Genomic DNA, 72,089 nt, shown 5'->3' with positions numbered 1-72,089 from the left:
CTGGCCATATGCTTGCAGCGCCGGTGCTCACGTGTCAGAAACGATGTGGCTCATTTTCCCCTGCCTTCCCCTCCATATGTGTGTGCCCCTAATCTGATGGGCAGATTGGCAGCTGGTGAGAGGATGTGCCCATGGCTGGCAGAGGGCTGTCTGGCAAATCCTGACATCCTGGGAGAGAGAAGGAGGCAACGGAGATTCCCTTCCTAAAAACACATCCCTTTGTTCTGGAGAAAGTCACGGGTTTGGGGTTTTATGAAAGTTGGGGCATTTGAATGCACCTCTACATCAAGTTGAGAATCTATTTGCCACAAAAGAATGTAGAGCAGGAGGAATGTGTCCTTGTGCTAGAGCCATGGTACCATGAGGTAAAGATCTCTGGTTCAAGTGACAGTCTATTACTCACCTCCTGTGTCACTGTGGACAGGTCACCGCACTGGCCTCCCTCCCTTGTCTTTGTCTGGCCTCTGTCCTTGAGTGCCAGTGTGATGGGCTGCGGCCATGGCACCTTAGTTCTTCCCTTTGGTAGGAGACTTGACTTCATCAATGCTGTACTCTTCAGATGCCTGAAGAGGCAGGCTTAGTGTACCCCTGAAGGCCAGCCCATTTTTTGAGCAGATTTTCCTGATCCATTTGTCAGGGAGATGGTAATGCTGGTCAGCTCAGCAATTCCAGAATCCATGGCCACCAGGCAGGAATGACCTCTCCTTGGACCTCCTGTGCCATCCCTAGATCAGGGGTCAGCACTCAAAGGCCAGTGGGCCAAATGTGACTGCCATGTGTTATTATAAATAAAACTGTATTGGCACACAGACATCTCATTTAGTTTACACACTGCCTATAGCTGCTTTCACACTAGGATGGCAGAGGTGAATAGTTGAAATAGACCACGGCTTACAAAGCCTAAAGTCTTTACTATCTGGTCCTTACAAAAAAGTTTACTGATCCTGCTCTTGGTTGATGGTTACCAAGTCTTGTGTGAGGCAAAGTGTCCACAGGACCATGGCAATGCAGGAAAAATAAGGTCCGAAAGATGAGCTTCAAAAAGCTAAATGTATTTAATATAGAGACTGCCTTTTTAACAACTTTATATTCTTCTTTTTTATTCTGTTAAATGTCTTGACTTTTATGAAATAATTGTGATGGTAGATTATACTTTTTTCCAAATATCTTTACTTGACCAGATTAAAAGTTGACCATATAGTGTGGGTTCAAAAACTTTTCTCCATCTGTGGAATCCTCAGATCAGGAACCACTAACTCTCTTACAATGGATGACCCTTTGGAAGCCCTCCACTTCTACCCATCTCTTTCCTTTTCACCACTCACAATCATATACACACATATTTTCGAGCAACATTTTCATTCATGCAACTGTTCATTCATTCATTCACTTACTTATTAAGACATGTTAAAGATTTTGGGTTAGATCAGAAGACCTCAAACATTCTGATTTTAGGACCCATTTCCATTCCTAAAAATTACTCAAGAGCTCAAAGAGCTTTTGTTTTTGTAAGTTGTATCTATTAATGTAAAAATTAATACTGAGAAGTGTTAATAATACTTATTTAATAATGAATTTAACAATATTAATAAAAAACTACTGCATGTAAGCATAAATATTTTTTATTAAAATAACTATTTTTCAAAACAGAAAAAATAGTCAGAACAATGACATTGACACATTTGCAAATCTTTTTGATATTGGCTTAAAGGGAGCCAGCTGGATCTTTATAGCTGCTCTGTATTCAGTCTGTTGCAAAATGTTGTTTTTATCAAAGTATGCAAAGAAAATCCAGCCAGATATATGGCTGGAAAAGAGGGCATTGTTTTCCCAGGTAATTGTGGATATGCTTTTTCTATACTACACCAAAACTCAACAAGAAGTAGTTTCTTAAAGTTTAGTTGTGATATGGAATCTGAAACCACATCAGCAAACTTTTGGTGCCCGGCTGCTTTAAAATCTATTTGTCTGTCTTTGGCTTTAAATGGGTAACATGCAGGTTTTTGGAGCATTAGTCATTGGGAAAATATTGGTGCACTGAGTCACACAAACCTTTTGAAATGTTGACCCAGTTAATTATACGACATCAAAAATCACATAATTTGTACCACTGCTACTCTCATCAGAAAGTTCCTTGATTATTGGGAACCCATGGTGGTGGAAGCCTTTTATCCAAAATCCTGAGTTTCTTTTGGAAGCTTAGATTTTAGTTTTGGTAACCATACTGTGAGTTGCTTCCCTTGAAGTAATAGGCTTGCTTTATTCATTTTCAAAAAATGTTGGCCAGATAGTTCCACCTGAATAGCCTTTGTTTGTGTGTCGGTTGTGTTTCTAAGTAAAATGATGTTCCACAGAAAAGGGTGGCTGGTGTAGCCTGACACTCAAACTGCCAGCTGCACCAGTGCTTCTCCTGGAGGCAGCGCTTGGACTTCAGAGCGCAGCACAAGCGCTTTTTAGATAGTCCCCATTCTGTCACATAAAATATCAGAAAGATGTGTGTTCAAGGAGTGAGCTTTAATTGAATTAGTAATTTGTACTGCTTCATCAATCACATTCTTAAGTACATTTTGTTATGATTGCATCAGAATAAAGTGACTACTAGTCCAGTTTGGTGGCACAGCCTTGATTTGTGGTAAGGCACAGCAGTTTTACTGACTGCTTCTTTTACTCCATCAGTGCAAATATCAACAACCATCACAGCAAGTGGCAAATCATGTCTGAATAACATTCGGAAAGAGTTCGGCTTTCTGAAGGTCCTGAAAGGGTCTCAGAGACTCCCAGTGGTCCACAAAGCACATTTCGAGAACCACCATATTAGATGCAGTGTATGAGTATGGCAGTGGGAGGTAGGGGTAGATAAATAAGATCCAATCTTTGACACCAAGTTACTCACCATCTGATGGTGGAGCTTGGCAACCTGGCAACTAAAATCCAAGTCAGAATGGGACAAATACTAAAAGATGTTAATTTGTTTTGATTATGGTAGACTATGCATAACATAAAACTTACAGTTTTAACCATTTTTTAGTGCACAGTTCAGCGGCCTGAGGTATATTCACATTGCTCTGTGGCCATCACCACGGTCCATCGCCAGAACTTTTTCATCATCCCAAACTGAAACTGTTCCCATTAAACTCTAACTCCCATTTCCCCTGCTCTAGCCCCTGGCGATCAACATTCTACTTTCTGTCTCTGAATTTGACTACTCTAGGTACCTCACATAAGTGGATTCATACAATATATGGCCTTCTGTGACTAAGTTATTTCACTTAGCATAGTGTCCATGGTTCACCCATATTATAGCATGTGTCAGAAAGGCCTTCCTTTTTAAGGCTGAATAATATTCCTTTGGATAGATATACCACATTTTTTTTTATTCATCAGTGGGTGCTGGGCTGCTTCCACCTCTTGGCTATTATGAATTTAGGTGTTAATTTTTCAAGCCTTCTGTAGTTTTCTAGTAAGTTCCTGATTATATTCCTGTCCTTGGTATTAAGGCACCAGGTGCCTCCAGGCAAGGACTTCTTGGACTATGGCCTAGCCCACTCTCAGCCCAGTGGCCCACATTGGTCAGGAACCCCAGCATTATCTCTCTAAAACACACCGTTCAGACCTGCCCCTTCCTCCACCCCTGCACTGTGTTGTTCTCCTTCAGTCTGCATGCTATGTACACCAGACTAGATGTTCAGTAAACAGCTGCTCTCCGTTCTTTTCATTTCAACAAGGCTTTATTGATCACACATTATTTGCTCATCAAACAGATCTGCCTTTTCAAACACTTACAGTCCTGGCTTTGGCTGTACGTTTGCCTGTTAAATCTGTATTTGCACACGTTGGAGTTGGCGGCTCAGCTCAATAAAGACAAAAAGGTCTGCATGTTGGCTGTAGGTGTCTGGGGGAGAGTTTCTGAAACATGAGGATTTTGTTAGACTAGCCATGCGCTGTCTTACCTAACAAAGCCTCCCTAAGCCATATTTATAAATCACTTAGATATTTTATTACTAGATTTACCATTTCACCCAGCGTTTTGGTTGTTGTGCTGCAGCATCCAATAAATTGAGCACTAAATGAGAAATGGGTAAATTGGGTCTTCAGTGAGGAGACATGTAAGTTACCGGAAACACAAAGGAAAGAAATTGCATTGCCTTGTGCCTTCCTTGTATTTCTCACCAAGACTCCAGTAAGGGAGCTTATAACTGGCACTCGCCTTTTGTTTTAACATGGCCTCTGACTCAATGTCACCTGTCACTTTCTCCTCTGTATCCTTTACATTCTGGTTGGAAAAGCCCCTCCTGAATTCACAATGGAGAACGAGCTCTTGAGACCCCCTGATAACGGTAGAAATTAAATACCTGCCTCATGTTTTACTGTTTATAAAACCCTTCCAAGTAGGTAGGATGTTTGAAGTTATCCTCACAACAGACCTGCTTGTTATGATGCACCATTTGCGAAGTGCTCAGTGCCTGACATGCAGGAGGAATTCTTTGGGTGGGTGGTTTTTAGGGAGGCGTTATCATTCTCATTTATGGAGGGGGGGCTCAGAGAGGTAAACCAATGACACATAACTTGTAAAGAGTTGCTTTCTGCAATGTGAATTCATCCCTTAGGACATGGGTCCAATGTTCTTTTTTCTATAAGCAATTGACACATGATCATACCTCCCCCCAGACTTGCCCAGATACCAAAATAATCTGATGTACTAACTGCTTTTTTAATTTTATTTTAAAAGAAACTTACTACCAGTAATTGTCAAGGGAGGAATAAGGAGATGGCAGAAAAGCAAAAATGAATCAAAAATTTTCTAGGTGTCAGGTGGTCTCATACAATATGTAATTTAATGCTGACAACTAAATATAGGTGAATATTATCTGTTTTATAAACAAAAAAAAGAAGGGTTAGAAAGGTTAGAAAGCTTGTTCAACATCAAAGAGCTGTTGAGAGAAGGAGCTGGGGTTCCAAGTCATTTGTGTTTAAAATTCATGTTCTGTCTGTTATAGCATGAAACTAAATTGTGGGCTTGGGTTACCATGAAGTAAGGTCAAGAAAGAGATGCCTCATTAAGAAGAATCTGCTCCAGTGGCCTTAACATGGTCTTCATGGATGAGGAAGTCTCCAAGAACCTTTATGTGTTTTACGAAATGATGTGTCTTTAGAGTGAGCATAAGGTCTTATTCTTGGAAGATGGGTTCAGATTAACAAAGAGAATCAGAAAGAAAGTTAAGACTCACTGATCTATTCCAGCACCAGTTTGTAGTGGGGAAAGAGACACAGAGGACAGGAAAATGTGTTTTGAAGCTTCCCTGTTGTGGTAGAGCTGGGACCCATCTCTAGTCTCTTGACTCCCAAGCCACATTGAATACTGCCGCCCTCCCCTTTAGCCTGAGCTGTTTGTTACTTGAGCATTGGCAAAGCATGGAGGTCAAAGGTCAGGATTTTAAGCATTACCTATTTGGAACTGGACCTATGCTTAAGTGGTCTTAGAAAGCACAGAGGTGAGCAAAACTTGCCTGAGAAGGGGAGAACAAAACATCAGTTTGCGTTTTATCAAAGCTCAAAGAGGTTTCAATTTGAAGTGTGAGAAAGGGTCGGAGCTGGGCTTTGTCTGAAAGGGCAGCTTCTGAGCCTTCATATCTCCGAGGTTTATAATTTCACCTTGTTTCGCCTCCCACCCCTGCCATGCTGGTCATTATAGCAGAAAGAGCACTTGATGGAAGAAAGACAGGTTTGTCTCTGCAAGAACAATTTCTCTGTTGTCTGTAGAATGCCACCCAATATGATAAGTGAAATGTCGATACTTCAGACAGACTCCACTGGTCTGGATATTTATTCACTTTCTTTGGTTATCATCAGGTTCACCCAGCTGGCCAAGAAGCAGCTTTTAACTTCTGTGACAAGTAAAGACCCACTGTGAGGTGGTAGCTGATCTTCCAACATCATCTTTGTGCAGTTCTTCAGATTTCTTCAAGCTTATTCCCGCTGGTGCTCAGATGTGGGCCTGGGCAGAAGGTGGCCCAAGGGAGAAAGCTTAGCAAGCTGGGACAAAGTGGAGGAAGGGTCAGGGCCAGATATATCCCAGATCCCCTGACTTCTGACTCAATGTCTCACTGAACCATGCGGACTCAACCATCCACTCTGTTCAGGGCCACTGGCTCTCGACCAGTAAACCAGTGTATGGCGGTGATTTTACCTGCTAGAGAAAATTTTACTGTGTTAGGAGACATTTGTCACAACTAGGGGGCTGCAATTGTTTAGTGGGCAGAGGCCAGGAATGCTGATAGATGTTCTACAGTACACAGCATAGCCCCTGCAGCTAAGAATTATCCCACCCAAAACATCAATAGTGTGAGTTTGGCAAGCCTGGTGGGGAGGCAGAGGCTGCATTAGAGCATCAAGACCACTCCCATTTGCTAGTTACCTGTCACACATACTACCAGTGAGATGCCACAGTGAAGAACTATCTGGTCCAAAGTGTCCACAGGGTTGAGATTGAAAAAACCTAATTTATGGTGTTTGACTTCTTCTAAGCAACAGAAACCAGCCCCAGCCAACTTAAGCATGAAAGGGAAGACATTGGAAGGCTACAGGTTAGTGGACAGAAGAGGGGAAGCACTGATGCCCTGAATCCTGTAAAGAGCAGGGGCGGGGCCACTTCAGCATGGAGCACACAGAGACCAAGGGCCAGTCTCCTCCAAGTGCCACCACAGGACCACCAGTTCCTGCCCTTTTGTCATCAGCAAGGGGACAGAGATCTGTGGAGAGGGCCTGATTGGCTGCCCAGAGGCTCGGCCCATGCTGACCAGACATCAGGTGCCTTCAGACCTGCATGTGAGGGCAGGAGTCTAGTCCCAGAGAGGAAAATCCAGGCTCTCTGAGCAGAACAGGGTTTTGTGCTGGGGGGAAGAGGGGTGGAACCAACAGATGTCCCTACATAGCCATCGCATGCTGTTAACAGCAGTGTAAGAAATGTTTTAGGCTGTCTCACAGGACTCCTACTCAGAAGAGCCAGGCACGACTGAGAGTGTCACAAATCACTTGGGGAATTGAAGCTGAGACATCTGAATCTGAGACAGCCAAAGCTTCAAATTCCCTGGTATTGAACTTGAAAAGGATATACAGGTAGGGTGGTCTTTAGTTTTCAATTTGTCAACAAACACTGTGTGTTTCATTTCATGTATTGGCTTGAAAACATTTGCTGGGTACTTATTACATCCAGGTGCTCTGCCAGGACACTGAGCATTCTCAGTCATGGGTTTTGTCTGTGAAGAGTTTATAGTCTAATGAAGGTGGTGGTGGGGGGACGTGTAGGGGCAGGACAAAGCAGGACAGAAGAGACACATGGAACAGATAATAGGTATCAACAGTGGTCGCACCAGCCAGAGGAAGTGGCATGAGGGAAAAAGGGGTCAGCTAATTATGGAATTTTGGAATGCCACCTGGGCCATTGTGGCTCTCTTGTGGACATGTTCCTTCACTGGCAGCAAAGGGGGAGAACAGGCTTTGAATGCCCAGGAAGAAAGTGGCCAAAGATGTTTTGGTGTCCCCAGAGCAGCATTCTGGGGCACGTGTTGTCTTGCTGACCCCACATGTATTTGTTAGGTGTGGGAATGATGCTTCCCCAGTGACCCCCTCAGGCCCCATGCGTTGTTAGAGAGGCCCTGCATCTGTTTCTTTTATTTGTTCTGTTAAAGAAAAAGGCCCATTGAGGCTACCCGGCGGGGTGAGGGGGGTAGTGATTCCAATCCACTGGTCACAGGGCAATTATTTATTATGAGTCTTGAATACTTTCCTGATTGTATAAGGTTTTATTGTGTTTTTACATGGAGGGCAGACTTGGGGAGTCAATTTGGCAGCTGAGACAGGGAGCTTTCAGAGATCATTCTGAGAGTTAAAAGTTCACCTTGAGAGGGAGGTTCAGAGACTAGTGTGATTCTAGAGACTCGCCAGAAGCCTCTTGCATCCCCATTAGCGTTTAACCCTCTGTGGGAAGTCATGAAGAAAGATATTTTCCCCTTTCTTGCAATAATAATGTGATTTCCCCTTTAAACAGTTCAATTGTTGCACTTTGGGAGACCTGAGAGGAAAGAGGAACCAGTTTCCAAAATGTCAATCTGTTCCTTTGGCCTTGAGGCTGCCCAAAGCCCCCATGGTGGCGTAGGCCCTTGCGGGGTGGGGGGCGGGCGCTGAAGGAAGAGGGTCGGGGTCTGGCTGGGGCAATCACACTGCTCTGAGCGAGTGCTCCACGGTCTCCCTCTGGGAAAGGCAGGGGTCTGATGAGCCCCGCTCCGAGGGCCTCTTCCGTCCTCCCGTATTAGACACACTGAGATTCCTTGGCCTTACGAACCCACTGTCATAACCTTCCCAGAAACATTGCTTTGTATGACAGAATTGTTCATTCTTGGCTTGTGTGTAGTGACATCAGGGACTCAATATGAGAAAAGCTTCTTGTTCCTGGTACACAAGCACGCACGGGAGTACACAAACTTGAATGTCATGCACACTTCAGGTCTGTCCTGTCTCATGAAACCTATAATCATTATCTCCAGCAGCCCCTCTTCCTCCTTCACACCATTATTTACTGAGTGCAAACTACGTAGCAGGCTATAAGCTAAGTACTTTAAGGACATTATCTCATTTAATTTCCACAAAAATCTTATTATCAACTTTATTTTATTAAGAAGAATTCTAGGGCTCAGAGAAGATTGGGAACTCTCCCAGGGTCACACCTGTACCAAGAAATAGGGGGAGGCCTCCAACCCAGGCAGGAGTGATGCAAAGGCCATCTCTTAACCTCCAGGCCACTCCCCAGTGATGTGCCTGGTGCGCCCACCCCATTCTATTGCTGACTCATCCTACACCGGTGCTGCTAGTGGCCACGCTATCTTCTGGGCAGGTTGCTTGGCCTGTGGAGAAAGCACATGCAATCCCAGGGTCTTTTTCTGGCTGTAGGGGTACTGTATGTGGCCTTGGGCAAAGTATGCTCTGCTTCAGTTTTTGGAATGGAGAACGGAAATACAAATACCTTGCAGAATTGCTGTGATACTCAATGACCTGTTACATTTGGGAGTTCTTGATAAATAAGAAATAAAATATGTATCATTATTTTTACTATGTTCTTTCTCCTACACCTCTAAATAGGGTTGCAAGCTCCTTGGGGCAGGCTCTGTGCATATCCCTCATTATTCCCATAGAGTCTCTAGCCAGTGCTGAGTAACTAAATGGCACTCAAGATGAAGTGGTTGACCTAATAAGAAAACCTTGTTTATGAATGTGCTTTCTCTATAATATTGCCAAATTGCCCTCCATAGACCTACATCATTCTGCACCCTGAGAACAGCCACACTGAGCATGACTCTCTCTGTACACTTTCACTAACACCGTGTGCTAGCCAGCATTCGGAGTATCGCCAATTAGATGGCTAAAAATCAGTATCGCAATGTAATATAAATTTGCATTTCTCTTATGAATTAGGTTCAGCACACACTCCTGTGATAAACAGCCATTTGTATATCTTACATGAATGGTTGTAAATGATATTGAACTGGTGGTCTTTTTTCCTCATTGATTTGTAGGTTCTATATTGGGGAGATTAAGGCAATGTAATTGGTAAATATTTTATTTTCCAGTATGTCATTTGTTTTTAACTTTGCTTATGGTGTAACTCATTTTAGAAATGAAAGCAAAGAGGAACCAGGTCACAAGGCCTGTAAAAATGTAGAAAAGTCCACATGAGCTGGAAATGGGCTTCCCTACTGTGGATCCCCAAGAACACGTTTGTGTGCCCAGAGAGACAGAGGGATGAGGGACCAATAAAGTGGGAACTTTAAAATACATACATTAAGTAACTTATACCATTACTTTATAGCAAAACAAACAAGGATGTGAAATGGTATAGAATTTAAACTTTGTATGGATTTTTAAAATAAAGCATCATCAAAATAAAATAAAGTATGTCAAAGAAATGCTACACTTGTATCTAGCTGCTTTGGGCCATGCCCCCAGATACCCCGTGAGGTTCCTCAGTGGGAAAGCTTGTAAAGCACAGCTCTCATAGGACCCAGTAAACCCAAATTCTTGTCTCAGTTTTGCTCTTGGTTAACTGGGGGACCTGGAAGCATCCTGGTGGCGTCATAAACTTTGGATCTATCAGAATATGAGCTCTGTGAGAGCAGGGGTACTGTTCGCTGATGAATCTTCAGCACCTGGGACAAATATCTGGTACACAACAGGGGTTCAATAAATGAACTTTGACTATAAATAGAGCAACATGCTCAAAATTCACTCAATCCATCAATCTCCCAAAAGACACAGTTTTCATTTTTGTTACAGCTGAGGACTGGCCTACTGTATGTGGGACTGTGGGGCTAGATGACTGAGGCAGGCCCCGGTCCTTCCTCCGGCCCAGCAGGACCAGAAACAAACACACTGGTGTGATGACGCTGTAAGATCATTTTGGCTGCATGCCCCTCCTCACACCGTTCTTGCCTGGGTATTGGAGACCACCAAGATCAAGAGTGAAAACTTTGTCATGGATCTCCAGAAGTCACCTTGTCCACTCCTCTGCCATCTCAAAACACCACCCCCATTCTTTAGGGGACCCTCAGGTGGTCCAGTCCCCATGAGGCTATTAGCAATGGTGGTCCCCCCACGTCATGGTGGTCCCAGGCCCCTCTCCCACACCCTGCTCTGAAGAAACATGATCTGGGCTGTTTATGGGGTGTGGGCCCTGGTACGTGGGTGGCAGGCTGCTGAGCCATCGGCAGGCAGTAAAGTCTTAAACATGGGCCTGTTTTCCAGCTACAGCTGCCACATCAAAAGAGCAAACTCCCTACAAACTTTGCCTTAATTAAAAAGTTACGGTAATCCTCAGGACGGAGGCAGGTCGGACACCCCTGGAGACAAAAGTTCTCTCTGTGGCCATAGACCAGGCCTTTCCTCCCACCCCAGGCGCTATTAAAAGGGCGCAGCTTTGTAGGCATCACAGGCCCTGGTGAAATAGGAACGGAAATGCACTCCCCCACCCCCATACTCATAATTTGTTTTGGAGGGATCTAGGGCCAAACATTTGAAAAGGAGCTCTGGTTTCTTGGACAGATTTCTCTTTTTTTACATGTTCCCATAGTCCCTGGGGTCTTTCCCAGCTGTGTTTTCAAATGCCTCTAGCCCATGGGGGCACGTGCTGGAGAACCATGGGTATGGAACAATCTAGCCCTATTCCCTATCTGTATGTAGACTGTGTGGCAGTTAGGACATTTGTTTTTCTGATAAGGAAGGGGGTGGCCAGCAGAACTTGGACTAGCACTGATATCGGAGAACAGCACCCTATCCAAGATCCCAACCAAATCAGCCCATAGCTATGAAAGCCACAGAGACAGTTATGTCCCCTGGACCATCCTTCTGCTCCCCTAAATTTCATGGACTCCTTGTAGGTGAGCAAGGTCATGTGACCAGCCAATGAAAGTCCACTGGGGTGAAATGTGTCCCTTCCTGGACACAGCAGGGAAAAGCTTTTCTAGAATTCTCCAGCCTCTCTTTCTCATAGCCATGATTCAGAACTGCAGACAACAGTAAAGCCTTCATGAGTCTGTGTTTTGCATAAGTGTCTCCCTCTCCCCACCATATACAACATAATGGACCTGCAGAATGGGAGAGAAACATATCTCTGCGGTGTTAAGTCACAAAGATTTTTTTCCTGTAGATTGGCCTAACATAATCTAATTAACTAGTACTATTAATTAGTCCAATGAGCCCATGATATTTACTGATTTGCTGGCTTTTTGGGGCCCTAACGACCACCATGGAGAAAAAGTACATGAAGGCAGATTTCAACTCAAACATAAAAGACAATATTTTTCCTCCCTCGCAGGGTCTCAATTCTGGCAATCGGAGGGCAAATCCATCTCCCTTGCCATGCCAAATGTAACTGGACTCTTCTCAGCACCAAATGGGACTGGACTCTTTTTTTTTAAAAAAAAAAGTGTGCGAATATTTAAAAAATTTTAAACATTTCATTATTTTAAATTGGAATAAATAGAAAATTCACCATCCTAGACATTTTTTCTTTTTAAAAAAATCCGCACTCAAAGACATGCTTATTGATTTTAGGGTGGGAGAAGGGAGGGAGAGAAAAAGGGAGAAAACCATCCATGCGAGGATCGGTTGCCTCTTGTTTGCTCCGGGACTGGAGACAACTGGGGATGGAACCAAAACCTAGGCATGTGCCCTAACTGGTAATCGAATCTGTTACTTTTTGGCTTACAAAACAATGCTCCAACCAACTGAGCAACACCACCCAGGGCCATCCTAACCATTTTTATGTGTACAGTTCAGTGGCGTTAAGTACATTCACATTGTTATGCATCTGTCAGCACCATCCATCTCCAGAACTCTTCTCATTTTGCAAAACTGATACTCTAAGAAAATATTTGAAGACATTTGAAGATGACCTGGGCTGCTTCAGGATATGGTGCAACCTCTGCTTTTCTTCTAATTTGTAGCTGAGGCTGGATGGTCTTCAGTAGGAGGTTGATATCTCCACTCTACCAACAGAGTGGAGTAAAGATTCATCTGCTTGTACTCAGAGACCAGCCCCCACCCCACCCCACCCCCACACCAACGCATGAGCACTGGATCTTTGTGTAAATTATAAAGAGATTCTTTCTGGGGGGATGAATTATCCCAAAGTTCTCTGAGTGGATACATTTTTTAAAAAAGAACCCTGTATGACTGCCCAGCAAGTTTAAAAACATGAAGCAGGATGGCTGGGAATCTTTGTTCAGGGCAGAAAGCAGGCACCTGTATGTAACAACCCTATGTGCTGGGCAGCACCTAAGACCTTAACACATGCCACCTCATTATTTTACTTTCTGCAATAATCCAGGGGGGTGGGTGTTATTATCCCTACTTAACAGAACGGGGAAACAAAGGCTCAGAAAAATTAAGTAAATTGACTAAAGTCACACAACCACTAAACAGCAGAGCTGTGGTTCAAATCCAGTCTGTTCACTTTTAAGTGCAGTGCTCTTTCTACTGCCCTCCAACTGTCCCAAGTCAACCTGGGAGTCTGTGCCCAAGGTCATAACACATGCAAACCAGGACCCAGGCTAAGGGTATTGGGCTAAGAGGTTGAGGCTCCCCGCTTTCATACTCTTAACAAGAAAAGGGAAATCTCCACAAATGTGGTAAACAGGAGCTATTTACAGTGCTCTGAGTCTTACCTTAATGGGAATATTTAAGGTAGTGTCAAAACAAAATATATTATTTTATCTACAGAAACATGCATAGGAGCTGACAGATGTGAAATATTTGCTTCTGTAACCAACCAACATTCAAATGTATTCCCCAACATCATCTGAGGATCTAGGCCTTGAATATCAAACACAGCATACTTAATTTTCTCAAACACCATGGGTTAGGGAAAAAGCAAAAGGGAAACAGAGTAATTTCCCTGCTTGTCTCCTATGCAGGTGATTGGATTGCAGACTGCATTGAGGGAGAAGTGATTTTGTTTCTTGGAAATTGGAATTAAGTGGGTGCCTCCCAATTTATTCCTAAAAATATGGAGAAGTGGCATTTATGTTTCTGAAACATGAAATCAGTAGAAACACAACTCGGTAAAGAAAGGGAAATTAGAAAGAAAATCACCAATCATTTGATTATAAGACAACTCATGAACATTCTCATATTTGATTGTCTTCTGGAAGTCTGTAGAAAGGATGTTTATTTTTTTTAAAAAAAGTGCTGGTTTCAGCATGTTGTTGTGGAATGGGCTGAGGCAGCTGAGAAGAAAAGTGTCCTGGAACAAAGGACAGACCTCACATTTGTGCCAGGGGGTCAGAGTTTACAGAGCACTTTCCTATGAGTTATCTTTATCTTCATGCCCTGGCTTGCAGGCTCTCCAGCTCCCTCTCGCTCCTTGCTTCTGTTCCAGGCTTCATGTACTTGGAACACCACACTGTGGCCAGCTCATCGCCCAGCTCTGCCATGAACACCTGCAGACAGAGGCCTACGCACCCATCTGCCCTGCTGTGTCTCAGCCCCGGTCTGGATTGCTTCCTATGGCTTCTCTTCCTCATCCCTGAAGACGTCTTTCAGTTCTGGGGCCACCACCTCCTGGAACCTTTGCTGACTACTCCCAGCCTTGGTTGGCTGCCCCCTTCCCTGTTCTCTTGTTCTCTGTTCCTCTCAGTCAATGTGATGATCATCTTCTTGCAGAAGCTCTGATTACAGACCTTGATTTTCTCTGGGCTGAGAGGTTTCTGGAGAGAAGGAACATGTCTTCTCCTGGCAAATATTGACCTAGCACAGAGCATGGCTCAGGGAGTCTGCACGTAAGAAATACTGAGTAAGCAAATCCCATTAGGATGGTGTCATTATCCCTATCATATAGATGCAGAAACAGAGGGCCATGGAGGCCAGGTGATGTGTCCCCAGTGAGTTAGAGGTGGTGTCTGGCCTAAAGCCCTAGTTGGGGAACTCCTGGCATTCCCGCTTGCTGTGGAGCCCACGGTCCTTTGTGCAACAGGAGGTCATGCCTCTTGGAGCTTGGGCTTCCTCTCTTAGAAGTGGAGTGTCTTAGGGTTAAGTTGCCTTGCAATACAGTGCCACCACTGGAAGGGGTTCTCTGAATGTGGTTCAAGTTCAGGGAAGGTAACACAGGAATTTGGGAGTAAGAGTCTCCACCTTTGATTGACTTCTGAGGAAAGGGATTAACCAGGGCCAAGTTGGGGCCCCAAACTGAAAGAATAAAGTTATATCAAGTACTTTAATTAATGTGTGCTTATACAATCTTAATTATACTATTACTTCTGTCCCCTACTTAAAAGATAGGTTGAAAGGACAGATGGAATTATGAAAAGAGATAAAAGAAAAAGATAAAATAAAATTAAATTAAATTTAAAAAGAACCTGGATGAAATAATAACAGCTGTCTGGGGTAGTAAAAAGGAAACATACAATAGTGAAACGCACAAACCCAGTTAGAGCCGATGGAGGCTGCCAGCCAAGTCCATGCCAGCAGCCAGGCAGACCTTTTGCCCTATTGGGCATCCTCATGTTAAGACCCAGAGAGTCCTTCATTTAATGCACTTCTTCCAAATGCCTACTGTGTGTGTGTGTGTGTGTGTGTGTGTGTGTGTGTGTGTGTGTGTGTGTCCCAGGGGACATAAAGGCCCTGGAAACCCCCTAAAAATGACAGTGAAATATGATAAAGAAACACTGGGACAATCATCAGTGCCTGGTGGGGGCCAGGAGGAGATACCATCTGCTTACAGAACTGGGGATGGAGCAAAAGAGACCTGAGTAAGACTGATGGGTGAGGGTGGCAGGTGCAGAGATAGAGTAAGTGTCTCTAGCAGAAGCAGCCACACAGCGAAAGGCAGCAAGGCCCATAGTGTGTGACATGAAAATGAGTGAGTGAGTGATACACTTGTAGATCTGCAAATAAGTTTGTTGTGGCTGAGAGGAGAGTTTGAGAAAGAGGTGGTGGTGTTTAGTCCTGTTTATTGAACACTTAGTATGTACTAGGCCCTGGGCTCATTGCACCACACCCAGTAACTGATACATTCATCACAACATTTTGAGGTTGGCACTGTTTTTAACCCATTTTAGGGATGAGAAGATCAGTTACTGAGGTTAACTAACTTGACCAAGATCACAAGGTGGGTGTGGACTCACACCCAGGTCTCTTTCTCTCTAAACCATGTCTTTAAAGACATGTTAAAACGTCTTCTGAGATGTATTAGTTACCCAATGCTGTGTAACAAATTACCTCCACACTTTGTGAAAGTCAGGAATCTAGGAGCAGCTTCACAGGGTTATGATGTTGCCAGAAGCTGAAGTCATTTGAAAGCTGGATTGGACTGAAGGATCTTCTTGCAGACTCACTCATTTGGCTGTTGGCAGGGGCTTCTGCTCTTCAGGATGTGGACTTTCCATGAGGATGCTCATGTTGTGGCAGCTGGTTTCCTCCAGAACAAATGATCCAAGAAGAGAGAGCATCACTGAGAGACAAATGTCGTTCACAACCTGACAGGCCATTACTTAAATTGGATGCAGTTGGTCACACAGGCCAGCCCTGGTACAATGTGAAGAGGACCACACACAGGTGTGAATACCATGAGGTGGGGATCTGAGGAACCATCTTAGACACTGCCTATCACACACGGCATCTTACATTGCTGTCACTTTTTGCTCCAGCAAGAAATGGGTGGGGACCTGATGCTTGGGTTCCTCCACTGGCAATGCCAGGGAAAGAGTTTATTATAAAATGCATGAGGAGAAGCCCAGATTAAGAGGCTGAGCTGGTCTTCCCTTACAAACAGCTGGAACTGGAAAATGGCCCTTTCTTCTTCCCCAGTGTCTCCCGGCTCTGTGGCTTCTGTCCCAAGGCCTCTGCGTACAGCAGGGGCTCTCTGCCATGCTGGCGGAGTTGAATCCAGTGCAGTTGCAGCTCTTGGACCTTGAGCTGTGCAGCTGTGTTCAGAGCTCCTTCCTTCCCATGTGCCAACTTTCTCAGGCCCACTTATATTCCATCCCCTCTGAAACTGTCACCCACACATCCACAGACTGCCATTGTAATGAGGGATTTCCCACAGACCCACAGCAAGCCAGGCAGGCACGAGCAGCCTCTCTGAAAGGCTTGGCTTCTCTTTCTGAGGACTTTATCAGCACACAAAAATAAAAGAGCTTGGGGGGTCTTTGATGTCTCAAGGTTGCATTTAATGACTGTTTCTTTCCGAGAAGATAGGCTGTCCACTTCTTGGTAGACACACACACACTCATACAAATGGAGCTGAGCCTGGGGGTCTTGGGACAAGGGCATCCCAGAGTGTGACTGAGCAGTTTGCAATTAACAGTTCACTAGAGGGACACTTCTTGTCCACCAAGATTGGCTCCCAGCACCTGGACAGGGACTCTTCCAAAGACAGGGGTCAATATTTCCTCCCTGCCTACAGAGTGATCTTTTTAGAACCTGCCTCAGAGCACACCATTCCTTGCTCAAAACTCTTCTTGCACCTCCCTGCCTTCAGGATCAAGCCAGACCCTCAGCTTAGCTTACAAGCACCCCCACAATTCATCTTAGGCCTGTTCCCCTTCTCCTGCCCTTTCCCCTGCCCTCTCTTCCAGCTCTGCTTCCTTCAGTTCCTACTGCAGTCAGATTCAACTCTTTGTAGTCAGTGAATGATCAACGCTGCCTCTCACCGCAGCTCTGCCTCAAATGTCCTTCCTTTTCTAAATAACATCCATTCCTGCTCCAGAAGTAATCTCTACCCTCCCATCATCTGGGAAGTCTTCCATTAACCACCCCCATTCTCCTTTTCTTCCTTCCACAGCAGCGACACAGGGGTGCTACACCTTGACCCTTGGCTGCTTCCTGGATGTCTTAGTCAGTGTCTCTACCTTTGACGAAACCCTTCACCCATATTCAGGAGAGCTGGCTTGTGAAGCTAGTTATATGGAATGTCACCATGGAGGAAGGACAGACCTGCCTAACATGGCCCTCAAAAGCGCGGGCAACAGTGAAACACTATCGTCCTACATCACCATGGCCCCTAGAGACCTGGGACTCCATGGCGATAGCTCCTGAAAACCTTGTTGAAAAGTAGAGGTTGTAGAGCCAGCACAGCCATGATGCCTTGACCTTCAGGGTGACCCTGCCCTTGTGTCAGCACAGGACTCCTGGGTTTAGTTAATTTTGGGTAAGGCTCTGTACTGCCCACACTTCAGTTTTCATTGTGCCTCTGGACAGCTTGACAAGAGCATGCAAGAACCAGTAAGGGATTTGAATAGATGTGGGGTCAAATCCCAAATTCACAATGAGGAGTGTGGTCTTCAGCCAGTTACACAAACTGATGGGATGTCAGTGTCATAACTGGTCAGGCAGAAGCAGCATTCCCCACGGGCTGGCGTGAGGGTCACATGAGACAACATAAATGAAGGCTATAATGAAGCCCTAGGTCTGTCCCTCCTTCCATTCTCCCTCCATTCAAAATGCGCTGAAAGCCATCTGTATGCTGGGCTCCATAAGGGAGAAACCATGAAGAAAAAAACACAGCGAGCCCTTAAGAGCTCCCAGCCTACTGTAAGAAGTATCATTTGGACATGCCAACTTCTGATACAAAGGGACAAATGACCAGTCCTGGTTGGGGGTTCTGCCCATGGTTTTGGGAGACTCTTCTGTGGATGGGCTTCTGCAAAGCTTCAAGTCCAAGGGGATTTGGTCTGGAAGGACTGGTGTGGGCTTGGAGCATCAATAACCCCACAGAGTACCAGGATCCCACTCACTTGTCATGAACCGGAACCCTGTTCATGGGAGGTGAGCATTCAGCTGCCAAGGCATAGAGGTGGGATGGGAGTGCAGGAACAGCCAGTGACTCATGAGACGACTGTATTCTCCGAGCCCTTTCTGCCAGGATCTGAGGAGGCCTGTTTACATAGGTCCCCCCTGCAGTCTCTACTGCTTAATATGCCTTTTGAAAATGATGCTCAGTGGGATGTGTGCACATTTGTAATTACAAAGACCAGGCTGGTTTTTCACAATCTGTGCCTGCTAATTTCTCAGCTGTGAGAAGGGAAATAGCAAAAAGTCCAAAATATTCTTTGTTAAGTGGGTGCTCTGCTAAGCACTATGTGGTGCTTCCTATTTACAAAGCACTTCTTTTCCTCCCCGTGAAGAAGGCAAACCTGCTACTATTAGCCCAGAGGGGAAACTGAGACCCACAGAGGAGAAATGACTTGCTGAAAGTCACATGGCAAGTGGGAAGGGGAGGCAGGGCTGAACATTGATTCTCCCGATGGCATAGGAGGTTATATCAACCGCTGGCATAGAAAAAAAGGAGAGATGAGACAAGAAGTTCCCAGAAGCAAAGCTGCTTCTCCCACGCAGTGGGCCCCCTGCCCCAAGTCGTGGCTCACTGGGAGGCACTGGGTGAAAACCCACATTCAGGGTAAGGCCTTCCCAGTAACTGAGATCCAGCCCAGAGGCTTCCAGGAGCAGAGCCCCGCATGGAATGAGGGCGGGCTAAGATTTCAGCCAACCCTTTGAAACTGAGCCTGCGGTTGAAGTCAGGTCAACACATTCACAGGCGTTTTGGGCCCTATCGACGTCTGGGGTGGGAAACCCACCTGAAAGCTGTTGAAATGCAGGGGCCAGCACTGGTTTTGCAGAACAGTGGCTCTTTGAGTGGAAGGTGTTCGAGAATTAAGTTTCCCTAGTGTTCCCAGGGCTCAGACTTAAAGCCAAGGGGGGCCAGGGCCCCCAGTGCCTGATGGAGCCACTGATAGGTCCCCGCTGGCTAAAAGTGATGACATTGGCAAGAAACTGATCTTTCTGGGGAGCAGAAACTCAAGAGCACTCAAGTGCAGAACACAAGGCAAGTTGTGTTACCTGCCACAAAGCCCCAGCTCTCAGGTCTGGGGGAGGGTGTGAGAGGGACCCACTGGTATTGAGTATCAGGAGCCCTAGACCAGACCCTGAAGGAGGAAACCACAGGAGTGGGATTGCTTATCTTGTCTTGTACCCTACTTCTTCATATAGAATCAGGACATGTTCAGGCCAGAGGCATAGACCGTGTAATGCGCTTCCTCTCTCTGTTTCACAGGCAGCAAAATTGAGACCTGGCAGCATCAGGAAACTTGCCTCTGGGCAACAGACAGCATCAGACATGGGACTCGGGACCTGGTCTCCAGATTCTCAGTTCATTGCTTGTTTGGACTATGAAAAGAAACAAAAATCAAAGCCTCTAGCCCTTTGCCACCTTGTCACAGGCTGGAGCCACAGCACACCCACATCTGGCCTTCTTCACACTCCTTTTGTGAGCCCGCTGAGTGCTGTTCCCAGTTGTAAGCTGATGCACACATACAAGTGCCTGGTCAAAGCAGGTTTCAGCTGCTGGGCAATATTTTTGTAAGTCAATTTGTGTGAAACAGGCTCTGCTTATGTTGGCTCCCTTAATGTAAGTCAGCCACATGTTCCCCCTGCATGTCAGCACTTGGTTGAATGGTGAAGACTAGGGACATCCAAGGTGAGTGTTACCTGTGCGCAGCCCAAGATAGTGCTAGAAGACAGCTATTGACCTGGGCTCTAGCATCTGCATCTGAAGTCACGCCAGGTCCCACAGGGATGGCTATAGATACAAAAAGTGGCAATCCTGAAGTATGGTGGTCTGTAAGCAGATTCTCGAGTTGAGTTAAGGTGGGCAAGAAGCTGCTGGAATTGTGGAAAATGCTTACTCCATATTTGTGTATGGGCATTAGTTTAGAAAGGGAGTCGCTAACCATCATGAGATTTTTCAATGCCAAGTACTTGAAAGGTTAAGACACCACAATGTAGCTTCCTTCAGACATGATCACATCTCTGTCTGCATACTCACAGTCCCCTGGTTCCATGAGCCCTGTTGGAGCTGGAACATCTTCTGAGTTCAAAAACTTAAGTGTTAAAAGTCTTGGTCATGGCTAGGTGACCCTAGTTGCTGAAACAGTGCATCAGCTTATTTTTTAGTAATGACATTCTTTCTGTAGGACAGTCACAATCCTTTGTGCTGGGCAATGGGGATCAGGGGCCTCAGTGGACATATGAGGGCAGGGGGTTTCAGAAAGGAGGTTTACATTCTCTGTGCTACAAAGAAGCCTTTTTTCCTAGGTGCAACCTGAAAAACAATCCCCCATTGGGGAGTGCCATGCCATGACACTTCCTGTGCAATGCATACAAACACCCCCTGGCAACTGTGGCCTGGGGAACCCAATCTTGACTGACTCATACGTATGCATAGAGGCATAGAGGTGGTAGGAGTAGCAATATATTGTGTTTTCTCCAAGCTTCATCCAGTTCAGGAAGGATTTAGAGTTTAAAGTAAAATAATAATTATGTTGGAATCATTGAATACCAGATCTAAGAAGAACTTTAGTTTTTTCAGCTGTGAAATGTGGATGAGAATGACCGCAGTGACCAAGAAAGGTGAGGGGGCTTACTTTCGTAGGTATGTCAAGTCCCACCCTTTGATCCTCAGTCAAATGCCTACAAAGCCTCTAGGAGAACTGTATCTCCTCACATTCTCATTGGCATGGTCGCCACCTGGGAATGGCATCCTGGCATCAGTCACATGAATGAAATGTGAAACCTCACTTTTCTTCGGCATGTTTTGTTGTTACTTCTCCAATTGGAGAGAACAGTCCCAAACACAATTCCTTTGAGTAAATGTTTTCCCCAGAGACCAGGAGAAAGGTGTTTTTCTAAAGCGCTTGGTTGCAAAGAACCTTAGAGTTATAGAGAATCAATACACGGGAGTATCTGAAAGACCTCATAAGCAAGTCCTGCCATTTTGTTGCAGGAGTCTCTGAAGTCCAGAGAAGAAAAACAACTCAAACAGATGAGCTGTGCCCATCAGATTGTCCTTTTCAGAAAGGAACAAGGAGCAAAGAAAAAAGTTTCCAGCTATGATAGGCTCTGTGGTTTGAAAGTGACACAGCCTTGAGAACTTGGGTGGCAGGTTCTGTTAGATTTTGCTGGGATGAGTAAGCTGATGAGGACATCAGTCTTCAGAGACTGGGGAGGGGGGCAGGTAAGCAGAGCTGCCTTCTCCTGCCCTGGCTTCCTTGCATCCTTTCAATGCTACCATAGTGGAGTGAGATGAGATGGTGTGTTAAAACGTAGAAGAGCCCTCACCAGAACAAGGGGACCCAGGTGTGCATAGGAACCGAGTGTACCACCTCTGAGAACCCTTCCACTGGAGCTACTGTGATTTCAAGAGTCTTGATTTTCAAGGCCTGTCGGAGCCAGAGAGCCACAAGCACAGGTCCTTGTGCCAGTCCCACTGAAGGTGCAGGTGGTCTCTGGGAAAGGGTCTTTAGAGTTCCTTTGTTCTCATAATATGGTCCATGGATCAGCAGCATCAACATCGCTTGGGACTTGGAGATACAGAACCTCAGCCTCACCCAGAAAGCTTAAATCAGAATCTGCATTTTCGCAAGCTCCCCAGTGATTCCTATGTGTATTGAGTTTGAGAAGCAGTGGTTAGGAAATAGCCTTTAAAAAAATAAAGAAAGTACCTAATAGAGAAGAGGCTGTGAGCAGAGCCATGAGGGCCTGATGGTAATCCCATCTCCAGAACAAACTTGCCATTTTTTGCCTTGAAAAACCATGGTCATGCTCAGGAAGGCTGCTCTCTCATCTGAAAATGAGGGGGTTGGACTGAATGATCTTTATTCTCTCGCCTCGCAGGCATCTCTGATACGAGATAGGAGGGGGGGAGCCCCACTCAGCTGAAGATCAGAGAGCTTCTTGCTGTGTAAAACACTCCCTAATCAGCCTTATGTCAAGTCCCCCGCCCCCCGACTAACCACAGTGACAAGTCCCAGGAGTGCACCTTGTCAGGCTGTGAATAAAGTTCAGGCAGCTTGGTTAATTACCCTGACACCGACTAGAGTTAGCTACCCAGCAGCTCAGGAACTTGTCTTAATGATTATAAGAATTCGCACGCCGCAGCTTCAGGCACAACCACCACCTTTGCAGCCTACAGCTTCATTTCAGAACTTCAAATTCAAATAGAGGATCCCCAAAGTCATCAGGATCCACGTAGATGTCGGGGGTTCCCCTTTGCCAATTCCATAGGGGTGTGAGGTCATTTTTCCAAATATATCATTAGTGAATCTTTATAACCATAAAAGACAGTTCTGTTTTTTTTTCTCTTGTGCCCCTTATAGGAACCTGCTCCAAGTTCTCTACTGTTGTCAAGAAAAGGTCATGGGAGATGTGCTCTTAATTCTCCAGCCCCATCTCCATTAATCCCTACCTCAAATCCTCTGCCTTGGTGCCAGAAGGCCACACTCAGTTCCCTATAGCTTTATGTTTCCATAAGTATATAGAAACATTCTTTCTTTCTTCTATTTGCGCACATTGTACATCTGCTCAAAACATGCTCCTCCTGACCATAATCTTTAATCATGCTTCAGATTTCCATGTCTACATTATTTCCCCTACGAAGGTTTCATGACCTCCATGTCCAGATTGGGTACATACAATATATTTCTACAGAGTCCTGTGATACACAAGGCACACTAGATATCACACTATATTTTCTGGTATTTGGTATACCAGAATTTGGTGATATTTGGTATGTCATACTATACCAAATAGTGGACTCTGGGTTGGCTGGACCATGCCTAACTTACTTAACACCTAAACTGCATGAGGTCAGGCATTGATTTTTACACCATTGACGGCTGTATTCAGAGTGCCTAGTACATTGCCTGGCACATAGCAAATGTCTGTTGAATAAAAAAAATTCATTCTTCATGCTTAGCACAGTGTCTGGTACATGATGAGCAATCAGTGTTAGTTTGGAGTGAATGGATGGATAAATGGAGCTTTGTCTGCTTTGGGCATAAAATCTGGATGGTGAAAGCTCATTTGAATAGATTGTTTACAGGATGAAGTACAAAGGTGTCCACAGCCCAGTCAGCTCTAAAGAGGTCTGACACCAGATGAAGAGGTCATACTCGTCCCATGACTGTGGAACCTAGGGTAAGAGGTGCAGAGAGGGGACTTCTGTAAGAGAATTATTTTGAGTGTATTATGTGGGGAAGTGTGAGGGCTCTGCTCCCTCAGCTCAGGGCATACATCTCCTCTTCCTGTGGGCCATCTGAAGGCTTAGAAAGTTGGTCCCAAGTCTAGTTTTTCATCTGGACTAAGAAGTTGAGGCAAAGGCAGGCTAGAATTTTTTTTTTCCCTAGGAAGGCCCTTTAGAGAAGATAAAACACTCTCAATTCTTATAACTAGTAAGCGACATAACTGAGACTGAAAGCCACATCTTTAGGGGGCTTAAGCCCAAGGCTCTTTCTAAGTATCATTCCTTAAAAATAACTTGGGACTTCACTTTTTAAAAAGTAAAACCCATTTAAAAATACCTATTTTTTTACATGTGGTGGCAGCAATGGGATAAAAGCCCAATGTCCACAAGCAAAAATCAGGGTAAAAAAAGAATTGGGGCATTTCTGGAAGACTCCTTTTTTCTAAGCCACATTGGTCCCAGGTTGCTTAGCTTTTCTCCTGAAGTCTGAGGTTGGAAAGGAAGGGTTATATGTTATTTACTTTGTAAAAGGAGGTTTCTTTTCATTGTGCCCTTCTTCTTCCCTAGCAAACCCTCAGCCTAACCAAGTAACTTCCCAAGTAGCTGTATCCAAATGTTTCTTCTCACGTGACCAGGCACAAAGCATAGGAGACAGGATGGGATCATGATTAAGAATCCAGGTTTGGAAGCCAGACACATCTGGGCTTAAACCCAGCTTTGCCATTTATGAGCTGTTTGACTTCTGCCAAATAACTTCATGTCTCTGAGTCTTCATTTTCTCTTCTATACGTTGGGGATAATAATAGTATTATTCACTTGGCAATTTTATGAGATAGTGAGATAAATCCAAGGAAGGTATTTATTAGTATAGGACCACAAAGCCTATATGCAACTCCAAAATTAGAAAGTTCTAAAATGGATAGCATTTTTCATAACTCATTTGGCAGTAAAATCTAATCCCATTCGAACTCTTTTGGCAACAAAACCTGACTCTGTGTAAAACTATGTAGAGTTGTTATGTGATCATTCCTGTGTTTTGCTGCAGAAATATCGATGTGTTTGTTTACAGGATAATAATTCTTCAGTGACCAATGGGAGTGTTAGGTAATGTGAGGTACATGTATCATATTATCTTTCTAAAATCTACAATAGCTTGATTTCCAAAATACATATGGTTCCAAAGATTTCACACAGGAGATTGTGGACCTGTAGAGTAACTGGCCACATTGCCTGCTCAGTATATGAGATCCATTAGTTTTGCCTCAGGAATTAGCCCAAGAACACACAAGGACTTGTCTGCACATGGAACTGCCCTCTGGTGCAGTTTATTCCAGAGCCATGACTTTGACCAGTACCTCACTGGATATTCAACTTGAACTTCCTCCCATAGAAACCTGTATTTTAAAAAATCTTTTAAGTTCTTTGGTCATTGAAAGACCACTTGTCAGTATAGACACTGAAAATTGGTTGAATGAGTCTTGAGAATAAGATGCTCATCAGCCAGAACTGGAGAAGGGTAGGGGCAAGCCATGGATACATGGAGGTGAAAATGTGGAGGAACCAATGTAAGCCCCAGCCTCTTCCTAATCCTTTCTCAAAAGAATGTGGGAGAGTTTTATAATGAAAGACACCACCTAATTAATTAACATAGGGTTATAATTATATTAAAAAAGCAAGGAGTACAGATAAGTTAAAGGAAGTTACTACAGTTGAGCCAGAAATCTTGCTCTGAGCTTCCTGGCAGCCAACTAAAAAAGAAAACATTATGGTTATACATCCTCATGCTCTGTACTTTGGGTGTCTGTTGTTGCATAACAAACTGTACCAGTTAGGGTGTCTGGAACTGGAAGACTGACTTCAAAGATGGCCTCTTGGCTTCTAACTCCATGTAGTATCTCATCCTCCAGGGCCACTCCATGGGGCTTCATCTTCTTACTGCTTAATGGTAGAATATTTGCACTTTGTCCATGGCAGCTGGTTTCTCAGAGACTAGAAGTGGAAGCTGAAAGACCAGTTAAGGGCCATGCCCAGAACTGGGACAGCATCACTTCCACCAGATTCTCTTAGTCAAAGCAGTCAGAAGACTTGCCCAGATTCAAGGTGCTGAAGAAAATGACTCTACCTCATGACTGAGGTGGAGGACTAGGTCACATTGCAAAGGAGCAATAGCAGAATCATGTGCTATGGGAGTCATGTAGCCATGCACATGAACCCTGGGATTCTGGTACTGTATTTTATAGGACAGGCAACACACAGAATAATACAAAGTATAGATGTGGACCTCAAGTTTTCAGATATAGTCAGAAAGCTGCCTACATTAAATTCCTATTAGGCATGAGTTGTCTGGACACCTAGACAGGTTCTTGTTAAATATCCAGATGCTTGGCCCCATCCTTCCCCTGCAGAGACCCAGGGAACTCTGTTTTAAACATGCTCCCCAGGTGCTTCTGAGCATGTTGATGCTGAGAACTCCATATGTGACCCACTGTGAGAGTTCACAACAAGGTTATTACTAGTAGCCACATGAATAAGGACTTCTCACTCAGGAACTCTTCTAGATGTTTTATATTATGTTAGTTAACCTTCACAACAGCTTGGTGAACTATTATTCTCCATTTTACAGATAAGAAATTGGAGACTCCGAAAGATTCCAGAACCTGTCCAAAGTCACAGGTTTTTTTTTGGTGGTGAAATGGCAACAGAATATTACCAGTAATTGGATCTTGGTTCAGCAACATTGGTAAGAAGAATTCAGACCCAAGACTCAAACACAAGCAAAAGTTTATTTAGATAGTCACAGAGGTAGAAGTGAGTCATGGAATAAGTGAGCCAACTAGGCTGTGTGGGCTCAGGAAACAGGTTGCAGAGGCAAAAGAAGGGCCCTTGGAGCTTAGGAGAAAAAGTGAAGAGACATGGCTAAAGGAAGAAGGCACAAGTAGTGAGAGAGAGAGAGAGAGAGAGAGAGAGAGAGAGAGAGAGACACTTAGTCCTTTGTCTTAAGGGGTTTTATCCTCTCTCTAAAGGCAGGGATCTCAGGGGAGGTCCCAGGGGAGGATCTCAATGGAATACTCATCAGCTTTCTAGATGTGTCCTTTCAAGATCATGGTCTCTACTGATTGGTTGATGCCAGAGCAAGGAGTCATCACTGACGCTGATCTTAATGTCAGCCATGGTGTCACCCTGCCTGTCCTTGCTGCTCTTCTGGGCTTAGAGCCGAAACACAAGTGAGGTCTAGATGTTTTCTCTAGTTTGACCAAAACTCTGTCTCTGGGATCAACAGACCCAAAGCTTTGTTCCTAAGATTACTTGATGTAGGTCAGAACCTCATTGTCTGGAGGGCTTAATACTTAAGGGAATGGTTGTGCAAGGGAGTCATATCTGGCTATTCTCCAGCACCCTTGTTCCTCCTCTAAGGGTGTCTACCACATGACTAGCAACATACGAGGGGAGGAAAGATCAGGGGAGAGTCCAAACCACATGATTAGTGATATGAAAGTTCAGGGGGTCTAAACTGCATGACTAGTGATATGCTAGGGAAGAAAAAGTCATCTTGAGGGTGAAGTCCTTGTTTTCCCAGTTTCGCTCATTGCTAAGTACCCGGAACTTTCTGCCTTGGTGACATTCCATACATGACCTATCTTTCCTACTCTGTTCATGCCTGTCTAACTGCCTAATTATAGTTTCTAAATGGGTGATTTCAGGACTCACCAAAAGGGATAGTTTCCAAGCCCTGGTTAATAGGTTCTGTGAGTCCAGGTGACCAGGGAAGACTTTAAAGACCAGTAGCATCCAGTGCCAGGATGCTACCAGTTCCCTGAAGCACAAGACTGTCATCCGCTAGATGTCTGCCCTGATACTTCTCAGGCAAATGTGGAAAACCTCAATGCAATGAATTTTGTTAATGTACTCTCTTTTGAAGATAGCAGGCAGGGGAACAGTCACTGACCTCATATTTGGTGGTGCTAGGTGTGTGTGACCCTGTGCCAAAGTTACGCTTCATGTAACTACAGTTCACTGCTCTGTCAAAGGGGGATCACATTAGGACATTTCTAGATTTTTTTCCAGCTCAAAATTTGTCCCAAGTCCTGGATTATTTGCTATAGCAGCCCATGCCTAGTGCTGTTTATAGATTTATTGATTCAATGATTGTTTCATTTTCTAAATTCATCCAACAAATAGTTTCTCTGTGTCTGGTGTTTGCACTCAATTTTCAGAGAAGTAATGTTTAAAGTAGCCACTCAATAACTTAAAAGCTGATTTTGCCAATTTCATTTCACTGCACATTAGTGTGTACCTCTGCTGGCACCACCCCCATGCCCACAAGATCACCACCCATTCATTGTTTGAAGGGAAACCTAGAAGCCTATTACTCCAGCACATTTTAATTCATGCTGGATGACATTCAGTGGCTTTCTGCCCTGGGGCAAACCCTCCACCTTCAGTGCTACTTTGATCCTCTAGCCCAGGCCACTTTGTTACTTCATTTCACAATTGAAGTAACAAAGGTTAAAAAAAATGACAACTATTTCTAGAGAGAGAGGTCCTTTGCCTCTGCAACTCACTGTGGTGAGATCTAAAGGAGACTCAACAGAACGGTAAGGTGGAGCTCTGAAGATGGAAGAAACAGAAAGCTCATCTCTAGTCCAACACCCAAACGGCAGATTTTCTTCAACAAGACTCAGAAGCCCAATATCCACAATTCAAAACTGGGGACCGGGGAAGGGGGAAGTGCCCATGCTCTGGGGGCATTTCCCTCAGCAGGACAATGAAGCTTCAATTCTGTCACCCTTCAGGTGGGAAAACCAAAGGACTGAGAGAGGAACGCTCTTTGTTCAAGGTCAGGGTATGGTCTTGGGCAGGAGGAGAGGTGGGGGGCAGCAAAGCAAAAGCAAAGTGAAACCCCGCAGAATGGGACAAGGTGCTGCATTCCACACACAGCAGTCTTGTAGAGCCCCTGATGCCCTCAAAGCCTACATCAGCCCAACCTGTTCGTTCTCTCCGAGGATCATTCTCCCCAGACAAGAGTCTCTACAGGGAAGGGGGTGGGGCCTGGGGTCCAGTCTTACCCACTCCCCCTCCACCTCTGCAGCAACTTTTCTCTTCTGCTGAATCGCCTGCCATGGCAGCCCAAGCTTCACCCTGGCCCCCTGCCATTCAGTTGCTGGGGAGCTGGAGATGTGTTCCTGGGATCTGTAAGTGGATGGCTTTGAGTTTTATCAGCAGAACAGAAGGCAGCTGAACCCAGATGTGAGGACCTTCTTTCTCCAAGTCCAGCTGTGCCCTGTATCCTACAAAGGGTCAGGTCTTTTAGCAGGTGCATAGCAAGTATCTTAGACCAAGACCTGCTGTTCTTGACTCCAGGGGGTGTTTTCAGCACAGAACGCTCAGTGTAGACATCTAAAGGGTGGTAGGCAAGGGGTAGGTGAGGACAGACCTCTCCACTCATCTGAATTCAGAGTATGATTCCCTGACTCCATTCCCTCAAGCACTTGGGATGGGGGTGGGGGTAGCAGTGTAGGAACTATATGTGGGATTTGTTGTGGTCAGGCAGAAGGAACTGAATACACCCTCTTCCTATTCATGACATGTGAGAATGTTCTCTTGACAGAAACAGTTCCCAACAAGAGTAACAGCTCCTGAGGCCTTCGACAGGCCACAGCAATCACCTTCAGCATGCTGCCAAGCTCAGCAGAGAGGGAAAGAGTGGGAAGGCAGAGGCTGCCCAGGGGCGGGCCCTGAAGACACACACACACATACACACACAGATGGAGCTGGAAGTGTACTGAGAGCAGAGACGGGGCACAAGGCAGACAGAGACCAGGACAGTGAGGCCCAGGGACACAGGAATTCAGAGCAGGGTTACAGACGAAGACAGGTGGAGATTAGCCTGACCCGCTGTCACCTGCACATTCCCTTAGGCCCTCCTTGGATCCTATAGGCAGCTTCCTTGGTCCAGCTGGGGAGAAGGGAAAGAGAAGTGTCTTGTTATAGGTCACCAGTGACAATAAATATCTGGACCTCTGGAGCCTAGAGAGGGTTTCAGGATCCCTGACCTCTGGTTTATAGTTCTAGGAAGTCGCATTCCCTTGATGTCAAGATTTGGGGGCTCTGGGTGGTGCTATTCATTTCAAAAAGAGTATCTTTCTAAAAATTAAATGTTGCTTTTCTGTTTTAAAAATAAACTTTTCCCACCCCTGCTACTTCATTATAAGAGAAAACAATGCAAGCTTATCATGGAGAACTTGAAAAATATGAAAAGACACAGGAAAAAATAAAATGTGAATGGTAATCACATCACCTAATGATAACTGCTGCTAGCAATTGGATGGTTTTTCTTCCAGTCTTTTGTCAATACTGAGAGCTATATAATTAGAATAATATGCTATAAGCATTATATTAAATATTATTTGACATCATCATTTTATTAGTGTATATATTATAATATGTATATGGATGGGGATTTCTCTATTGAGGTAATCTATTGTTGAACATTGAGGTTGCATCTAACTTTGCTACTATAAATAACATCTTAATAAATATCTTTCTGCCTACGTTTGTGCCTGAGTTTCTAATTATTTCTTCAGAATATATTTTTAAAAAGGAGACTTAGTGTGTCAAAGACCATAAATATTTTAAACACCATATATAATATAAATGGGAAACAACAAATATTAATATAAATACATCTGACTATCTATCTATCTATCTATCTATCTATCTATCTATCTATCTATCTATCTGCCATCTATCTGTCTATCTATCATCTATCCTCTATCTTCTACCTATCTGTCCAAAATGCCCTCAAAAAAATTGTACAATTACCCTTCTAGTATAATGTAGAACCAGATGCTGATCACAGAGCCTCATTTGATAGTTAATGACATTCCTCCATAGTTTTTAAGTTCATGTAAGTTGGATAAAAGTCTAATTATCTCCATTTTTCGCAGGAGGAATCTGAGGCCCACAGAGGTTAAGTAACTTGCCCAAGATCTTAACTTTAAAATTCTATTGGTTCCTTCCTTCTGGCCACTCCATCAGCACCCAGGGTCAGGCATTCATAGACCTTTGGCTGGTTTACCCTAGAGCCACCTAGTCCAATGTCGTTACCACCAGCCACACATGGATATTTACATTTATGTTCCTTCAAATAAGATTAAAAATTTAGCCCCTTAGTCACTTTATTTCAAGTGCTTAAGAACTATAGCTAGTTACCATGCTGGACAGCAAGATATAGAGCATTTATTTCTGTCATCACGGAAAGTGCTATTGGAAGGTGTTGCTCTAGAAGGCTGGTGTCCTGCTTTCAGTGTGGTTCTTCCCTGCCTCCACCTACCAATTCTTACTCATCCTATACACAGAGGTTGGAATCAGACCTCCTAGAAGCAAATTTTGTCACACCAGCCCAAAACCTGTATTGATTCCTTTTTACTTATTATCTGTCACATAGTGAATAAGCACAGATCTACAACTACCTTTGGTCTTTATCTACACTTGCTTTTTTGTACAACTATTACACATCATATGTGTCTGAACAGAGGCCCTACATACAAAGAGGTGAACAAAACAGGGACTGTCCCCTTACTGAGCCTATGGTTTGATGGGTCAAAATAACACACAGTGCCTAGCCTCCTGGCTTGCTTGTTTCTTTATAGCACTAACCACTATGAGTATTTCATTATTTCATATTACATTACATGATATATGATATGATATGATATGATATTCATTGTCTGCTGCCTTCACAAGCCTCACAAGGGCAGTGACTTTCTCTGTTTTGTTCACTTCTCTGTACACAGAGTCTGGTGTAGCGCCTAGCACTTAGCAGTTGCAAAACATATATCTATGAATGAAAAACTATATTCTGTTATATTGAACTTTTAATTTTTTATAAGCTAGAAAATTGGAAATGAAGCTATTCTCAACCACAGGAGTTTGTATCTCAAACCTATAATGTTTGAAATCTGACTCTCCTGTTACTCAAATTCAAGCATGTCACATTCCTGCAAACCACCACCACTCCCTCCACTATTGGGGCACAGGGAAAGGGAGAGTGCAAGATGAATTTCATGACAACTGTTTGGTGTCCAAAAAAGGCTCCCAGTTGAAATTATTTTTTATTTGAAGAGAAGAGATAAATAAAGGACTCAATTCTAGCAATTTACACAGAAGAGAACCTCAAAGAAAATATTCACTAGGCTCTCTATAGCTGGGTTGAAAGAAATGAAATAAGCAATTCTCTGCAACTCTTCTGTGGTATTGATTTCTGGGATTTTTTAAAACAAATGTGAACATTCAGTTTGAGTATTTAGAATTTTCTCTGGTTGCCTAGTCATTTTTGACACTAATGGCAGAATGGGATAAAGAGCTATTGAAGGGACAATATTGACAAAATAATGACAAGATCTTAGGTCCCCAAATGTGCCACAGGGACTCCCTCTATCTTTGCTCTGTTTTTTACATCTTTACGTTATTCAAATCTTTCTATCATATAAAAGTCTTTTTCATTCCCTTCTACTGGTTTTTAAAAACCAATTGGAGAGTTCCTATCTTCAATAGGAAAATTTAGTCCATTCATTGTTAGTGTAACAATATTTTTATACAATTTTATTATTTTAGTTGGCGTTATGTTTTCTACTCATTTTATTTTTCTTTTCTTCCTTTTCTTTATTTTTTTGCAGTGTTTTTTATTCTTCATTCTTCTTTCCCCTTTGTATTTGTAATTTCTACTCTGTTTTTCTACTCCACTAATAGCTTCCTTCTGTTTCCCCACTTTTATAATTAAATACATGCTTCTCTATTTTATTAAAACAAAATGCCAAATATTTCCACTAGTGCTTCTCCCTTTACTCCAATATTGTATGGCCTTTAAAATCTTTTCAATTCCCCACTCTTCCTACAGATGAGAACTTTAGAACCCTTTTATTTAGACTTTCTCTCCTTTTGCCCTCTCAAAGTCCCAGTTTTCCCAAGATAGTTTTATTATAATTAGTTCCAGACTGTTATTAGATTTCCCTTTAATATTGTGTCATTTCTATTTCCAGATCTTTATTTAGCATTTTCATTACACATTCCAAGAAACTCTGTAATTATCCATTTAAATTTAACTATATATAGGTTAATTACTCACTGCTGTTTCTCTCTCTTTTTCTCCCTCATTCTCTCTTTTTCAGTCTCTCACAGTCTCTGTTCAGATCCAGTTTTATGGTTTGAATTCTTCCTTTACTCTTGTCCTTATATGGTGTGGTGGTTTTAAAATAAGTATAAAAATTCTTTAATACTCCTTTCTTTAGGAGGTATAGCTTCTTTCCCTCTCTTTGTATGGGGATGGACTTACTTCTAATGAGTAGAAAGTAGAAACAGCAGCTGTGACTTCTGAGACTAGACCATAAAAAGCACTGTGGCTTCCTATTTGCTATCTCTGTTTTTGATCATTACCTATGGAGGAAGCCAGCTGCCATATTTTTAGGACACTCAAGCAGCCATGTGGAAACATCTGCATGTTGAGAAATGGGGGCCTTCTGCCAAAAGCCAGCAATGATCTAAGGCTTCCTACCATCAACCATGGGAGTGAGTCATCTTGAAAGCATGTTCCCAATCAGTCCCAGTGAAGTCTTCATATAATTTTATCTAGCATACTGTCAGACCCCATATTGATTGAGGCACTCAGAGGAAGCCTCTTTTTTTCCCTGTCATCTCCTTAGCCACAGGAATGGTGAGGACCCAGCTCACCTGGGCAGCCCACCTTTTTGGCTGGCCAGGAAGACCAGCAAGTTCTCTCAGGAATACTCAGGCTGGCCTAAGAGGTCCTTCTGGTTTCTTCAGAGGTTGAGGTCTTTCCAGGATACTCTGTTGACTTGCTCTTCTTCTGGTGCTCTCAGCTGCTGAGACCCAACTCTTGCCTGGACCAGAGAGAAATAAAATTCTGTGCTGTCAGACCTTAGGGTTTTCTCACAATCTACAGAGCCTGCTCCTCACTGGTCCTAGCACTTACTACCTTTGAAGAAGCAGTTGTGCTTGGATTAGATGGGGAGGGAAGCTGTTCTTTTGCAGAATACTGCCTGTCTATTGGCATAACTCCTTGATCTTTAGTGAGACGATACCCCTCCATTCTCCAAAAGCTCATCTCTTATTGCACTCTACCTTGACATAGATTGACCAGGTGGCTCCCCAACCACACTGTGAGCACATTTTGGGCAGTGACCATGCTTTATTCTTCTTTGTTCCCCCAGTGCTTGGAGCAGCATACATGCTCATTAGAGAATTGCAAAATGGATCTTATATCTTTTTTTAGGTGGCTAGAGTGAAGAAACACTGGTCTGTCTTCCCCCTTCACTGAGAATGGTGGCATCTGCCTACCTAGGGTCCTAAAGACATATGCACTTGAAATAGCTGCAAGTTGGAATGGATTTGCACCAAAACATCTGTACAATCTTGCCTAGATGCTCCTGCAACAAGAGTATTTGCTTCAGGGACTTGCAGACCGCATAAGGTGTGGTCTATTGGGTTAGAGGATGAGGGGTAGAGTCTTTTTCCTGTATAACCCATATTGGCTCTGACACACTTCTAGGAGTTTTTCTGGAAGATTGTAAGCCCAAGATAGTCAAGGTGGACTCTAGGTCTCCCATGGAAGGCTTCTAAGGGTTCCCCATACTGGAGATGGAGAGCATCAACCTTGGCCAGTGTTTCTCTAATGGTATTCTCGGCAACATCATTCCCATGGTATGTTTTCAAAAATGTTTACAAAATTTGCTGAAGTATATTACAGTACATTTGATTATTATATAAACAAATGCAAAATAGAAAACCAGCAAAGAAACCTGTTTCAATATATTGAACTCAATTTCTCAAACATACTTAATTGCAGATCTCACCTCCCTTTTTACCATATAATGCCTTCAGAAACCAGAGGGAATGTTTTCTGTGGATAATACTTTGGGAAAGACTGGGATTGGGAGCCCCAGGTCAACTTGGGGTTCATGCATAGCTGTTTCCCTTTGACTCTGAGGCAGTATGGCCAAAGCAGTAGCTCTCAGATTGCGGTTTTCAGACCAGTAGCATCGCGGCACTTTTGGAACAAGGCAAATTTACCCAGCTTTAGTGAGTCAGAAAAATCCTCAGGGTAGAGTCCAGCACTCTGCATTTCAACCACCCACCAGGTGATTCTGATTCACTGGCCTAGAGTTTAAGAAACAAAGAGGACCACACCAAGACACATCATAATTAAAACTCCAAAAGTTAAAGATAAAGAGGGAATTTTAAAAGCAGCAAGAGAAACGCAGACAATTACCTACAAAAGAGTTTCCATAAGATTGTCAGCTGATTTCTCAAAAGAAATTTGCAGGCTAGAAGGGACTGGAAAGAAGTATTCAAAGTGATGAAAGACAAGGACCTAAAACCTAGATTACTCTCTCCAGCAAAGCTATCATTTAGAATTGAAGGGCAGATACAGTGCTTCCCAGACCAGGTAAAACTAAAGGAGTTCACCATCACCAAGCTATTATTATATGAAATGCTAAAGGGAATTATATAAGGAAAAGAAGATCAAAGCAATGAACATTAAAATGGCAATAAATTCACAACTATCAATAATTGAATCCAACTAACAAACTAAGCAAACAAGCAGAACAGAAACAGAATCATAGATATGGAAGCCATGTGGAGGGTTATTATTTGAGCAGGAGAAGGGGGAAAATGGGGGAAAGGTGCAGGGATTAAGAAGCACAAATTGGTAGGTACAGAATAGACAAGGGGATTTTAAGAACAGTATAAGTAATGGAGTAGCCAAAGAACTTATGTGCATGGCCCATGGACATGAACTAAGGGTGGGATTGCTGGAAGGATGGGGGTATAAAGGGGAAAAATTAGGACAACTGTAATAGCATAGTCAATAAAATATATTTAAGAAAAACAAATTCATGCTACATTCTCTGGGTTTAAATTCTACCTCTGCTACTTAGCAACCTGGTGATTTTAGGTGAGTTTCTTAAACTCTCTTTGAAATATTACCCATCACATGAAGTTGTCATAAGCATTAAGTGAATTAAAATATATAAAACACTTGGAATAATAACTGCAATGTGTTAATTTCCAGTACGCGTTTGCCATTATTGTTATTATTGAGTAGTTCTTCTGAATTTCCACTAAAAGTGCAAAGTAGGGCAATAGTTATTAAGACCTACTATGTGACAGGAACTGAACTACAGGTTGGCAGGGATGACCATGAGAGTAGGTATCATAAAATTGTGACATCTGATCACTGACCTTACAGAACACAAGATATTCTTGTGTGAGGTATTTTGCACTGTGACAGTCCAGGAAACTTTTTTCATTACTGTTTATTATGTTTAATTATAAACCATTAGTCTTCTGAACTACAGAGCTCAGAGGAAGTAGAATCATTTCCAGCTGGATTTTCTGAATTGGCTTCAGGTAGTGAATAAAATCTCAGATTCAGTAAATGTCCTGTGATCACACAGATGAGGCCCTCCTCTAGGTCCTTGCAGTGCTAATCTCATTTTATGACAAACCAGTTGCCATAGGAGCCTCAGAAAATTGACAAATGTCCTGAGGCAAAGTCAGGCAGGACTCGAACCCAAAGCCTCAGACTGCCCAGTGCTCCTGCAGCACCACTATCTTATGATCCATCCAGAGGATGCTTAGAGAGCATCAAGTCCAACCAATTCAATTTATAGAGAGATTGTGGTCCATGGGATTTTGGGACTGGCTTAAAGTTGTACAGTGTTGATGTGGGTGAACTATGGCTGGCAGCTGTATTTCCTACTCCAGTTTGGGTGCCCTTTCTTCAAGATGTGGCTGAGCCCCCAGCCTGACTCTGGTGCTAGATGTAGAGTGTGGGTTGGATCTTGAGGGTCTTCATAGTCTCCTTTTTCCAGGATCACTCTGAGAGCAAGGAGGACCAGTCTGCTGCGGTGGGGTGGGTGTGGTTCTGCTGGCAGTAGCCCTGTCCTGTCCCAGAGGTACCCTTCTGAAGCACACTAGGCTGGCAATCTGCAGGAAGTTTGGGGAAAGCCAAACAAAAGGTAACTAGAATGTGCCACAGGGGGCCCATTAGCTTCTTGGAGCCTCCCAGAGCGTTCCCGGGAGGAATCATTGATAGGAGTGTGTGATCAGCAGCAGGCACCGTCACAGGCAGCTGCTGGTATATTAATATTCCAGATAAATGGCTTTTGGCTCAGGCAAAAGACCCTGCTTGGGAGCTGGTTTCTTTTTGAAGCTCCTAAGAGGGGCAGCTTGCAGAAAAAAGGCAGCTTTGCAAAATGATTCCACTGGAAACCCTCTGTTCCCATTCATCTCTGTTTATTTTGTTCCTCTGTCTCTCCTGATTCATGGCAGGCTCAGGAGGAAGAAGGAGAGAGGGAGCTCAGAGAAAAACTGTCAATGAGTGGCTGGGACACCAGAGCAGCAGTGCTATAGGAAACACAGCCCACCACCACCTGACATGGGAATCCTAGCCCTGCCAGTTGTGTCATGCACGTGACCTTGGGTGGATCACTCCACCTTGCTGAATATCAGTTTTCTTAGGAGTAAAATAGGGGAGTAATATCTTTCACACATGGTGGTTGAGGATTAAATACAACCAGGTACATAAAGTGTTTAACACAGTGCCTCTGGGTTGTCAAAGACAGATGTCACTATTATAGAGGGGGCAGCTCAAAGAAGGTGGAGACACCAGAGAAGCCTGAGCAGGGCTGGTGACATTAATTTATCCCCAGTGACTCTACTCACTGGCTGCTGATGCCCCTCTTTTAGAAGCTGGGGACATGGGAAATGTGTCTAGATATTTCACAACAGGGAAATTTCATGCTATAGCCCTTCAAACACTGATTGTATAGGTGGGGAAAGTGAGGCCCAGAGAAGGGAAATGACTTGCTGAAATTCACACAGCAAATTAAATGCTGGAGGGGAGCCAGGCGTTGCTTTCCTCATCTTCCCGAGCACATAGAAAGTGTACCCAGAAGGGCCGAACTGCTCATGGCCTTTCTCTCTTTCTCTCAAACCTGCACTTTGAAAGGGGCCTGCGTGTCATTGCAGCTCCATCCCCATTGGACTAGACCAGGCCAGACTCACAGCGGGGGCAAACACACATATGCAAGAGTGATGACAGTGATAGGGTGTTTGGGGTACTTTGGCACATTGTATAGTCAGTCATTTCTTCTCCACCTGGGATAGAGCAGGTAGTACCACTTGACAATGGCAGGCAGTGACCGGAGGGCCATACCCCGGATGTGCAGTAATGTAGCACTGGGTCCCTCCAGGCCTGGTGGCCTCCCCCACCACTGGTGGAGGGTCGAGATGCCTGGGCATTTAAGAGGATGTTCCTCCAGGTGATGGTCAGCTTCCTGGGCTGTGATGCTCTTGGCCCATGCCAAGGCTGGGGCAGGTTTCCCACCTTTCATACTCTCTGCCACAACTGCCTCACTGACCAGAGGAGGACTGTATTCCCAACTCTGACTACTTCACAGGACCTTCAGGAGACCTTGACAGACATCGGTGGATGCCAAAGCTATTTCCTATGGGAAGAAGGAAGATGATGATGATGTAGGAGGAGAGGGAGGGAAGAACCACATTGCCTCAAATCCAAGAAAATGATCATTATAAAAATAGAGCCCTTCTGTCTGCCCAGTATATCCAGAGCTGTGACACAACCCATCCCTTACTCCCTCACAGCATATTCTACTGTCATTCTTCCTGGGGACAGTCCAGTACCTTGGGCATTGATACATCATGGCTCCTCAGCCACCAGGGGCCACAGTGAGTCCCGAGGACCTCTCACTGTGCTCTGATGGAGCTGAAGAAACATGTCCTGGCTCCTGTGGGCAGAAAGCCACCAACCCAGGGCTGATACCCTATTTCCATGAGACCTGGAAGAAATGCTAAGGGGCTGGGTACAGATAGAAATTTAAGCCTCCTGGAACTGTGAGAGTAAGGAACTTTCAAAGGCTAAAGTGAGGTCAGACAAGAGCATGTGCTACATCTAATGTTACATGCTCTTTTATAGTTTCATCCATGACATCATGTTACTATACCCCTGAGTTTGCTAGATATGGTATAATTCTGAGAGTCTGTGGTCCTGGGGCATTTAGTCTCAACATCCATCCAACACTTACTGTCATCGAGAGCATCCCTGGGAAGATCATGACAGGGAATCATTATCTCCCTTGTCTGCCCATTCTATCTCCCTGTGGCTTTGACCTTGTGAGAGTATTTCCCATGTGAGCATTCCCATCTGCCTCCCTGGAGATGCACCCACAACCACCCTTTAGAGATCTCAGAGGCAAAGGCTTGCCCTCTATCTGAGTCCTCATGAGACACGTGGTGACAGGAAACATGAGATGCATCATGTTTATCGCTCTTCTAGGGAGCACAAGGCAAACTACTATTTATGCTTTCTCAAAGAAATTTCCCAGCTCTTAGTACAGGAAGGTGGCTCTGATTCTATTATCCTCATTTAATTGATGAAAGTAATGAAGCACAGAGAGGGTAAGTGACTGTCAAAGGCCACGTGGCTGATAAGGTGAAGAAGATGAGCTCAGATTTAAGTAATTGTCCTCTAGTTTGAGGCTCTGTGATACACAGTGTGTGGGCCTCAGGGCCCAAGTTGGAGGGGGTTCTTGGATGACCCATGATCTTGGTCCCATCATGCTTTTTCAAACAGCACTCAGCCTCCTGCCCTGTGTGACCTATGGAGGAGGGGACATTTTATTCTTCAGAACAGGGCCAGACAGCCCAGGCAGCTGGCTTTCCTCCAGCAATTCTTGGGGCTGATTCAAGAAGAAATGTCTGGAAATTTGTGGAGCTCATGAGCAAATGGCTTCATGGAAGCGCCTGTTAAAATTTCCTCTGCTGGAGACTTAAGTAGACGGAGCAAAGCCAGAGGGCCTCCCACCTCCCCCACAGGACTCCTGGGCCTCATTCCCCCTCCACTCCAGACCAGCCCTGGAAAACCCATACCCTTGTCTAAACACCAGCACCAAGCAGACCCACGCACAGGCCATATGTATTAGATTATATTATTGTTTAAAATATTCGCTGGTCTTTTCCGTGGAAGATTATTTCTCCCTACCCCATTAAGTTCGGCCATTTGATTTGATTTAGCCAATGAAACGTGAGCACAAGTGAAGTGTGTCACTTCTGAACAGAAGCATTAAGAGCTAGAGCTCTACTCTGTTTTCCCTTAGACATGAGACTAACAATGCCCAGACTGAGGCTGTTCTCTCAGCCTGGTACTGGAAGGAAGATGGCATAGAGCTTAGATGCAGCAGATCTTGAAGGACATATTATGTGAGTGAGAAATAAGCCTTTGTTGCTGTAGGGCCACTGAGAGTTGGATTGTTTGTTACTGCAGTCTAACATAGACTACGCCGACACACCAGACATGACAGGAGGTGGTGTGTCATCAAGACAGATGGGTCCTGTGTCCCTTCAGATCAAATACCCCGTAACATATGGGAAAAGAGAGAAAAATACCCACAGGTAAACCCAGAGAGAGGGGAGCTTTATTCCCTCAATTTCCCTCTGCAGCCTTCACTGCTTAAAATGGGGAAGGTAGAGTTAGCATTTGCCTCAATTTCCCCACACATCCCTCAGCCATTAAATTTGCTTGGGGCCTCTAATAGACTCAAATATTGATCCTTATCCTCCAGAGAAAATAGTCTGTGCTCTTTAAATAAGAAAGGAAAACAGCTTTGGAACTGAATGCTAAGTAATTTATTCACCTTTTGTTCAGACTCTTCAGAGTTGGCTCAAGGGTATCTACATATGGGCTCATGTATTGAATTTCCAGCAACATCCAAAGACAGAAGGGACACAGGGAACTTTATGTCACACCTTGTCCTCCCCCTTCTCTCCCTGGAGAAGCATTAGGTAGAAAACTGTTTCTGTACCACAATACCTTTCAAATCATCCCAGACAACAGAGCAGAAGAGTCATTGATACAAACCCCATGTCTCTGAATATATGCAGAAAACTGATGCTTGGAAGGGACAAGCCACCAATGCCTTGAAGTGTTAGAGTGCTTTATGTTTTATAATGCATGTTCATGTCCCTTACTTTGACTGATTCCCTCATCTAGACAAAAAATAATCAGCAAACCCACACAGCTGTAAGCTAAATAAAATATTTTACGACATAAATTTTGTGGATGACTTGTTATACAGCAAAAGCTAACTGATACAGAAAAAAGACATTCATTGAGCATCTCTTTATGAAAGGTACTATATAAGGCCCTTTTACATAGACTTCTTTATTACATCATTACTATTGCCCAATGTGGCATATATTTCCCATTTTATGTTGAGGAAACTGAGTCCACTAGCCAGATGAGTAAAGTGGTGGAACCAGGAATAGATTCTGAAGGTAAGGTGGATTTAGCCTGCCAAGAAGGTACTTGCTAACAGAAGGGTTTATGCAGCAGGATCTGAGTAGAATCTATCTTTCACAGGCTCAGAATCCTTGGTTGTCAGGTGGCAAAACCCATCTGGATGGGGCTTCACTCCTGGGGTCCCAGAGAGCTGTGTGCTGCATGGGAAAAGAGCATGCCGAGGCCAGAAAGCCTTAGAGAAGATGGGGTCATGATGAAAAGTACGAGAAGAAGGGGTCAAGGCAGTGCTTTACACTGAAATGCCTCATAAGACCAGCTTATGGGAGCCTGCTTCTAAATGATCAATTCCAATCTCATTATGACCGCAGCTGCCATTAACTCAGGAGCTAATTGCTATTAGCTTATAGAAACTCAAGAGGGTTTAGCTGCAAAAATTCCATGACACAGGGCCATCTCCCTGCTTAAATGGCCACATTCCTGTTATTAATTCCATTTGACTATTAGCTTATTACTGTTAAGTTATTATAACTTTGTATAAAGTCCTTGAACCGGATGTATGTCCTCCATGCACATTTCATTATGGGGAGCAGAGTGCACCCAGAGGTTCAATATTGTAATTTTCATCTTTCTTTAAGGTATTGGCTTATTAAGAAGCATCAGGAAGGTCTTTGATTTGGAAGACGGCTCTGTAAGCAAAGGCTCTAACAAAAACCAGACTTTGCTCAGCGTTTTTATGCAATTAAGGTTTTGGCAAGTGTTAGAGTGAGTCTGAGCAACAACAAAGCTTAGCACTGAATAGGTCCATGGAGATTCTAGCTCATTCTCGACTTACAGTTGGGAAAACTGAGGACTGGAGGTTGGACAGGACTCAGGTAAGACAAAATGCCATGTCTACATCAGACAGATGGCATTATCTGAAATAGCCAGGTCTCTGTTTTAGATAAATTAAAAGTCTGCTGAAGATGCCAAATATGCAAGATTACCAATGCTAGACAATTAGAGCAGGGTCTAATATTCCTTGTGAAAAATACCTATGTGCTAAGGTAAGAAATAGGCCAAGATGCAATCATTTACTCCTTCTCAGTGGAGAGCCAGCTGGATGGAGGGCTACATGACAGTGTGTGAAATTAGACATATTTAACGGGTGACGATGAGGTTCTCTCTTTCTACGTTAAGAAGCCTCCCTTAACAAGATCCAGTCGGTATGTTAAGAAAATAGGAGTGTGTGCAATTACCAAGTTCACCGTTTGTTTTTGTTTAACTTTGTAGCTTCTTCCCAAGATGCCTAGGGGCATGTCTGGAAAAATGTCAGCACTGTTGCTAAGCGGAGTCTGGTCCTGGCAGGGGTTCCCTTACTGCTCTCTCGAGTCCCTCTATGGCCAGGTCTGGGGACAGCTGATGGGGAGGCTTGGGAAGCCAGGGTTCTGACACCAGCTCTTGTCACTAACTGGCTACGCGATCTTGGCATGTTATGGTATCTCTTTCAGTCTCAGTTTTCTCATCTATACAACTGAGAAGGATGAAGGATGTCTTCAGCCCTTTTCTTTTTTACATGTCTATTAAAAATCTCATTTATTGGTTTTTTTGCTCTTAAAGGCACAGAGGAAGGAGGCAATATGACAAAGCAAAGGAAATTGGCAGCTTGAGTGCAAGGTTCTCTATGGAGTCAAGGTTTCTGAAAGGATCCTAATTAAAGCCAAGTGAGTTCTTCTGAGTGAAGCTCTCTGCAGAGTTGCTTGTTGACCTTGAGGAGACTGCTGAATGAGAGAGAAAGGGGAAAAGGAGAAAAGGGAGAGGAGAAAGAGGAATCAGAAAAAGGAGCAGGATCCACAAAGAAAAAGGGGAGGAAGGAAAGGAGACAAAGTGGGGGCAGTGGGGAGGAGGAGACAGATAGACTGTGGACAAGAGGAAGAGATTTAAAGTAAAGAAACAAGTTAGTGAAAAATCAGAAGGGAGGAGAGAAGAGAAAAAAAAAACAGAATAAAAGGTGAGGAGAGATACCAGTGAAGATGGAGAGTTAGAAATGTGTGCATCTATTGCACCATTGTTAGATCAAACAAACTAGAAATGAGCTTCCCTTGCAACATGGACAGAAGGTGAAATGGGAGAAGGTATGTGAAAGCAGGATGAACTCTTTTGATGTAGACAACTGGCCAATGTTCTGATTATTAATTGATTAATTGCATGTGTGTGTACACAAATACAGCACATACACGCACCTGTGCATTCATTGGCGTTTTTGCCCAGGCATAGTGACACATGCTCCCCAAACTACTGCTCACAGTTGACATTTCCTCCAAACTCTGACAGTTCAATCATCATGTCTGTTTCCACTTTCAGACTCTTAACTAACATCAGAAGTCAATAGCTTTATAAAATCCCTGCAAATCCCTTTTCTCTTCCTGCCACCCTGGAGAAACACTAATGTGTTTTACCTATACACAAAGCAGCTGTCCACCCCCACCCCCAGGGCAGCCATGTGAAGACATCACCCAGATACAATCTCTCGCTGAGCCCGGTTTTCTGGTGCCCCAGCGCCTAGCTGGTGCCTGGTGTGCAGCCCTCTACAGTTAGGGTTGTGGTTCTCTTTCCTCAGATGCGTGAGAAGGGAGCTCTGGGATGCTGAGGGAGGAATTTGGCCACAGGCTTTATCCCTTCCACTTTTCTTGCTTCTGGGTCAGGTAATTTGGCCTCAAAACCCACACAAAGATGAAACATTGTGTTTCCTCATTGCTCAGCAGCTCATCCCTCAGGATCCAAAGGTCTCTAAGCTATAAAAACAAAACAAAACAAAACAAAACAGAGCCTGTCTCAGGGATGCTGAAGCCCTTTCGCCCTCTTAGTTAGTCTTGATTTTGTCCATTCCACTTGGAGGACAGGACCAGACATGATGGTCTAAGTTAGGAAGACAAATGCAGTCTGTTTCTGAAGAAAGAAGGCTGAAACTGAGAGGAAAGTCAGAGCTGATAAAGTCTTACAGGGGTTTGACCAGAGAACCCCTGCTCATTAGTAAGTTTCTATGTCATGCAGTGAGTCCACCTTTCCTTGTGTGTGTGGGTAAACTGGAACTCTAAGAAAAAGTTTGCCAATTTCTATGGTAGAAACTCACCCACGATGGCCAATTTAAACTGTGAATGATGATGTCGTTGAAGGAGGAGTTGGGAAGAGATGGACGTATTCAGCTCTGACAGTTCTGTAGAAAGTGGCTACAGCACTGATTGGAACCATTTCCTCAGGCCTCCCTTCCCCCATGCTCAGCCCTCTTCAATACGGGGCCCCGCTTGCTGCCCAATGGTCCCTATGAAACATAAGGATGACTTGGGTGCTTCTATAAACCATCAGTGGCTCCCCATTTAAAATTCTATATTGCAATCATTTAAAGCCCTTATCCTAGCATTAAGGCCTTTAAAATTTGGCCTCACCCTTTTTATTTTTCAGCCAAGTGCAGGACCCATATAATATATGATGTTTATCCAGCCTTGTAATATGAAAAATAGAGACATTACTTGAAGAAGATACAAGAAACATGTACATAGGACAATGATGACTTGGTCTCCTTCAAAATAGGCACCTCAGGACCCCATATAGTTCTCCTAATCACCATCAGCTGCCCCAACGTATTTTCCTGAATTGTATTGATGGTCTGAAGTCTCTTCCCTTTCAAAGGTGATTTTAGTTTTGGGAAAAGCCAGAAGTGTCAGGGCACCAAATCTGGGCTGTAGGGAGGCTGAGTCACCTGGGTGATTTGATATTTTGCCAAAAAATTCTACATAAGACATGATGCATGAGCAGGTATGTTGTGGTGATGAAGCTGTAGATCACTAGTTGCCCATAGCTGTGGCTTTCTGAATCATCCAAATAGTTTCTGTGGAGGAATGTCCAAGCTTAATGCAAAATTTGATGCATATCCATTGTTCTACTGGCTCAGTCATTTTGAAAGCGATGGCCACACAGTACACATGTTCACTCAATGGCATCTACCACCCCCACTGGCTAGTACAGTGAAATCATCATTGTTCACATATGCACATTCCAGTCCACTCTCTTTGGCTGCCAGGTTACATTGATGTAATGAAAACCATTCTCGTTATATTAACAATGGCTGGCTGTTTCCTAGATACACTTCTGTACATCATATTTGGGCTCTGATGGTTTCTCCTGTCTCCTTCCACTAGATTTTAAGTTCTTTATGGAGGGAGAGTCTATATTACTCATCTTTGCATCCATGGATGTGAAGGGGGTCCAGAGTGAAAAAAAAAGGCCAGGCAAGTATTCCTCCAAGAAGGAGCTCTATGAGGAGAGGTGTCCCCATGGAGTCTGGCCTTGTTGTGTCCTCCAGGCCTTGTCAATGATCTCTTATCCATCTTATAGAGTCAATGCATCTCTAATGTGAACCCAATGAACATGCCTAGGTTTGTTTCATTCTGAGAAAAACAACCCCCATTTTGCCCTCATGTTCCTCTTTAGATGGTACTCTTTTCTCTTTTCCCTCAGTGCTGAAAAAAACTTGCAGTGTGGGTATCCACTTTCCTGCTTCCCATATCTACTGTGTCCCTTGCTCTGACGTCTGGTCCCAAACTCCAGGAAATCCATTGTCAGCTATAGTCCAGTGACCCTGAAATGCCAAGTCCAGTGGGCATTTCTCAGTCCATACCTCACAGTCCTTATCTGTAAAATTTGACCTGTTGACCTTTGTCTCATCCTGAAAGTCTTTCCCCTCCTCTCTCTTGACTAGTCTAGCCCCCTTCCTGGATTATCCTGCCAAGGTTTTCCTCTTAAAAGTTAGTATTACAATACAGTCATGGGAATGTAGAGTACAGCATAGGGAATACAGTCAATAATATTGTAATAAGTATGTATGGCATCAGGTAAGTATTAGACTTTTTAGGGGATCACCTCATAAGTTATATTCATGTCTAACTACTATGCTTTATGCATGAAACTAATATATTATTAAATGTCAACAGTTTGAAAAAAAATTTTAAGTTAGTATTTCTCCAGGGTTTTTCCTTTGGCTTCTCTTGTTGCTCTACAACACTCCCAGGACATCAGCATCCATCAACAAAATGGCGAGCCCTCAGTCCACAGCTCCAGCTGACCCCTCTCTCCTGAGCAATGGTCCCTGGAGCCAGCCCCCCAGACATGCCCAGCCCTGGGGAGCCCACAGGCCTTCAGCATTGGTGAGTCAGAAACTAATCACCTGATTGCCCAGATCAGCAGCTCTTCTTGGGTCCCAGCTCATGATCCTCAGCCAGGACCCCCAGGAAGGAACCTGGACAACCTCCTAAGCTCACCTGTCTCCCATACTTCCCTAATCTCATTCTGCAATTCTGCAATTTTTACTTCCTAACTAATCTCCAAGTTTATTCCTCCATTTCTGTCACTGCTCCCAAATTTCCTATTCAGGCACTAATCAATGCTCTTCTCCTGAAGGTCTCCCAGACCCAGGTTGGTCCCTGATCCATAAGAAAAAAATTGTCAGAATAACCCTTCGGAAACACAGATTTGACCACATTTATTTCTGTGTAAAACCTTTCTGCACTTCTCTCTTGCCTGCAGTGCATGGCCTGCACTCCCACATCCATCCTGCAGCCACTCCATGGCCTGGTGCCTGCCTGTTTCTCCATCCACACCATCCTTACTCCCTGCCTGGTACTCTGTATTCAGTGCCCACCTAGCTCCTTGTCATTTTGTGCACTCAGTTCCTTTGCTTACTCAGGGTTCTCTACATGGAAGATCCTAACTTTCTACTCCAAGCCTGTCTCACCGGTTCTGATTCTTTCCCTCTCAGATCATCCTCTCACTACCACCCACCCCCATATATACACCCCCAACATTGAGATCTCCCTCCCTGTTCTCATCATCTCTCTCTTTCTCTCTGTCTCTCTCTCTCTCATAATTATCTGTTGTGCCCATGCTTCAGACTGTGAGGGGAATACACTGCCATGTCACATGCATCTTTTCATTCTTTGTGCTTGCCCCACACTGTGCACTTGATAACTGGTTTGTGCTCTGCTAGGGCAGCATTAAGCACCTGGTTAAAAGAAAAACAATGCATTCCAGGAAAGGAGTCAGGATGCGGTTCAATTTCTGCCTTTCTCCCTAAGGGCTGTGCACTCTTGGGCAAGTCCTGAACCTCTCTGTTTCATCCCCACTAAAATGGGGAAATAGCAAAACCCCTCCTCACAAGGCTGCCAGAGGACTGACTGAGATAATGCACACTGAGTACTTCCAGCAGTCAGCTCCTCTGTCCCTCCTGACACACAGTGGGACCCACAGGTTTGCATACATTACTCCATTCACTTTTCATAATGCTCTTGTGAAGTAGATGCTATTTATCCCATTTTTCCCATTAGGGAAACTGTTGAGAGAGGTTGAGTTCCCCCTGGGGCACACGAGTCAGTCAGAGATGGCGTGAGGCTGCTCAGAATACCTCTTGTTTGGACCTCTGCTGACCTAGGGCTCCAAAGAGACAGTGTCCAGCCAGCCAGGGAAAACCCTGTGGTGGGGGTGGGCTGGAAAGCATCAGGCTCTCATTGTCTCATGTGTAACTTTTATAAAGCTCATGGAGTAGACGGGAGACTTTGGACCATCATGTGTCACATAGTGTGTGTGTTTGGGGGGCAACTCTTCTCCCTTTTTGGGGGTAATGTCTGAGTCAACAGCTTAGCCAGGTGCCTCATGAACAGACCTGTTTCTTCTTCTTCATTAGAGGGCTCCTGGGTGGTGATGGGGCAGTGGAGGGGAATGGTGGTGGGTATCTGACTGGGCCTCTCAGATCTGCCTCTGCCTATCCTTGCTTGCATTTCCACGCCCCAGGCTCCTCATCTTTGAAAGGCTGTTCATCGTCCCTGCCCTCAGAGTTCATGTGCAGTGACAAATGCCCCTCAGTTGGGGATCGAGAAGCACATGGTGGATATTCAGCCCCTGTGATGTCTTCTGTCCTTCCAAGGGCTACAGCCAGTGGAGACACAGCCCTCATGCAAGGTTGGCCTCCTAGCTGTCTAGCCTCAGCACAGCATGGAACCTTGGACACAGAACGCTGGAGCAGTAGGGGCCCTAAGGCCTTCAGAAAATCCACCATTTTGAGGGGGAGTCACAAACAACAAAGGTCAAACAAAACATGTGTTTCTGATTTGGGAGGACTGAGCATGTGGAGTGGGAGGGGGAAGATCAAAGGGGCAGGGAGCTGGGAGGAAGCCTGTTGACAGGATGGGGATATGAAGATCTTTTTCATATTCTTGGTAATCAGGAAGAGAGACTTTTCTGGGGGTGGCTCTGGTCTCAGCTGGGGCAGGAGGGTTGGGTCCAAGGAAAGGGCCCCGGATCTAGGTTCTGGTGACATATTCCTGGCTTTACCATAATTCGTCCCATGACCTTAGGCCCATCTTATTCCCTTTATCAGGACAATGGAACACAGCACCGTATTCATCCATTCATCCATTCTTTATTCATGTGTGTCTGTGGGCAGGCCTAGAATCAATGTTGGGGATACAGAAATGAATGTCTCTGCCTATAAGAGAGTGTACACCTGCCTGGAAAGCCAAGCCATAGACTCCACTCCAAGTGAGGTGAAGGCCCAGGAGGAGTCTCACTTAGGTGTATGGGAATACAGGGGAGGGGAACAGAAATGGGCTGAAGAGCTGGGCCCAAAAGAACATAACTAGATCCTAACCCCTGTACTATGAGTGCAAACTTATTTGGAAAAAGGGTTTTTGCATGTAATTAACAAAAAAGTCTTAAAATGAGATTATTTTGGATTATCTGGGTAGGCCCTAAATCCAATGAAACCTGTCCATATAAGAGATAAATTGAGAGAAAACACAGACACAGAATAGAAGGCCATAGAATGACTAGGGTAGAAATTGAAGTGATACATCTTCAAGCCAAGGGGTACCCTGGAATGCTGGCAGCCACCAGAAACTCAAAGAGAAGTGTGGGATGGATTCTCCCTCATGGACTACCAAAGGAGTCAAATCTTTCCACACCATGATTTTAGAATTGTTTAGAGGTGTGAAAGAGCATGCTTCTGCTGTTTGAAGCCACCTGGTTTGTGGTATTTTGTTAACACAGCCCTAGGAACCTAACATGGGTACTTGACCGTCTGCAGGAAGGTTACCTGGGAAAGATTCTGAAGACTGACATTGAGAATGAGTCCTGAGCCTGAGTAGAAGGTAGCTGGGCTTGGGGGAGGGTTAGACAGAGGCATTTAGAAGGAAGACCCATCATGCCATGGGCAAAGAGTAGAGGAGAAGCAAGGTGGGGGCAGGGAGCCACAAATGATTCAGTAGGCCTGGAGCTTAGGAACTGATGACAAATGACACCAAAGATGGACCTTCTCACCAGAAATTTGCTCTGATTTATCCAAGAATTTGGATGTTGTCCTGGGGTAACAGGGACTCATTTAAATATTTCAGCAGGGGAGTAACATGATCAATGTGTGTGCTTTGGAAAGACCATTCAGGAACCCAGAGGGAAGAATGAATTGGAAGCTGAGCACCTGAGGCCGGGAGAGCAGTGCAGCAGCAATGCCAGCCTGGCATGATGAGAGATGAAGTTGGGGGGAGTGAGGCAGCCATGGAATACAGGGGACAAGAGGGAATGTGGGAAGGAGATACCATCAGCAGCGGCTAGACTGCCTGTTGTGGGAAGACCCCAGGAGAACACCCAGTGAGGGGTCTGTAATTGCACTGAGGGATGGAGGAAAAATACCCTTGGAAGTCTATGACAAGTTTGGTTTGGGAACATGTTGTATTATCACAGGATTGCTAATAGGATCAGCAATAAACTGAGTATGATATATTCAAAGAGTGTTCAACACACTGCCTGGCTGGGTGCTGCTCCATATTGGTTAGAAAGCTGGGGAAAGAGACCTACGGTACAGACATAGAGCCTTATTGTCCTTTCCATTCTTGGCTTCTTCCATAGTGCTGGGCACAATAGGTGTTCACTGAATGCCTGTAGAGTCGAAATATGGGCTGGACCCAATCACCAGGTGCAAGGCCATAATAAGCCCAGCATGCTTTGCAGCCAGGGATTCATTCCGCAGACCTCATCACCATCCAAACAGTCACAGGGTGATCAATGGGTCCGGCTCCAGCTGTCGAAACTAGAAGCAGAGAGGGAACCTTGGACAAATAGTCCTCACCTCAGCACTTTCTCCGTCTGGGAAGAAAACCAGGTGGGGAGGAGAGTACCAGGCCATCAGAAGGTTATGAGGCCATAAATAAGAGATTTGTGGTAAATAAGCTGGCGAACATATCCGCTCACTGCTCTTTTTTATCACTCACCTAGAGAGCAAATTCCCCCTGCATCTTTTTTTGCAGGCCAATAAATATCCTTCAAGGAGCCTGTATTTACATAGAGAGCAAGGGTGGGGGAGGCCGCTGCTCCCCAGGACCTATGTCAAGGAGGAACAATGTATGGCCCTTAAGAGAATGGCTGTGCAGAGAATCGATGCAAATGCAGTTTCTTTTCCCAGTATGATGCTCCTGAGCAGGGTTCAGCCCAAGTTCAAGGATTGTACTCAGGCGGGTGGTGCAGGCCCTTGTCTAAGCCAAGGATGTGAGTCTCTCCCTGAGGCTGGGCTCCCAGTCCCATGGCCCTTCCTGCTCTCAGCTCTGCACGCAAAACTTTTCTAAAATGAAAGCAACCTACAGCACATACTAAGGGACTTCTAGATCAACCATCAGGTGTCAGTTCACAAAAGAATGCTTCCAGGACCTACTGTAAATAGAGGCAAGCAGGACAGACAAGGCTTCTGCTCTTCCAAAGTATAAGTAGCTGCAATCAGGTTCTTTTGCCCAGTTAAGAAGAAGACTTGCTTGAGCAGCTGACATACAAGCTGACAATTTGCTGTGATTTGAAGATGAGCAGCCATGAAATGAGGGATGAGGGGGATGAGTAGAGAAAACAACTGGAACAGTGAGTCCAAGATAAAAGCACAAGGAAGCTTGATGCCCAGAGGAGGTGGTAGAACATGGACAACTGGCACGCAGTCGAAGAGAAGGAAGCTGTCATGAAGTAGGACTGGAAGAGGAAGCTGGTGACTTCCTGCTGCAATGTGGCTGCTTCCTACTCTTCCAGCCTTCAACAACTTTGCCCTGTGGAAACTGGAGGGCCTTTTGGGGTCTTAGGAGGAGAATGACATTCCCAGGGAGCCCGTATTTCTGGAAAAAGCAATTGACAATTTTTCTCATAACCCCAATGACTTAGTGTTGTCCTTCTATCTTAGAATAATGTTTAGCATAAACAAGTGCTTAATAAATGTTTGTGGAACCACTGAAGCACTGAATCAATGTACAGAACACCCCTAGTGAGAAAACCTTTCAGGTATATTCCCCTTTGAGTGACCAGACAGCCAGCTCTATGGGCAGCATTTTGTTTTCGCCTTGGAGATGAAGGAGAGTGATGGTGGTCAGTGACTTTTCCAAGGTCACCCAAATGCTGACGGCTGAGTTGAGACTGGAATCCCACTAGTGTATTTGTTGAAAAGGTTTCAACTTAATGCAGCTTGGAAAGGGAGCCAGAGAAAATATGGGGTCCAAGCTAGAAGGCAGAGGGGAGGGGAGAGGAGAGTGAAGAAGAAAAGTAAAGTGCTGGGTGGTGAGTGAAAGTCTTGTGCTCCATCCTTTAACACTTGAGGCTTTATTTAGGGTCCTTAATGTAATCATATAGAACATCTTTTAAATATTTATGTAACCAACTGCATAAGCTTTTAAACACACAATATTTCACATTTGCCCACAGCACTTAGTTTTACTTGATAAAGAATGAAGAAAACCGCTTGCAGAACATCTGGCTGTTATTTTTATAAACCCAGATGTGGTAAACAAGAAAGACAAGTCAATAGGCTCTACCTGCCAGGAGAAATTACCTGGCATTTCTTAAATGAGTACGTGGTATGCCTTTGGACTCAGCTAAGCAGACTTACTCCTGTCCTGGGAAGCCTTAGATTCTCTTGAATGCTGGCCTGTGTTTAATTGTATTCTTGGGGTCTCAGCTTTCAGAGAGGGGAACTTACCCACTTTCTCCTATGAGCGTCTCATGGGTGGTGAAGGCGAGGGAATGGCGGTGGGTGGGGAGGGGTGCTTTGATGATGGGCTACAACCCATGACAGTCACTGGGCCATGTTTCCCAGTGTATAGTGTCACTATATTAACAGTTAGGACCTTGTGAGGAATGTCCTCCTTTTCTCTTTTGTCCCACAGAGTACCCACTTTGCTCTTATTGACATGAGTGTTGGCACAGAGTAGGCCCGGTCACCATCTCTCTATGTTCCTGCTTTTCCAGCCCATGATGATGCAGGGACATTAGATGGGGTGATGTGCTGCAGAAATATCCATCTCAGGTTCACGGGGAAGGAAATAGCATGTCTTGCTTTGGCCCTTTGGCCCTCTGGCCTAAGCAGCACATTCCAGTGAGGTAGTTAAAGAAGAATGACGTGGAAGATGGTTTGAGGGGGAGATGCATGCCTGTTTAGACAAAGAAGACTTCCCTCTAGGCCTGCTGCTGACCCTCTGCTATACTGCTTGTGTGCAGCCTCCCAGAGCCCTGGGGAGGGGAGTGAGGGGGAAGATTGGGAGATTTGGCATGTGTCATATCAGCAAAGCAGAAAACCTTATCAGCTTCTGTTTTCTCTCCTGGTGATCAATAGTGGTTAGTTATGTTCCAGAGTAAATGCTTGCTGCATAGAGAAACAGTCAGGGAGGTGACTGGTCAACCCAAACCATGACTGGCCATGAATGCTGGAAGAGACCTGGTTGTTTGTGTCCCAACTACCTGTGATAGGCTTTGAGACTTTGGCCAGGTACCTTGCCCCAGTGGGGGTTAGGGTCTCTACCCTCCTGTTTTCACAAGGTAATTGTGTAGCTCCAGAATGAGTGTACATGTGAATATTTGGAAAACTATTGAGTTCACTGTACATGTGTAAAAGATAATTGGTGGTACACGGTGAGGGTATTAGCAAACTCTGACCTCTGCAACAGGGCTGCAAGCACTTTCTCTCAGAGGGAAACTTCTCTAGGGGACAGAAATCAGTCAGTGGCTCCATCCCAACCCAGGCTCTAGGCTGGGTAAGGAGACTGGGCACAGAGAGAAGGCAGTAGCCCATTAGCTGGTACCAGGAGACTTGAGGAGCACTCATCTACACACAGTCTCTGCAGCATCTCCCCCGCTCCCCACAACACTTCTGAGTGCTGAGGTCTGGCTGGGCTGCACACAGTCACTCCTTAGCCCTCCACACATCCCTGTGACTATCCTTCTGCTCCTATTTTACTCTCGATGTCATTTATCACTGTGCAGACCTTTGGGGGAAGGACAGTTTGCAAAGAAAGTCTTGGATGTGAAAATTCTGTTAGTTCTTCCAGTTAGTCTGTGATCTTCAGCAAGCCGTGTACCCTTTCTGCACCTTAGTTTTCTTATACTTTTAGTGTGTTAAATGCATGCCCTGATTCACACATATGGTTGCTTAAGAATCAAAAGAGAGTATGGATATGAAAACGGTTTGCAGGTTTGAAAGCCCCTTATATGTATAATGCACTGAAATGTAATGTTTAGTTTTATCCCATCCCAGTCCTTAAATAGAGGCCAGACTGTTAGAGGTTTAACTTGCTTCCCAGATCCAGCTCATGCCTCATTAAATATCAACCAAGGTGGTATATAATAAAGGATTCCATGTTGAACCCAATATAGGTGGATAGACAAACATTAACCCTCCAACCCAAAGCCCAGTTCCCATTCCTCCAGACACTAATGCCAAAATCAATCTTCTCAGGCTCATAAAGAAACCTAGCAGCCTCTCAGCAGGGCTAAGACCCCTGTCGGTGGCCACGTAGGTACACTCTGGCTTTTGGAAATGAGGTCAGGATTCATTTACAGGCACAGAAGTCTGAGTGGTCCTCTCTGCTGCGTCCATTCTCTCTGTACAGCAGCAGCTGTGTCTGTGGCAAGCTTGGCAGTGTCCCTGTTCTGCTGGAGCATTTCCCAGAGTCCTTCCATTGGTTCCACTGTCTCTAGGCCCTCAAGTTGGATGGGGATGTCTGCTCTTGGGGGATTAATTTCATAACATTGTCACTCGCTGGTGGGCCCAGTCACACCTTCGTGGTAGGGCTGATCATTATGTACTCATTTGAGATTCACAGAAGCAACACTGTTTGTAATATATTTGGCGGGGGGCGGGGGAGGGTGTTAAAGAGGCTGTCACAAAAATCTTGCTAGAGTAAAACGCAGGCAGTTGGAAATGCAAACGCTTCCTCCTGGGAACCTGTCCCTTTCCATTCAGTACTTCTTCAGGGTCCATCATGTCCGAGGCTGGTGCTGGGGTAGCAGATGAGGAGCTGTGCTAACAGCCATCCAGACTGGGAGCCTTGATTCGGAAACCTCTCCTCCCTGTGACCTTGGGCAAATTACTCCTCTTTAGGTGACTCGGCTTCAATATCACACAAATGTCATTCTCGAGAACTCAGGTGATGATTAACTAAGATAAAAGATGTGAATGTGCTTGGGGAATTTTAATCAACTATGATCATAATTAGCATTGCTGCTGGAATCTGTGGAGGGCTTGCCCTGAGCACCTTATATGTGGTGACATACACAGTCCTCAGGACAAACCTTCAGAGGGGCTGCCATTTGTCCCCTCTAATGAACCAGCTCGAATGGAGCAACACGGTCCCCTTTGGTGAGCAGATGTGGGTTGTGTTGTGGGACCCCTGGGTGGAGATGCCCCAGCCGCTTCCCAGGGCAGGTCACATATGAGAGGAGTGTTAAAGGGTAGAAAGGAGGTCATCTCTTTGAGAAAGGGGAGGACACACTAACATGAGTGGAAGCTGCATCCCATTCAAAGGTGTGAGGTGGCAGCCAGGGGGTGCTTGTAGTTGGAGCACAGGATGAGCATGTGTGTGTATGTTGGGGAGAAAGGCAGTGATGTGGCCAGGAAGGTATTCTGAGTGTTTATGTGGACACTTCTTTGCTTGTTGCCAGTATCCTCCAGTGTTCCACAAAGTATCAAAAGCAACATTTTCATACTATTTCATTTTGGTCAAAAAGAGTGGCAGGAAATTTGTACCACATCCAAACTGGTCTTCATTTTTGATAAGTGCAGGCCCCATCGCCACAGAAAGAGTTAGCGATTCACTTATCATTGAAGTCCACTCAGGGACCTGGAAGCAGCTTTAACCCTTTCTCTGGCTTGGACACCAGAAGCCACTGCTGTTGGAAAGGCTCAGTCCCTTGAAGGCATGGCTGTCCATGCCGGGGGCCCATGACTGGGGCCCATGACTGAGAGGTGCTTCTGCTCTGAGAGAAGCTTCACTTTGCCTCCTAGTGCTCACAGCTCACAAGAACCACCCATCTCCCAGAATGTTGGTGACATCAGGTGATTACACCTGTGGCCTGACACCCTGAGAAGGTGGTAGAAAAGGGGCAGTCTAAACTACTTCCCTATTTAGATCTTAACCATTTGGATTGTCCTTCAATCAGCAACAGAAGCTATCCACACTGCCGGCTCTTGCCAAGGAGCTCAGCCTGGAGCCAGGTCTTGGCACTGAGCCCAGCTGAAACAACGGAGGACAATGGGTGCCCTTCTGACCACTGTTGAAAGGCTGTTTTCACACATGGTGTCTATAAGGCAGTCTCTCCAACCATTTTTCTGAGTGGTTTTTAGTCTACAGTTTGTAGATGCCTAGAGTGTTAATAGACTGATATCTGAGATTTAGATCTGTATGTGCAGAATGTTGGGTGCAAGTATATTTTGCTGGGGAGAGGGTCTTTAGTTTTTTAAAAAGATTCTTCAAAGAAGTGACAAACTCTAAAATAGATTATGGATCTCCACCTTAAGGATGGTTAAGTTTGGTTCTTACATTTAGAAGATAGCCAAAGAAGTCACCTCTCCTGGCTTTATTTATTTAGGTCTTTCTGTGAGATATATTTCAATATTATGGTCCAGCTCTCAGGCAAGGTCAGATGAAGGACACTTCTGCCTCTTCTGGTTAAACATTATTGAAGGCATGACCCATGAGTGTTTGGTGTTCTTCGATCCAAAACCGATGCATAACATTCTTTGTAAAAATTGGTACCAGGAAAAAGTTTGCATCCACTGATGAAGAATTGTGTTTCTTTCCTTTTCTCAGTAGGTGAGAGCTATATGACTCCCTCATGATATTTCCCTTTTGCTCTGGCTACCATGAAGTTTTGAGTCACATTCGATGCTCACTTATTCAATGATTTTTATTTAGCACCTATGTTTAAATATCACACTATGCATTGGGGTTAGAGGAGTGAACCAGGAAGGCGTGATTTCTGCTCTTAAAAAATGATTTTATGATGCCAGGTTTGTGTGTGCACTTATTATTATTATTATTTCACTGCAGATTTTAAACAGTGGCAATCGCAAACACATAATAATGTTTGATAGGCCCAGGCATGATCTAACTGGTTTCCATAGATTAACTCATTTAATGGTCCTAAGACACAATGACCTTAGAGGTTGGTACTATCATTATCATAGTCTAAATATGAAAAGTTCAGTAACCGGCTCACGGTCCCAGCACTAGCAAGAGGCAGAGTCAACATTCAAAACCCAGACCTCTGACTCCAGGCACTGAGGTCAGGCCTGTGCCCGCATCACTGCCTCTCAGAGCCAGCTGCCTTGTGGAAACAATGCCGCGTGCTTATGTAGCACATGCCACTCAATGGTATTGTACACCCATGGTTGATTTAATCCCTGCCATGACCTTGATTAGTAAACTGTTATTCTTATTGCTGAGAGGACAGTGCTGATGCTCAGAAACCTGACATTATTCTGTGCCTTAGAGACCAAGCTGGCACTGAATTATTTCAGAAATTAAACCCTGCGAGACCAAGTGCTGAGGGCTTCTCCCAGCATGTCCTGACTCCTCCCTCCTGGCACAGGTTTGCTTATTGTTGTAAAAGGCCCCTGGCTTGTGTGGGGAGTAGGAAGAATCAGTACTTGGTGCATTTCATTTGAATATTACCAGTAAATGGCAAAGTGTCTGGTTGGCCTTTGTTGACAGTGTGACTAGAGACTCTCTGGTAATGCTGACAGGAACCTTGAAGTTCATTGATCCAGGAATCTCTGATGGTTGTAAGACCTCAGAGTCTTTTTGGAGATTCTGATGCAAGTTACAAACACTACATTCTGAACCAGGTCACCCTTGCTTTCCTGCCTTGTTTTTGACCACCAAGCCATTTCAATTATAATTTCTCAGTTTTCAGAACCAGCTCTCTAAAAGAGGCTCATTGATTGTTTTCTGCAGATCTAAATTCCTTTCTCCTTATTGTTGAAGAGAGGAGCATTTTTTCCTGCAAAGGGTAAGAAAGAGAAGTGTTATTTTCAACTCTCAGCATAACGTGTCTTTGATTAATGTACATTGCAATCATCACAGAATACACAGCTGTCTATTAACGATGGCATCAAATGAGTTGAATAGATTATCAAAGAACAGCAACCCCAACTCCACTCTGAGGTGCACACTTGTCTTTAGAGCATTAATCTCGTTATGGGTTGGAGTCTGATTCCAATTTCCCTGACAGTAGGCAAGAAGGGGAGGAAGACTGATCAAATACACCAGGGGCAGTGAGTGCTCAGATCTCCATAGAGCTGAGGAAAGAGAGCAGCCTGGTTTTCTTAAAATGATTATTCCAAAGAGATGAGAAAGGCGGAGAAGTCATGTAAGGTGCTATGAGAGTAGGAGGCCGAATCTTGGGACACGTGGGCAGGGGAGTGAGCCAGCAGTTTCCAGAGACAGGCAGAGGGCCTGCCTGCAGGGTGAGTTTCTCTGTGGGCAGATGCTGACTAGGAGGCACCATGGTAGGGAGCGGGAGAGGGGCAAGGGAAAATGTAGCCAGGTAACTGAAGCCCCCAAAGGCGCAGGCATGCAGCATGGGATGGAGCTCTGGATCTGAATCCCACCCCCGAGAGAAGGCTCAGGCTCTGCCAACAAAGCTCAGCTGTACCTCTGGGGACAGGGGCACTGGGGAAAGTCATGCTCTAACCCCCTCAGAGTGAGCCTGAGGGCCTTAGTCTCATTGGTCCCACTGAGCAAGTTTCCACTCAAGCCAAGGAAAGCCCAGGTCTCCAACATATAACCCACAGCCCTCCTTTCACATTTTCACACAGTCAGACTCCCTTTACTGACCCACACAACTCCGCCACCATGTACTCTGCCCACATTTATATATACCCACTGTCTGGGTATAGTTTTTTAAAGCAGAAAGCTGCACAATCCTTTACCTAATTCATTAGCTACACCTTCATGTGTCTCCTGGGCACTCACCTTTATCCTTCTTCACCACTATCTCCCCTTTCAGCTCAACCTATGTGCTCACTATTCCTCAAGGTCAGGAAAGTTTGTGGTGTCTCTATTCTTTTGCATATATTGGTTTTCTACCTGGGATACTCTTTTTTTTTTCTCATTGTCTATCTGCAAACCTCCCCCTTGAAGTCCAACATCTAATTCAGCAGTCATTTGAGCAGGATAAAACCATCTTATAACAGTGCTCGTCCTTTCACATCTGGGTTCCAGTATTCTCTCTCTCTTTCTCCCTTCTGACTGTACACACATATTTCAGCCCCATCATGAGGGAGAGAGTTAAAGTTCTGCCTGTCTGCCTGACCCCCTGGTGTGTGAATGTCTCAAGATCTTTGTTCCAAATCAAAGGTTTGGCTCATAGTAAGTTGTTAGAATGAGCCAAGGGTCACATTCAGCTTCAAAGCCTTTCCAGGTTCCTCGCTCACCTTCCTCCACCTGTCAGACCCCATACCAGACTCAGTGGAAATGAGTCATGTCCACTCATTTCTCCTTGCTGGGATGGTAGGGTGGTTTATATGCCAGTGGACAGAGGAGGAAACTGCAGCTCAGAAGGATTAAGCATTGTGCCCAAATCCTAGAGTGAATAGGCAGAGCTTTAAGCTTGGACTTCCTGAACCCAAAATCTTCCACTGTTCCACACCACCTCCAAGAGAGTCAGCGTTCATGGGCTAGAGGGTGTAAAGTTCAAGTTTTGTTTTAGATGACACTCTAGTGGCCAGGGCTGGGACTAGGGTGAGGTGAGAGAGGTGCAAAACTTAACAAGGCATTTACTCTCAGGTGCCAGTCCTGCACTGGCACAGCCCTGAGAGTGAGGGCCTCCTTAAAAGTTGTGCCCCACATACCTCATTTGCCTCACCCTAGTCCCAGCCCTGTAAGGGGCTCACATCAGGAGGAGGGGCTTTTGTTCTGTAAACACTTGGATCTCAGGATTGGCCATTGACTTGCCTGTGATGAGGTTCTTTGAGCACCAGTTCTGTCCTTGGCACTGGCCGCAGAAGGGAGGAGAGAGTTGGGGTGAAATAGATGCAGAGCTTTGCTCTTGCTCAAGAGGTCAGGAGGAGGGAGGGGCCCCAGGCACAGAAAACAACAGATGGAAAGGCACAGAGGCCAGACTGTTCTAGGAGCCTCATTTTATTAAGGTGGCTGTGAAAAAGATCAGGTGGTAGGTTGGTGCCTGCAATGTGCCAGCCCTAGGCATTGGCATTGCATCTGGAGGACAGCAAAGTCAGTACCTCTGGAGTCACAGGGCTGGGTTTACCGGATGAGAGACTCTGGCTAAGGGCAGGGGGTGCTGGCAAGTCATGACTAAAGCAACTGCTGCCTTCCAAACTGCCACCCTAACCTCAGCCATGCCCAGTCCTTCAGAGGGCCCCACACTGCCCCTACCTAATGTTTTTGCACATGCTCATCCAACTCCAGCACCTAGTCCTGTTGAAAGTTCACAGAACAAGCCAGGAGGCAGCAGACAATTCTGGCCCAGCACCACTGCTCATACCCCAGCAGGGCAAGGGCTGACTTTGTAAAGCCACGGCTGGGAAAATCATCACCATGGGTTGGGGGGCAGGATTGGCTGTGATTTCCCCCTTCAAGTTCCTCTGCTCCATCCTCTGCCGTGATCCATAAATTCACTGAGATGAAGTCATTCCCCAGTCATGGCTGTAAAAAGTCAGCCGCATAGCTAGGGAGTTTGCAGCCGAGTTAGATTATAAAATAAAACCAGGGATCTGGAGGAGGAGGGTCAAACCCAAGAGCTCTGGGGGAGGGGAGAATGCTGTTCTGTTCTCTTTAACAAGGACCAGCAGGTTTTCAGCTTTGTAAGACTCCTCACCCCACTCTCTCATGTGCCCCCAAATCCTTTTTGAAAGGCGTCATTCTTGCAACCACCTTGGTGTTTCCTCAATGTTAAAAAATCACACTAAAATTAAGAAAAAAAATTAAACCAGTCTGAACATTCTCTCTTTCCTGCTGAGTTTGAAACATGCCTCATTATCCTGAAGTCTTCTGAAATTTGACCAGAAGTTGATGGCTAATAGAAACCCCAGTCCTAATGGCTTTCTCCTTGGAGACTGGAGCAAGAAGTGGTTCTGAAGACTGGTTTGGCCCGGGAGTTAAATAGATCCACTTGCTGAGTGATGGTAAGACTTGGCTTTCTTATCTAAAAAATGGGCATGCATGAGTTGTTCAGACATCATGTTGCCTAAAATCTCCATTTCAAACAGTCTTCAAGACATTCCATTCATCTAAAAAGTATTTATTGAGCATTTACTGTGTTTCAAACAATGGGATACACCACTAGACGATAGCAATGAGCTAAGATGAGGACTTGCTTTTGTCTTTACCTGCTAAGGATTGAGTGTCTGGTGCACTCAAAAGTGAGGTTGCACATATCTTTACCACCCTTGACGGTGACAATGACAATGAAGGTCATAATGATAATGTCTCACATGTGTCACACCCATGCAACTCAACAAAAGCTCTTGCAGTCTCATTTCAAGTGGCCTCCTAACAATAGGATAGATAGAGCATGTGCTCAGAGGGTAGACAACGCAGAGTGCAGACCTTGACATTTATTGGCTGGACATAGGCATCACTCTTTCCTTCCCTGATCCCAAATCTAGTTCTCTCTTGCAGTGGGAAAAGATGGAAACAAGCTCCTAAGAGTGAGTGTTGAATACCTACTGTGTTCCAAGCATGGTGCTAGGTACCATACATTTGCACATGCCTTTGGTCTTTAATAACCCTGGGAGGTGGTTAATAGTTTTGTTGTGCAGATGAAGAAACCCGTAGAGGTTAGATGACCCATGGACAATCAGCTAGGGAGAGTCAGAGCCAGAATTTGAACCCAGATCCACATTGCTCCCAAGACAGAGTTCTTGGTTGCAATTGAGTTCTGAAATATTTGTAGTGCAGTGGAATATAGAGCTAGAAAGGGCTTTGAGAAAGCTCATTACCTGTAGCCCATATCTCAAGCCTTCTGTCTTCCCCAACTAGGAAAGATCTTTTTTTTCTTTTGCATTTCCCTGAAATTCTTAGAATAATGATCTCGAAGGGTTAATTTCAGTTGTGTGCTGGTAAATGTTAGCATAATCTCAACAAAACCTCAAAAAGCCTTGATTTGTGGCATTTGCTGACTTTCATGGTGTTGCACTCTAACCATAGCTAATTTCAAGCTGTTGAAAGGTTAGGTGGTATCAATATTATCACCATATAGAGACAACAAATGTTCCAGAGTTTATAGTATTTCCACAATGTAGATACAATAGATATTATAGAGTTATACAGTATAGTTATGTAGTATTTCCACTATCCAGATAAGATAGATGTTATACAGTTATATAGTATCTCCACCACACAGATACAAGGGTGAAGACATGTCCTTTCCTCTCGGTGCCTCACCTGCAGAACTTTGCATGTGGTAGGAGATCCAAAAATGCTCCCTTATTGATAGACCTCAGTTCTCACTGTGTGTCCCCAGATGTCTCAGAAATAAGCTGAGTTTTGGAATTACCTCAGGAAGACTGTGTATTGGATACAAAAGAAGCCTGCATTCATTTGTTACCCACTGCTGTGTAACAAATTATGCCAAACTTTAGTGGCTTCATGCAATAAACTATAAACACATTAAAACAAAAAACAATGAACATCTCATAGTGTCTGTGGGTCAGGATGCCAGGCCCTCTGGCCCAGGGCCTCTAACAGGCTGCAGGCAGGTGTGAGGGGTAGGGGGCTGCAGTCATTTCAAGGCTTGACTGAGGAGCCCTCTCTTCCACACACACTTAGGTGGTTGTTGGAAGGGTTGTTTTCTCTGGGGTTTGAACTGGAGGGTTCAGTCCCTCATCAGCTCAAGGCTGCCCTCAGTTTCTTGCTGCATGGAACTGCCATTGGGAGGCCCACAACACAGCAGCTGGCTTCCTTCAGGGGGAGCAAGCAAGAGAGAAACAGAGGACACACATGATGGAAAATGTAATCTTTTTATAACCTAGTTTTGGGTGCGACAGCCCTTTACTTCCGTAGTGTGCTCACCAAAAGACATTTGCAATGTCCACCCACAGTCCAGAAAAAGACACTACACAAGAGTGTGAATACCAGGAGGGGACTATTTTGAAGGCCACCTGCCACAAAAGCTAAGTGATAGCAATAATAACTACTATTGGTCTTATTATGTTCTGGGAACTGTTTTGAGTGCTTTTCATATAAATTCTTATTTAATTCCTACACAACATAGGAGGTTCTGTGAACCCCATTTTGCAGATGAAGAAACCAAGACTTCAAGAAGTTATGCAATTACCCCCAAACCACCAGCTAGGAAGGTGAAAGAGCTGTGGAACCAGCAGTCTGCCTCCTCGGGAGCGCACACTCTGGGACCAGATCTGCCTCTCCTGAAAGGTCATTTAGTGACTCAGGATTCTTCCTTTGCTGCAGACAAAAAGTTAAAGGTCCAGAGAGCTTAAGTGATGGTCTGAAGTCACACACAAGTGAGGATCAGGGGTAAAATTGACACTCTAGTGATTCCTGGGTTCTGGTATCTGAAGAAAGACTAAAGTGGCAGACAATAAATCCATAAAGTAGTACTGAACTCCCTTCTCTCCCTTTCGGCTCTCTAGAAGTTCCAGGGGACTGATACTTGGCCCAGCTCTGAGTGTCAGCTGGCAGTCCGGCTGCCCTTCACCCCAGGTTCTGGCATTAATGTGTTGGCCCTCAGCTGTATCTGTGGCTAATCCACGTTCCTTTTCTAGGATACTTAAGCTCACCTTGGCTGGGGTGGGGGTGGGGAGGCACAGAAACAGGTCCATCCCAGACATCAGAGTAATAGACTGGATTTAAGTTCTCCTGGGAGCTTAATAAAAGGTAGTAGTTAAGACAATGTTTCTGTGATAGGCCTTCTGTTAATACTTATCTAGATAATGTATCCTCCAAATGGCCTGAGCACAGCATTTGGGACATTACAGAGATTTTGTGATGTTGTTCTACATATGGTATTTCTGCACTGGGTTTTTTTCTTTTTCCTTTCCACTTGCATAATTTATTTTACGAGGAAGGTGGTGATGTCGAGGGAATAGAGGCTGGAGGAAAGGTTAGGATTTCAAAGGACCCAGCCTGAGGCATTTTGGGAGCCCAGAGGAGTAAGGGCCTCACATTCTTGAACACAAGGGGAAACAGGAGGATTGGCAGTTTACTGAGGCTGCGAGCCCTGTGGCTGACAAACACCAGCCGAGCTGAGTACATATTACATCCTGGCCTGGCAGACATCTCCTCCTTCAAAACTGCTCAGGCCACTAGCCAGCCAACTGACAGCAAAAAGATGCACCAGGAGTGGGTGCTTGACATTCCTGCTGAGGTCCCCAGTAATCCTCAGGTCGAAGTAGCCCTCTCTGCCCTTATCAGACAAACTGAGATAACTGTAGTGAGGGTGGAATCTGAACACTAGGAAGAAGTCCTGCCTTACAAGTACCAGGCACCAGATCTGGACCCTATGTTTTATGAATTTACTCACTCCACGTTGCTGAATACTTGCTCTATGCCAAGAAGTGTAGGAGGTGCTATAGACACAGGATGAAGAAAATGTAATCAGCACTGTAAGGGAACTCCCAGCCTAATTGAAGATGCAGATGGCACCTAAAGCAACTGGAAATACACAATGTGATAAGTGTGTAGACAGAATGCAGACAAGACTGGGACAGAAGCACAGACGAAGGGCACAGAGTCAGTCTCTGGAGTGGAGAAGGTTTTTGGAGAATCAAGCTTCAGCTGGGTCTTTTAGGGCAGGTGAGTGTAAGACACAGAGAGAGAAAGGTGGGCATGCAAAGCCACAGAACATGTTTCTTTGTGGACATGTACAAGGCTTTCTCTGACATATATACCCAGGAGCAGAATTGCAGGGTCATTAATTTCACCAAGTATGACTCTCTCAAACAGCTACAACATAATTCCTACAGCTGTGTGTGAGGGTATCCATTTTCCCCACATCTGCACTAAGAATTAATGTTTTCCAACTTTCTAATGTTTGCCAGTCTGATAGAATATAAAATGGCACCCACCTGAATGTGCATTTCTGTGCTTTCTTGAAGGTTTGAGCCCCTCTTCAGAAATTTATTAGCCATTTGGGTTTACCTGTGAATTGTCTATTCATAGCCTTTGCTCATTTTCTAGCTATTTTTCTTTTTCTTTTTTTTCTTTCCTTTTCTTTTTTTCTTTTCTTTCTTTCTTTTTTATTTTTTGCTGATTTTAGGAGTTACTTGAACAATATACTTATTAATCATTTGCTGATTTTAGACTTTGCCAAAATCTTCCTCCCAAATTGTCATGTAGCTGTGAAGGTTTATAATGGTGTACTTTGATAAACACAATTTGGATATAAATCTATTTTTGTTTTCCTTATAGTTTGTGCTTTTGGAGCTTTACTGGAGAAAAAATTTATGGCTCCAGAGGTTTATTTTTTAAAAAAACACATTTAAAAAAATTAGTTTTTAATCTTATTTATCACACCTAGGTCTTTAAACCACTGAAATTTATTGTTATAGAGAGAATGAAGTAAAAGATGCAACTTTATTTTTCTCTGCACAGGAAGGTACTATTCCTAACATAATTTACTAAGTAATTCATCCTTCCCCCAATGATTTGTGATGCTAACTCTACTATATACCTGTTGGTAGATAATTCTTCACGTGGCTCTTGCATTTCTACACATATTGTGATCAGAATCTGTGACAGATTTTGTTTGCAATTATCTTGTTGAGGATATTTATATAGTAAACAATCTTAGAAATAGATACAGTGTCTCCACACAAAACAAAAAGTAAATTTGTTTACTTGCCCAGTATAATGCAGATGATCTCTCTCTCTCTGACAAAGTTTATTATGAAGATTTGGGTTCCTTAAACTAGGAGTTCCTCTCCTGTCACTTAACTCACTGTATGTACAGGCTCACCTAGACTGCTTTATGTCAGCCTATAGGAGTCGAGACCCAGGGAACTAGCACAAATGCTAATACTCTGGCTGTTGCTCTCAGTGTGAGCCATAAAGTGTGCTTTGTTGTCTTTGATCAAGGTATCTCATGTGTTCTGCCAACAGCCATGAAATTGTGGCAGGCTAACTTGTTAACCTGCAAATAGCATTAAATCTCAGTTTTTGACAACACTAACTTCTCTTGGGACTTGGGACTTGATAATTTTTTGTTAGTGTATTTGTCTTTTTCATGTTACACGAGTACCAACTAGTTTCACTATCATGACTTTGTAAAAAGTCTTGATATCTGTCTGGTAAGCCAAGTTCCCAACTTTGGTACCTGTCTATCGTGACTTAATTATTGTTAGGAGTCATTGTTTTTGTATAATTTTTGGAATCAATTTGTTAAGTTGGGGTTTTGATGAAAATTATTCAAAATGTACAGAATAATTTTGGGGAGAATTGACATCTTTATAATGTTAAGTTGCCTCATTAATGAACTTATTTTACCTTCTTAGGTTTTAATTTTCTTCATAAAAGTTTTGTATATTTATTAAAGAAAATATTTTATTTAAAATTAAAAAGTAATGTTTACTGATTTTAGAGAGAGAGAGACAGAGAGACAGAGAGACATTGATTGGTTGCCTCCCAAACACACGCTGACCAGGGATCAAACACGAAACCTAGGTATGCGTCCTGACTGGCAATCTAACCCACATCCTCGTGGTGTACAGGAAGACGCTCCAACCAGCTGAGCCACACTGGCCACGGCTTAAAGAAAACTTTAATAATTTTATTGCTACTTTGTATTTATACTTGTTATTATAAATATTTTATATTATATTTTTTGTTTTTAATGGAAGTAGAGAAGAACATTATTCCCTTCACATTTTAGTCTTGAACATGGTGAACTTGTTGATTTTTTCCTTTAGTTCTTGTTTTGGGTTTTCTATATAAATTATCATATCATCTGTAAATTACGGGGCAAAGTTATCTCCTTTTCCACTCTGTTTGCCACTATTTTTCTTTTCTTTACAGTTAGCAAGAACCTCTGGAATTATGTGCCTCAGTAGTGATAGCAACTCTACTTGTTCTATTCCTAACCTGAAAGGAAATTTCTCTTAAGCGCAATGCTTTTTCTACATGTTTAATATACAATTTTGTTAAATGAAGGATATTCTTGTATATTCATTTTTGTATAAGTAGTTCTAAAAAATTATAAATTAGTATTGAACTTCCAGCACTGACTGAAATGATGGTTTTTCTATCAGCAGTATCTTGAATCACATGAATAGATGGTTTTCTTGAATTCCTGGGACAAATCCTATTTAATCATGATGTATTTTTTAAAGAATATACCATTATGTTTAGTTGTCTAAGCATATATTTGGGAATTTTGCATCAGTATTTACTCTGAATGAGATACTCACCAAAGGAATTCCAGTGGAGGGGTGACATCTTATTAATGGTTTTAGACAGATCATTCTGGCTGCACACAGAATGCAAGCACAGAGACAAGTAACTGGCCTGTTGCCTATTCAAGTCCAGATACAAATGATGATTTGGAGCCAGTGGCAACATTGAAGGGGATGAAGATTCTGGATGCTGAGTATATTTTGAAGGCCAGGCCAACAGAATGTTTTGCTAGATTGAGCTGTTGCATATGAAAGAAAAAGAAGTCAGGTTTGTGACAAGCAAGTTGAAGAAGAGAGTCATCACTGCATGAGATGAAGGATGATGCAGTACAGCAGGTTGTTGGGGAAACAAGTGGGAGCTGATCACTGAAATGAAGTTTACTTTGGGCCGCAATGAGCATACTGGGGAGCTGGGGGACTTGTTGCAAGGACTAGATGACCTGTCTTAAGGTTAGGCTTCCATAAACACTGCCCAGAACGCTGCTTCAGAAATGGTTTGATGAGGGATCTACCATGCCACCGATGCCCCTCTCATAATGAAATACTAGAGAAAACAGGATTTCATATTTGCTGTTATCACAATTGCTATCAGCTCCATGCTACTTCTGTACCCAAATGCAACTGTGCAATCACTGTTGTTACTAGGAATTGCCAAGGCCACTCAGCCTCCACTCTCACCAGCAAACGCACACAGATTCTGTGCTGACTTTCTTTATACCAGTTGCTCGGCTCCAAATCCAACTCCCCAGCAGGTGACTCGTGGGCTCACATACTCATGCTAACTGCAAAGGAGGCTGGGTAAGTAAGTGTTCTGACTTATATCACTTGGGAAGAGAGGACTCTCATAAAACAATATGCCTGTGAAACACAACAAGGGTGTTTAAAAGATTCTGGGCGGTGAGAAAATGGAGTATCTATTAGAGTTCCTGGGTCACTTTTACTTCCTTTTGCTTCTTTCATCTTACTTTTGATTTCTTTAGTTCAAATAATTTTTAAAAGTCACTTGTATTTTGTATGTATTTATAGATGGTCCATTTCTATTGTTAAGTATTATTCTACTATATGAATACACATTTTTTTGGGTGATAAACATTTGGGTTTTGCCAGTTTGAGGCTATTATACATAAAGCTTCTTTGAACATATTTGTACAAGAATCTGTGTGGACATGTCTCTTTATTTCCCTGGGTAAGTACCTCAGGGTGGAAAGGCTGAGTTATTGGATAGCTGTATGTTTAGTTAAAAGAAACTGCCAGATCTTTTTCTAAGCTGGTGACACCATTTTATACTCCCACCAGGAATGTGTGGTAGTCCTGTTTGCTCCACATCCTCACAAACACCTCATATTCCCAGGATTTAAACCAGCTCTGTATCGCTCCAGAGTATATCTGCCTGACTGTCTGCCTGCCCTTTGACATTAGAATCTGTGTGCCCTTTGCCATCAGAACACCTGTTCACTTCTGAACAAGAGGAAGTTTTCTATAAAGCTTATTTTGGGCTGACCTCAGTCAATCCATTCTCTGGACCTCAGCTTCCTCTTTGATGAGCTTTGGAGATGGTGATTGTTTAGCTTCCTTCCGGTGGTGACATTTTCCTGTGAGCCTTCCAGTCTTAAGTTCTTTCTTGGTTTCCTTTTCCATCTGTCACTTGACACTATGCAATTGATTACATTTCTTTAGCTGCCTTGGAAAAAGCTTGTTTTTTTTAAGCCCTTAAGTAAAATAAAGTTCCATTTTGCTAACAAAGTTGAGAAAAAAAGTGGAAGGGGACATGACAGTTATTGAACACTTACTGTGAGTAATACCCTCACAGATCCAGGCTCTCATTCAGCCGCTGAGGGCATCCTGGAATTCATTTCCCCTCCCAGTAACATTTTCACCTCCATTCCACTTTTCCCTCCATCTCGGCCCCTCCCCCATACTTCCCCAGCCAGCCTGTGGCTTGGTCCCTTGCCTCTTGCTGTCTGGCTCACATTGCCAGCGTAAATAGTCCATGGAGAGCTTATTTAATCAGCTCCTCCTACTCCCACCAACAGTTCTCTTTGGCTTCTTCACCTGCCTCAATTTTCCCCCATATTATCACCATCTAACTAACATTTTATATACTTATTTGTTTTCATTTCCTTCTCCCATCCCCAACTAGAACTTAAGCTCCATGACATCAGGAATTTTTTGTCCCTTTTGTTCACTGCTGTATCTCATATACTAAGTACATGGAAAGCCATCAATTTTTATTGAATGTATGAATGAATGAATGAATGAATAAACAAATTAATGAAAAGAAGAAACAAATTCTGAGAGGGTGATTATCTTGTCCAAGGTAGTGAGCCATAAGTGAGGAGACAAAAAAGTAAGTATAGCCTGGTCACTGCCCATATAAGCTGACAGAACAGTCTGGTAGACAAGGTTGATGGGCAGTGACTAACTATGATGACATCTGAAGACCTTGACCCCATGCTTCCTGTGTCTCTCCACACCTCTCCAGCACCCTGGTGATTTTGGTATACATGGGAATTTACTGCTGCAGAATTACTGTTTAAACTACTAAGCACAGCACACTACTTGTGCTCAAAATGTTCCACCAACACACAGTACTCTTTATACGGTACCACAAATACTCCACACTTCCTCCAGTGTCTTGTATCCAGGACTGATCATATCTTAGCTCTAAGCTCATCAAGAGCTAATCTCTCCCTCATCTGTGCTCCAGTGAGTGAATAAACCAAGGCATGGTTTGGTTTATTCACTCACTGGAAACACCTCTACCTGAATACCTTCCCCCACCTTTTCATTTTGCTGATCTCCGTGCATCCTCCAGATCTCAGCTGAAAGTCACTTTCTCAGGAAAGCCATGCCTCTGGTTGGTCTCCTCCTGGAAATGCCTCCTCCTGTCTTACCTAAAGTAGCCTTCCATTCATCCTCTGTCCTTGCACCCTGCCTTGCTTTCAACCCCACTGGAAGACAAGGATTTGTTCTGTTGTTTTCTTAGGGCTAGAAGAGGACTTGCACGTTATTGGTCATCAGTAAATACACAAGCAAAAAAAAAAAAAAGGTTAGATCTCTATCAAATATTCTTTTGGTAGTAGGGAGATCTCTTTTGGTATATTTTTATCCTTATTTTTTTGTGTAATTATCTGTTTAAACTGTCTTTCCTATAGAATTCCAAGTTTACAAAGGGGAGGAACTGTCTCTTATATTCATAGGCACTGTCACTATCTGACATGTAGTGGACCCTTAATGAGCCCCCAACACCCAGTGAGTAAAAGGTAATAATGAACATGCTATTTTTGGCTAATTAAGTGAGTTAGGCTTCTCTGTGTACCACTGTGGATCCCCTGGCTCTGCCAGTGCTAAGGTTGGGACGTGGTTGCTTTTGGGCTACTATGTATATTTCTCAAATGGTCAAAACTGGAAGGAAAGATGTTTATAATTAATCGGCACCTTCCAGCCCTAATTGTGCTATGAAAAAGATAAATATAAACTAGTGTAGCAATACTCAGGCAACAATGATATTCCAGTGTAGAGTGGGAGGTGGTACAGAAATCCACAGAGGAGAAATAATATCCAAGGTGGCTTTGAAGGAAGAGAAGGAGACTGCTCAGGGGAGAAGTCAGCAGGAAGTTCTGAGCAAAGGTTCCATGCGGTCCCTCGAGGAGGGATATGCAGAGAGTTAAGGGTGATGCCAGGGTGCAGACCCAGGTCTTTTGTACCTGCAGAGGGTCCCGAGCTCATTCCCCTCCTTTCCAATTCACTTGGCATCTCTGGGTGTTAAGCGTACTTTAGGCTGCAAGTAATGAAAAGTCTCACTTGCAGTTACTTCAATAAAAAAGATTGTTTTGTTCTCATATAACAAGACATCTGGCTAAAGTGAATGAGTTTCAGTGCTTCGATAATGCTCAGGGTGACCTCTCTGCTAGACTTTTCATGGCCCCTGAAAGAAAACCCCAGTTTCTTCTAGCAGAGAATAGGGGAGAGTATCTACCTTGGAGTCTCAAGTTCCAATCATGACATAGAGGGTGAACCTGATGATACAAAAGGACAGCCTCCCTGGGTGCTACTTCTCTGTCAACGCAACCTCTGCCTTCCCTTGGCACACACAAGACTAGACTTAGAGCAAGTGGGCTCAGGCTTGTGAGAATTCCCCCAGCCAGCCTCTGGGTTAACGCTCCTCGAGGCAACTCAGGGCCAGGCCAGGACTTTCCACGCAGCAGGAGGTCCCCTGGCAGAAGCCTCGCTGCATGTGCTGGCTGCACTGCAGTGCTGGTGCCAGAGCTGCAGTTAGAGATGCAAAATGACCAGCTCTCTTACCTGACTTCACTTTCCCAGGCCTTCGCAGTGTAGCCCCAATGAAGGAGAGAGGAGGGAACTGAGCCTCAACACTGGATTTGAGACTCAGCTGAGAGGTGCAGAAGGGGCCACTTGACCCTCCACCAGCAAACCCTCAGTCCCATCCACTGTTTCACTTGTCCCCAGATCTGTGACAAACGGGAAAATGCAGTTTGGGTCTGGAAACCCCCTTCACTCTGACCCCATTCTGCCCCTGACAGGCTCAGGTAGTTCTCTTTCCATCACTGGGCTTCAGTTCCCTGTCTCTAAAATTAGAGCTTGCAGTATCCCTTTGATTCCTGAAAGGCTTCATGCTGGAGTAGATAGACCCCTGATTTCAGAGTCCTATGTAATTGTTATTTTCATCTTCCCTGTGTCTCACCTCGCATGTTGGTAAAATCAAAGGGCGATTGCCAAGAAATCCTACCACATAAACACATGTCGGCCCTGACCTCTAGGAGCACAAGGTGAGGTGTGCAGAGACACAGAGATGAGAGAAAGCTGCAGACCCAAGGTGTTTGTCTGGGGGAAGGCCGAGTACATGGGCACTCCATCTGCACGGGGACAGCAGCCTGAGCACAGCCTGCTGGCATCTGACTGGGAGGTGTGTGGGGCCTGGGCCTGCAGTTCACATTGCACATCTGTTCCTGCAGGGTTGGAGGTGAAGGGAAGGGCCATGCAGCCGGGCTCCTCTATATGCAAAGACTGCCGCACAGCCAGGCCTCTCTCTGGTCCCTAGTCCTGTCCCCTGGTTCTGCAGGACCAGTGGCTGATAGCATGGAGTGGAAAGGATGGGGAGAAGAGCCACAGAGCCCTGAGCTCATGTGGTCAGTGAAGCCATCTCTCTGGAATGGGGAGCAGCCCGCCCAAGAGGGACGGCACTGTGTTCCCGGTGCACAGGAAGTGAGCTGCCCGGGGCCATCTGGGATGTGTTTTCAAGGAAATCTTGAAAACTGCAGCTCCAGCCAGAGGTAAACAGGATTTTATTAAATCACGCCTGGCCTGAGGGTTAGAGAGCGGGTCTGATTTCACACAAAAAAAGCCATGTTCTCTGTGTATTGCTCCTGGCAGCCATGCTGGTAAAAGGCACGCCTCCTCAGAGAAGACAGACAAAGCCGAGTCTATGCCTGACCTCCTCATGATGCCCTTGCCCTGCCCCTCAAGCATGTAGA

This window comes from Pteronotus mesoamericanus, unplaced genomic scaffold, assembly GCF_021234165.1.
Source record: "Pteronotus mesoamericanus isolate MK-2021 breed Mesoamerican mustached bat unplaced genomic scaffold, CSHL_Meso_final contig_24, whole genome shotgun sequence".
In the NCBI taxonomy this organism is placed as follows: Eukaryota; Metazoa; Chordata; class Mammalia; order Chiroptera; family Mormoopidae; genus Pteronotus; species Pteronotus mesoamericanus.
The sequence above is the reverse complement of the archived record's forward strand: the minus strand, read 5'-3'. Positions refer to the sequence as shown.